This window comes from Lycium barbarum, chromosome 12, assembly GCF_019175385.1.
Source record: "Lycium barbarum isolate Lr01 chromosome 12, ASM1917538v2, whole genome shotgun sequence".
NCBI lineage: Eukaryota > Viridiplantae > Streptophyta > Magnoliopsida > Solanales > Solanaceae > Lycium > Lycium barbarum.
The window spans coordinates 62065823-62133953 of NC_083348.1; the positions used below are offsets into that span (position 1 = coordinate 62065823).

General features: G+C 37.5%; 5 protein-coding genes and 1 pseudogene across 5 annotated transcripts; 3 read left to right on the top strand and 3 right to left on the bottom strand.

The window, feature by feature from the left end:
- Positions 1-8042: 8042 nt before the first annotated feature.
- LOC132624313 (uncharacterized) lies at positions 8043-9105 on the bottom strand. The gene is made up of 4 exons (XM_060339114.1): positions 9049-9105; positions 8577-8892; positions 8368-8507; positions 8043-8261 (listed from the first exon to the last, which is right to left on the bottom strand). The coding sequence occupies exons 1-4, from the start codon at positions 9103-9105 to the stop codon at positions 8043-8045; spliced, it is 732 nt and encodes a 243-aa protein (XP_060195097.1).
- A 4808-nt stretch (positions 9106-13913) lies between these two features.
- On the top strand, positions 13914-15706 carry LOC132622688 (uncharacterized protein At4g06744-like). The gene has a single exon (XM_060337340.1). It carries the CDS (start codon positions 13941-13943, stop codon positions 15522-15524), a length of 1584 nt encoding a protein of 527 aa, XP_060193323.1. The 5' UTR covers positions 13914-13940; the 3' UTR covers positions 15525-15706.
- A 754-nt stretch (positions 15707-16460) lies between these two features.
- On the bottom strand, positions 16461-17784 carry LOC132622689 (protein IRX15-LIKE-like). Its single transcript, XM_060337341.1, has one exon. The coding sequence runs from the start codon at positions 17636-17638 to the stop codon at positions 16733-16735; it is 906 nt and encodes a 301-aa protein (XP_060193324.1). The 5' UTR covers positions 17639-17784; the 3' UTR covers positions 16461-16732.
- Positions 17785-22114: 4330 nt separating this feature from the next.
- LOC132621431 (transcription factor DYT1-like) lies at positions 22115-23433 on the top strand (annotated as a pseudogene).
- Positions 23434-31321: 7888 nt separating this feature from the next.
- On the bottom strand, positions 31322-41309 carry LOC132622991 (CBS domain-containing protein CBSX1, chloroplastic-like). The gene is made up of 8 exons (XM_060337690.1): positions 41042-41309; positions 37839-37926; positions 37697-37761; positions 34327-34375; positions 33966-34018; positions 32093-32208; positions 31909-31966; positions 31322-31826 (listed from the first exon to the last, which is right to left on the bottom strand). Exons 1-8 carry the CDS (start codon positions 41231-41233, stop codon positions 31746-31748), a joined length of 702 nt encoding a protein of 233 aa, XP_060193673.1. The 5' UTR covers positions 41234-41309; the 3' UTR covers positions 31322-31745.
- Positions 41310-62786: 21477 nt separating this feature from the next.
- On the top strand, positions 62787-66310 carry LOC132624314 (uncharacterized). Its single transcript, XM_060339115.1, has 2 exons — positions 62787-64754; positions 64812-66310. Exons 1-2 carry the CDS (start codon positions 62787-62789, stop codon positions 66027-66029), a joined length of 3186 nt encoding a protein of 1061 aa, XP_060195098.1. The 3' UTR covers positions 66030-66310.
- Positions 66311-68131: the final 1821 nt, after the last annotated feature.

Sequence of the window (68131 nt, forward strand, 5' to 3'; positions counted from 1 at the left end):
CTATTTAATATGGGGCCCAAAAGTTTTTATTTTATTTTAATGGGGCCCATCAACGGACGACCAAGAAGGACCCAACTCGTGCTTCTAATAAGTAGTAAATTTGAAGAAAGAATAAGAAAAAGCTGGAAAAGCAGAGAGTACTAAGAGCCCGTTTGGATTGACTTATAAGTTGCTTATAAGCTGTTTTCAGTTTTTTTGAGTGTTTGGCTGGCCAGCTTAAAGTCATTTTATGCTTAAAATAAGCTCAAAAAAATAATTGAGCCCATTTGACTTAGCTTATCTAAAGCAATTTATAAGCTGAAAACAGCTTATAAGCCAAAAAATATAAGTTAGACTACCCCAACTTATTATTTTTAGCTTATAAACTGTTTGCAGCTTATAGGCATAAACTCATCCAACCAGGCTCTAAATCCAAATTGAATAGGAGTGCTAATGACCAAACAGTAGCTCACTAGTCAACCAGAAGTACTCAAAGGATCAATGGAGTATTTGTATGTAGTCCTATGACATTTCTCTTAGGGTATGACAATTCTCTTGGGACCACATAGCCAATGCCTTTAATAATAGGGAAGCTTTTCATCCGACTGTTGACAGGACCTTAAAGATGAGAGTTCCTGTATCTACTGCAATAAGTGGCCGACACTTTAAACATTATCGCTTACAATTTGCAAGAATTGCTTGGGACCTTACAAATAATAAATAATTGTTGCTCCTCTACCTTTACTGCAAACAATAAATAGATTAGTATTTATTGGTTAAACTGTATTCAGAACCGTACGAAACAAAAATCGGAAATTGAAAAAAAAAAAAAAAAACTGCGTAAAGTTGGAAAAAGTCGCAGAAACAAAGAAATATCCGAGATCACAGGATTTACTGTGTGTCCTTAAGAAATTTAATCCCCTCACTGTACTCGAGGTTATGGATTTCTTCCTCCCAGAATAAAACGGATATACCTGTTGCAGGAGTAACGGCACCTCAAACGCCCACAACTTCGACAAACTCAAATCAGGCAACGAACCACACAGAGAGACTCAATAGTTTTATTTCAAAAAAGAAGAATGCAGAATTTGCAATGCAAAAAAAAAAAAAAAAAAATCAGTAGTCGAAAAATGAAGCATTGCCTCAGTTTATATAGCCACGAAAAACCCCTGTTCAAAACAGGTTTGGTGATTGTTCGGAAATGCCTTGCCTTTTCCGAAAAAAATAAGAAAGTTGGGATTTATTTTTATTCCGCAAAATTAATAATAATTTTGGCGGAAATAATAAAAAAATATCAGAAAATGAAAATTGAATTTAAATAAATTTGGTCTAAAAAGATTATCAATCAATCAGATCATTTGACCAAATCCAAAGTCGAGAGACGATGACGGCGCAAGGGGAGTCCCTCTTCTCAACCCTTTAAGAGCTAGAAGAAGTATTTTCTAATATAAACACATAACTTTTGTCACGACCCAACCCCGTGGGCCGCGACTGGCACCCTACCTGGGTACCCAGATCGAATCACACATACCTTTTCGAATCCAAACTTATTTCATAATTTTTCGAAATCATATCTAACATAATTTATATCAAATATGTCTTAAGCGGTCGTGCCAAATCAAAATATCATATCAAATACAAACTGAGCGGCGGAATGGACATCGCCGGTCAAAAGTGCAAATATAAGCATAAGGGCCATTTGGGGCCATCATGACAAACGGACCGCTTTAAGACCAGAAAATAAAATCAAACCAACATATGCAGGACCCTCACCCCACATATATGACTACAGGCCTCTATGAGTTCGAAACAAAAATATATGGCGAGACAGGGCCCCGCCGTACCCAAATAGTCAAATATACCGAATATATACAAAGCAAAAAGAGTCTGTACCAAAAGTGGACTCCGGATCAAATAGGAGTACTCCGGAATAGCAAGAAGTGAAGCCTACTGCGGAGGATCACCGATATCTGCACCTGCGGGCATAAAACGCAGCCCCCGCAGAAAGGGGGTCAGTACGAAATATGTACTGAGTATGTAAAGCACGGAGTACAGAAATATGGATCAAAACCGAAAGCAAATCAAATGTCAAAGTGGAGTACAAATGGGTAGATCAAAATCTATATCGAAATCATATACGTATACATAATGCAAATGAAATCATGCAAACGCTTAGGAACGTGGTCGCCACTCCGACGCTGGCGCCACACACAGCATAACACCAGAAGGTTTCAAATCTCCGTACATCCCCGAACACAAACATAATCATAGGTGAGCGTATCGCATCACGTGCCATATCACAGCATAACTCCAAACGGAACCCGACCCTATGGCGAAGCCTCGGGAACCGTAACACAGCATACGGCCGAATTATCATAAGGCGCACGAATCAAAACCGGCCCGGGAACCGGTGAACGAAGTCATCATAAGGCACGAGCGGAGTCGTGAGCAAACAAATGCAATCCATATTTCAAAATAGCCTTTCAAAACTTAGTAGTCTCATAAGTCATTTCATAGTACAAAATAATCGAATACTTAGTCGATACAAAGTTTCATTTCACAAAACGTTTCCAAAATATTACGTATGGCTCAAAACGTAACTTAGCATATCATAATATTCAAAACATAGCCCATAGCAGAACGTTTCAAAATCAAAGGATTCATATCAAATCTTATTCCAAAGGAGAGCCCGATAGGACAAATAGGGCGTCTCGGGGTTAGCGGGCCCACCTCGAGTCAAATTGAGGTGGCGAACATAATTCACGAACATTAGCAGGCCAAAAGGGTCATACATAATCATTACCAGGTGACCCGATCACATTTCGATAGGTTTCGGACGATAGGTGGCATTCTAGCCAAAATAGAGCCCTTAGGCTTCAATCGAATTGAATGAATAGTAACTTTTCTGTGGATCGGGTTTCGAGGAGCAGAAACGCTCCGGAAGTTCTCATATTCGCCTAACATACTAAGATATGCCAAATAAAGGAGTGGGAAGCTTTACATACCTCACAGACGTCGTAAGCTCTCCCGAAAGTCCAGTCCCGTTTCGTCAAAAATCTGCAAATGGTCAAAGTTACCAATTGAGATTCTTAGGCTTAAAAATGCCTTTAACTCCACTTTTGCCTACCGAAATTTCGGCAGCATTTCCCCTATAAATCTAACATCCCCGAGGCTTAGCTCGGCTCAAAATACATCAATCACAACAGCCCACACGTGAACAAACAACAATCAAACCATTCTAGCTTCAAAATTCTACTTTGTTATCTAAGTTGGCAACTTTCATTCAAACTTTCAAAACTCCAATTCTACATCTACATAATTGTATTCATTTCCTCATTCAAACTTATACAATCACATCCTAACTACAATCCAAGCCATACACGAAATTACACCAAAATCCATTATTTTCCAGAATTCTTTAAAACATCAAAATTCACGACGAACATTCTAATTCACGTCGTTTCATTCCGAATTCATTAACATCATTATAACTTCACATCTAAAGTCTCTAGCACCCAAAATATACAATGATATACATAGTGATACCGAAGGTATACGCTTTCCGATAATATCCAAAATCATTTTTCAACGCCAATTTCATTCATCAATTAATCATTCACGACCTAAGGGTCACAACAACACATTATACCAACTTAAACAAGATCAATTCACATCGCTTTTCCTCTCTATGGCTCACGGCCAATACACACTATACACACACACCCACGGCTTTCTATTTACATCAAAATTACGAGATTTCCCTCTATTTCCAATCCTTAACATATTCACATCAATTCTATAACATTAAAGGGTAAGAATTCTCACCTTTTCTTGAAAACCCGACTTGTCGTAAACGTCGTTCTTGCGCCAAACTAATTATACCCCGTTGAAGAGGGCCTTGAGTACTCCACAAATATGTGAAAACTTTGAATTTTGGATCACTAACCAAGCTTGGGAATTTTCTTTCCCTTTTTTTTTTTTTCTAGGTTCGGCCGAACCTCTCTTATGGGGTGTTCTTGATTTTTTTGTTGATTTAATGAAAAATACAAAGTGTTGTGGATATATATCCTACTATGAGTCATGTGCTATGCACATGACATTAATACTATGGGTTTGGGCCTACACAAGGCCGGCCACCCTTCCATGGTTTGGGCCTCAATTTGTGTTGCATTTTTCCTTGGCCCAATTAGCTAAAGTCCCGTTTTTGTAATTCCCGAAACTAATTTCCGAAATTCCAAATTTATTCTCGGCCTTCCCCGAGGTCTTAACATTAATAATTCCATAACCAACATAGTCATATTCACTAAAATCAAAATATGTCCTTATAATCCACAAGTCGTACTTATTTCACGATTTCCAATTATACGAAAACACGGGACATAACAACTTTATCTTTCTACCACCAATGTGGTACAAAGCTCCTTTTTAAAGGAACTTTGCTTTAAACTTCGCTTTAAACTTCATTTTCCTTCCATTGTCTTTTTTCCCTCCATTTCTCATTCACACCAACTTAGCTAGCTTTAATCATTAACTAGCTTTCACAATCCCCCGCATGAATGGGGAATGGCTAGATGATGAGAAAAACATGCATGATAAAAAACTGTGTGATTCGTAAGCAGGGATTAATCATATCTGGATAAGTAGATTTCTCTTTGAACTTTTCATAGTGAACATATGTCGAATATACTCGGTCAATCGGTAGATTTGATATCTTTGAACCGTCGAGCTTTGATGTATACCTAGACAACCACATGTCACACAATTAACCCTTTAACCGTCTTTGGTTCTCATTGTTTTGTTTGTTTTAGCCATGAACACTGCCTGGTCCATAAGTGCGTAGAGAATTGGCCTTACAGAATTCTCCTTGAAGCGGCTTACACTTCACACTTACATAGGTGATTCCTAAATGTGTCATCCCGTAGATACACTATTCGATATACCCCGTATCAAACTTAGAAACCATTAAAAAGCCTTAATGCTTTATCCTGGTACTGAACATTGTCTCATCACGAGAATGGACCAAAAAGTTATTGGTGACAATGTTGAACCGGCATCAATGACTTTGTTTGATCTCTTTGAACCTAGATCTTGGGATCTTCAGTATTCTAGGTAGAGTTACCACCACGATGACTTGTCCTCGGCTATAGTCCCATTCCCCTCGATGATCTTTCAACCACCTCTTTAGTTAGGCCTTTAGTTAGTAGATCCGACACATTATCTCTTGACTTAACATAGTCAATTGTGATAATCCCACTAGAGAGTAGTTGTCTAATGGTATTATGTCTTCGTCGTATGTGACGAGACTTTCCATTGTACATAACGCTCCTAGCCCTTCTTATTACCGCTTGGCTATCGCAATGTATGCATATAGGAGCTAGCGGTTTAGGCCAAAATGGAATGTCTTCTAAGAAATTCCGAAGCCATTCAGCTTCTTCACCACCTTTGTCTAAAGCTATGAACTCAGACACCATTGTAGAGCGGGCGATACATGTCTGTTTGGATGACTTCCAAGACACTGCCCCTCCACCTATGGTAAAAACGTATCCACTTGTGGATTTAGTTTCAGTTGAACCGGTGATCCAATTTGCATCACTGTATCCTTCAATAACTGCAGGATACCTGTTGTAATGCAAAGTAAAGTTTTGAGTATGTTTCAAATACCCCAAAACTCGTTTCATTGCCAGCCAATGATTTTGATTGGGATTACTAGTGTAGCGACTTAGTTTACCTATTGCACACGCAATAACAGGTCGCGTACAGTTCATGATATACATCAATCTTCCCAACACTCTGGCATAATCCAATTGAGAATGACTTTCACCTTTATTCTTAGAAAGAGCAAGGTTCATATCAATTGGTGTCTTTGCAACTTCAAAATCCAAATACTTGAACTTTTCAAGTATTTTTTTCAATATAATGAGATTGAGACAATGCTAGACCTTGAGGAGTCTTATGGATTTTAATTCCCAAAATTAAATCGGCAACTCCTAAGTCTTTCATATCAAACTTACTAGCAAGCATGCGCTTAGTAGCATTTATGTTAGCAATGTCATTACTCATTATCAGCATATCATCCACGTACAAACAAACAATGATGACGTGGTTCTGAGTGTTCTTAATGTAGACACATTTATCACACTCATTTATCTTGAATCCATTTGACAGTATCGTATGGTCAAATTTTGCATGCCACTGTTTGGGTGTTTGTTTTAGTCCGTAAAGAGACTTAACAAGTCGACACACCTTTTTTTTTTCCCGGGAACTACAAACCCTTCGGGTTGTCCCATGTAAATTTTTCCTCCAATTCTCCATTTAAGAAGGCTGTTTTCACATCCATTTGATGGATTTCAAGACCGTATACGGCGGCTAACGCTACTAACACCTAAATAGATGTAATCCATGTTACCGGCGAGTATGTATCAAAGTAATCAAGACCTTCTCGTTGTCTAAACCCTTTAACAACTAGTCTTGCCTTATATTTATCAATAGTGCCATCAGCTCTCATTTTTCGTTTGAAAATCCATATGGAACCTAAGGGTTTATTCCCTGGAGGAAGATCATCCAATTCCCAAATATGGTTGTTCAATATGGATTCTATCTCACTATTGATTGCCTCTTTCCAAAATTGAGCTTCCAATGAAATTTTCCAACAAAAATGTTAGAAATTCTGGTCTAAAGGAAGTAGACGTCCTTTGGCGTTTGCTGCGTCTTGAATTTTCCTAATCAGGAACATTTTCCTTTTTTTCTTCTCGAGGTCGTTTAGATTCTTTGATAGAAGACTCACATTCCTTTTTATACAGATATATGTTTTCAAAGAAGCCAATATTATCTGATTTAATTACCGTATTCACCTGAATTTCGGGATTTTCTGATTTTTGAACCAGAAATCGATATGCCTTACTATTTGTGGCATAACCTATGAAAACACAATCAACGATTTTAGGTCCTATTTTTACCCTTTTGGGTTTAGGAACTTGCACCTTGGCCAAACACCCACACACTTTGTAGTATTTCAAATTGGGCTTTCTTCCTTTCCACTTTTCGTATGGAATAGATTGTGTTTTGCTATGGGGTACTCGATTGAGTATTCGGCTAGCTGTTAGGATAGCTTCCCCCCACAAGTTCTGGGGTAAATCAGAACTTATTAACAGGGCATTCATCATCTCTTTTAGTGTTCTATTTTTCCTTTCCGCAATTCCGTTGGATTGTGGCGAGTAAGGGGCAATTGTTTGATGAATAATGTCATATTCTAAACATATTTGTTCAAAAGGAGATTCATATTCACAGCCCCTATCACTCCTTATTATTTTAATCTTTTTGTTAAGTTGAGTCTCAACTGCAGTTTTGTACTGCCTGAATGATTCAATTGCTTCATCTTTACTATTAAGTAAATAAATGTAGCAATATCGTGTACTATCGTCAATAAAAGTTATGAAATACTTCTTTCCACCGCGAGATGGGATTGACTTCTTGTCACAAATCTCTGTATGGATTAAGTCTAAAGGACTTGAATTTCTTTCAACTGACTTATAAGGATGTTTAACATACTTAGATTCAACACAGATTTGAAATTTTGATTGATTGCATTCAAACTTAGGCAATACTTCCAAACTAATCATTTTACACAAGGTCCTATAATTGACATATCCTAAACGTGAATAACATAAATCATTTGACTCAAGGAAGTAAGACGAAGCAGAAACTTTATTATTATCAACGACCATTATATTCAGTTTGAAAAGGCCCTCTGTGAGGTAACCTTTTCCTATGTGCATCTCGTTCTTACTTATTACAACCTTGTCAGAAACATAAACACACTTAAAACCGTTCTTCACTAGAAGTCCGGTAGATACTAAATTTTTCCTAATTTCAGAAACATGACAGACATTGTTGAGAGTCACCTCCTTGCCATAGGTCATCTTCAGCAGTATCTTTCCATAACCTTCAATCTTGGCCGTTGCAAAATTTCCTATATATATTGTCTCGTCGGGCCCGACGAGAGCATATGAAGCAAAGGCTTCTCTAACAGCACAAATGTGGCGAGTGGCGCCAGAGTCAATCCATCACTCCTTCAGATTTCCCACTAGGTTGCACTCAGACAACATAGCGCACAAGTCATAAACTTCCTCGTTTGTTTCAACCATATTAGCCTGACCCTTCTTCTTATCCTTTTTCGAAGCACGACAGTCTGTATCTTTGTGTCCGATTTTCCCACAATTGTGGCAGTTTCCCTTGAATTTCTTCTTGTTGGGATAGTTCCTTAATCCCGATGCCTTTTTCCTCTTTTTCAGATTCGTTAGGGCAGTTTCAACACTATGTGCTCCCCTTATGGTTGATCTTCCATTAGCCTTCTTCTCCGCTGCCTTGTTATCTTCCTCGATTCTCAACCAGACGATGAGACCTTCCAGTGTCATCTCCTTTCGCTTGTGTTTCAAGTAATTTTTGAAGTCCTTTGTTGTTGTTGTTCCATGAAGGAGGCAACTTCTCTATCACTGCCGCAACTTGAAACTCGTCACTAATAACCAAACCTACAACAAACAATATGTAAGTAATGACACCCTTAATACTTTTGACAGAAGTATTAATTAGACTTATACCTTCAGCGAGGAGATCGTGGATGATAACATGCAATTTTTGAACTTGAGTATCAATAGACTTGCCATCTACCATTTTATAGTCTAGGAACTTGACAGCGATAAGCTTCTTTAATCCGGCATCTTCAGTTTTATATTTCTTTTCCAACGCATCCCATAGTTCTTTTGATGTTCCCACATTACTATATACGTTGTAAAGATTATCCTCCAGTCCGCTAAGAATATAATTCTTGCATAAAAAATCTGAGTGCTTCCAAGCCTCAGTTACAACAAAACGTTCATTCTCAGGTGTTGATTCCGGCAGAACCGGAACGACCTCCTTAATAAAATTTTGAAGGCTTAAAGTAGTTAAATAGAAAAACATTTTTTGTTGTCATTGTTTGAAATCAATCCCGGAGAATTTTCCGAGCTTCTCTGCCGGAGCCGGTGCTGGTGCAGTACGACTGGAGGACGCAACATTGCTCGTAGAACCAACCAAGGGGGTTGGTGTGGCAGTAGCAGTAGCATTCAAATTTGGAGTTAGGTCTCCCATTTCTGTCGCAAACGAAACAACAGAAAACTTTAATAAACGGTGAAGTTTTTAAATCTTCGAACCGTATTAGTTTTGACAACAACAAATATTATACACAACGGTGAAGATTTTATTTCTTCAAACCGAATCAAGTTTACACAAACAGAATTAAAAAAAAACTTCAAATCAAATGCAAGAAATTGTATGTTGTATACTTGATGAAGTTTTTATATATTCAAATCAAGTACTCAAATGAGTAGAAAGTTATGAAAACTTTAAGCTCAACTGGAGTAGAAAATTCGAAGATTTTAGTCTCCAAACAACATACAAGTTCGTTATATCCAAACAACAAACATACAAATTTCTTTTTATTTCTGGAAAGCACTGTTATTTCTTAAAGAAAAACACTTTTTTTTCCTTTTCTTTCTGATAACGTTCTGTAATATCCAAACAAAAACAGATGAACACAGAAATAATTCGTAAATTCCTTAAGCTTGTTGGTAAAACTGTGTTCAGAACCGTAGGAAACAGAAACCAAAAACTAAAAAAAAAAAAAAAAAAACAGAAACTAAAAGAAAACAAAAACTGCGTAAAGTTGGAAAAAATCGCAGAAACAAAGAAATATCCGAGACCACAGAATTCAGTGTGTGTCCTTAAGGAATTTAATCCCCTCACTGTACCCGAGGTTATGGATTACTTCCTCCCAGGATAAAACGGATATACCTGTCGCAGGAGTAGCGGCACCTCAAACGCCTATGACTTCGATGAACTCAAATAAGGCAACGAACCACACAGAGAGACTCGATAGTTTTATTTCAGAAAAGAAGAATGCAGAATTTGCAATGCAGAAAAAAATTTCAGTAGTCGAAAAATGAGGCATTGCCTGAGCTTATATAGCCGCGAAAAAACCCTGTTCAAAACAGGCTTGGTGACTGTTCGGAAAGGCCTTGCCTTTTCCGAAAAAAATTAGAACGTTGGGATTTATTTTTATTCCGCGAAATTAATAATAATTTTGGCGGAAATAATAATAAAATATCAAAAAATGAAAATTGAATTTAAATAAATTTGGTCTAAAAAGATTATCAATCAATTAGATCATTTGACCAAATCCAAATCCAAAGCCAAAGCCAAGCCGAGCGACGTTGACGGCACGAGGAGAGTCCCTCTTCTCAACTCTTTAAGAGCTAGAAGAAGTGTTTTCTAATATAAGCACATAACCTTTCTACCACCAATGTGGTACAAAACTCCTTTTCAAAGGAACTTTGCTTTAAACTTCATTTTCCTTTCATTATTTTTTTCCCTCCATTTTTCATTCACACCAATTTAGCTAACTTTAATCATTAACTAGCTTTAACAGTACTACCAACAAGGGCAAGGGCTTTCCATTCTTCGAAATTAAAATTATATGGTGTATACAAGTGATATATATATATATCTTGGAAACTCTTTAACATATCTTGGAAACTCTTTCAACATATTTTCTGACTTCACCATTGAACAAGACGTGTGTATGTTGGGATGCATAGTCTTTCAATGTTAGAATCAAATGTCTTATATTTGAGCCTAAGAATTGAGAATTTTTTTGTAAGGAGTACTTTTTCCTCTAATGAATCATACGTCACTCGAATCTAAATTAGTTGCGCAAGTGAATTTTAATATAAATTGAATGGTTAATAAAAGATCCTAGTACCTACTTGGCTGATAGCTTCCAAATGACATTACATCAATGGTTGCTGTCACTTATCAGCTCATCAACATTAAAATATCAACGCTATTTGATAGTATGTTTGAATATCCACCACATAAATAGCAGTGGATGATCCTAGCAGTCACAATAGGAACGACGTCACGCAAGTAATTTGTAAAAGCTATTTCGACCTGCTGCGCACGTTCCAGCTAATGAACCAGAGGAAATTGGATTTGTGGAATGCGAGGGTAGCCTGTTACGTCTGCGTTTTAATTTAATTATCTTATTTTGATTTGATACTGAGCTTAAAAAAGTAAATAAGATTTTTGAACTTCGAAAGTAAATAAGATTTTTGAACTTTATGATCTTAAACTAATGTTACGTAGAATGTATCAGACGGTCTATTAATCGTGTAGTCTTAAACATGTCGAAAAATTATAATTAAAGAGTCGTCAAAATAGAAAAGAGACATTCTTTTTTCAACAGATTAAAAAGAAAAGTAAGAAAAGAAAATTAAATTGGAGGGAGTACTAAATTCAGATTGGGCTGGGCAACAATGGCAGATATTTAGGGATTTGACCTATAGGAGTGTGTGGTACCAGTGGCGGGCCTAGTAAGAGCCCAGAGGGTTCATCCGAACCCTCTTCGGTGAAAAATTACATTGTATATACAAGGTGAAAATTATTTTTTATGTATATATAGTAGAAGTTGAACCCCCTTAGCTTCTTCATTTATGACTTCTTTATATTTTTGAACCCCTTGGCATAAATCCTGGCTCCGCCACTGTGTGATACCATGCAAAGTTGTCGTAAGGGGGAGATTCAATGTTGTTATTTTACAAAGCTCATTTGAAGTTCTCTGATTTGATACCGGACAATAGTTTGAGTTAAAATCAAACGAGAAAGTGTTTTTTTGGGCATATAGTTAATCTTCATATATGGAGTATTTTTCAATTGCGACGTGCATTTGGAATATAACCAAAAATAGGCACACAAAAAGAAACCTATCACTAATTATCTAGGTCTTTTTACCAATGAGAGTTACCCAACTCAAAATTGATCAAGAGCCACCCAACTTAAAATTGATCAAGAGCCAAGACTATATATAGGTCCTCGAATGAGAGACGGTGTTGCTTGGACTATTCAAAATATTGCCGTATTCATGTTGCATCCTCCAAAAATGCTCTATTATTGAATAGTCGGAACAACACAAATGAAAGATTGATAGGTATCTATAGAAAAATGATTTCCTTTATATTAAATACAGAATATTCGAAGTGAAATATAAGAGGCTATTAGGGAAGCATGAGAAAAACAAACCTGGCTTTGCAACTTTGTTCTGTTTGTATTTTTTGTTTCATTTTCATTTCTTGTAAAGGTTTGGTCTCTCTCGATAGGCGTCAAGCCGTCAACAAAGAATTACTACTACACTGTTGTCTTTCCCAAAAACCACATTACTTGCTCTGCTTTCATTTCCTTTTGTTTTCTATTATAAGATAAATGTGAGTTCAACTTAACCAGAACCAAAATAGTGTTTACTAACTTCGTAACCCAAAAGCGGCATAATTGTTTGACATGTCGAGGTCTTGGGCGTGCTCTAACTCCTTAATAAGTAATCTGTCGGAACGTTCTGCGCTTTATATGTGCTGTCACGGGCGGCATCACAAATTATTACTCCTTCCGTCTCAAAAAGATTATCTTCTTTTGACTTGACACAAAGTTTAAAAAATAAAGAAAGAGAATCTTTTTGGGACCGAGAGAGTACTTTTGTCTATCCCAATTTATGTAGAGTTCCGAGTACAAGGGTTAAAACACTTAGTTTTGACTATGAATCCAGGTATAACATTCCACATAAAATGGGACGGAGAAAGTACTAAAATTACTTCCTCCGTTTGCTATTGTAAAAATCACTAGTATTAAATTGGAAGTGATGTTCAATGACCTTGTAGATCAATGCCAGTAGCATAAAATAATTAATGGTCGGGATTCATTCCAACTCATATGCTTAACAAAAGAATTAAAAATACAAAATATACTACATGAAGCTGTTAACTATAACCCACTTTTCTTACCATTTTTAAAAAAATTACTTTCTTACGTTTACAACTGGAAATTACAGCAAAACATACAACACATTATCCATTTTTTAAACTGCAAAATAAAGCAAAGTGCATCATAATAATTTTCGAAAGAAAAAAAACTAGGTGGCCGGAATATGTTTCCTGTCTGTTTTGACCCGCCAAACCTCTCTCCTCTTGGAAACAGTTACAGTTTTGAGAAACATGGTTTTATTCTCCTATTTTCTTTTAAAGTTAGTTAATGGTTTGGTATATTCATTACAAAGTTTGATAATTTGATATTTGTTTAATCTCGTATTATATATTTTTATACTTCATCAAAAAAACTCCAAACAAGATCAGATTTCACTGAGATTTTTAAAAAATATATGATCACGTTAATTCATTGATTGAATTATTGTTCAGAAATCAAGACGATGAGACGGTTTCGCAAAGTCTAATCTTAATTATATAAAATAAAATAACCAAAAATTTAAATTTGTATAAATTTCATAAAATTACCGTCCAAATTGTACTAATGACAACCCTATAGTAGAGTTGGATTAGTAAAAAATAAAGTAGCGTTGCATACTTTTTCTATGGCGGAATTCATTATTTTTTTCCTCTAAATGAGGTATATTTTTAAATTGATTGAGGATAATATCGTTTTTAAGAAATTTGACAATATTTGACAATAATGATTCCAAAGTATAAAAGTGGTGTATTTTGCTGCGAGCTGAAAACATAAGAAAGTATTTTTTTTTTAATGGTAAGAAAAGTGGGTTATAGTTAACAGCTTCCGTTAGTATATTTTGCTATTTTTAATTATTTTGTTAAGCATATGAGTTAAATGAAATTTAACCATTAATTGTTTTATGTTACACATGACATTAATCTACAAGACCATTGAACATTACTTGACACAATTGTAGGTTACTAATTTTTTCCTACGAACATAGAAGTAAGACAAAGTGCAATTTTCCTTTTATCAAAATGGTTAAAAAGCACATGTTTCAAATGTTGGTGAATAGTGAATATACACACACTCGAGCCATTTATGGGCTATATATAAGCTAACATCTTCCCTGTCTTTCTAAAGAAGAGTAGGAAAAGATGAGGGCAAGAAACTTTTTCTTATTTGGCAGCAGCCACTTTATTTCTACAACATTATTAGCAGCTCAATTATTACTCTTCTTCTTTGTCTCAAACTCCTCATTCTTCCATGCAACTGCAGTAGAAATCATAATAGGAGATGTCCCTCCCATTGCACCTTCTTATCCTCCTTCTAATGGTGATGATGATCCACTATGCCCTCCCCCTCCCCCTCCTCCAGAGCCAATATGCCCCTCCCCCTCCCCCTCACCCTCACCCCCACCCCCACCCCCGCCTCCAATAGTTCCTTCTCCTCCCAAAAAAAACCCACCCCCACCCCCACCTCCAATAGTTCCTTCTCCTCCCAAAAAAAACCCACCCCCACCTCCACCTCCAATAGTTCCTTCTCCTCCCAAAAAAAACCCACCCCCACCCCCACCCTCACCTCCAAAGGTTCCTCCTCCTCCTAAACAGACACCATCCCCATCCCCATCCCCATCCCCTCTGCTAGCATCAGCCATAAGTGTCATTCAAAGATTCAAGAAGACAATAACTAGTGACCCCTATGGCATAACAGAAACATGGGTAGGCAATGACATTTGCAAAAACAAAACCGCGTACAAAGGTTTCATTTGCGACAAAAAAAAAGTTGTTGCCATCAATTTCAATGGTTTCAATTTTGGTGGAAAAAATCTATCCTTAAAAAATCTCATTGAAAAAATCAAGACTTTAGTCATCATCCATGTCAACTCCAACAATTTTACTGGTGATATACCTTATGATATATCACCCCTTAATCTCCCTAAACTTTTCGAATTCGATTTGAGTAACAACAAGTATGTTGGTTCTTTCCCAAAACCTGTTCTTGGTGCTACAAATTTAACTTATTTGGATCTCAGGTTCAACTATTTAACAGGTCCAGTTGACCCTCAAGTATTCACACTAGACCTTGATGTGCTTTTTCTCAACAACAATGGCTTTTCTGGTGAAATACCAAAAAATTTTGGCTATACTGCTGCCCATTTTCTCACGTTAGCCAACAATAAATTCACTGGTGAAATCCCAAAAAGCATTGGCAAATCCTGTGAAACACTCCTTGAGGTTTTGTTCTTGAATAATCAACTTTCTGGTTGTTTGCCTGTTGAGATAGGGTTGTTACGACTAGCAACTGTATTTGATGCTAGTAAGAATAAACTAACGGGTCCGATACCGCACTCTTTCGGGTGCTTAAAGGACATGGAACTGTTAAACCTGTCTGACAATAAGTTGTATGGTGAAGTGCCTGAAACATTGTGCAAGCTCAAGAAATTGGAGAAACTCAAATTGAAAAACAATTATTTCACACAAGTTGGACCGGAATGTCGAAAGCTGATAACTAAGAAGGTTCTTAATATTAGCATGAATTGCATTATTGATGCTGAGAACCAGAGAAATCCTGATGAATGTGAAGCTTTCTTCTTGAAGAAGAATAAATGCGAGGACATGAATTCAATTAGAAACTATGTACCTTGTAAAATTCCTAAGTTCTCGTCTACGCAGAATTCTAAACGTGGTGCAAAGGCTCGCTCAACTACTTATGCTGCCATTAAAAAACCTCACCTCTGATTTATCCACCATGTTATTTATTCTGTAGTATAATTTTTAGACTTGTAATACTAGTAGTAATGTATGTAGATTGGAGCAGCAAGTACTCCAATTTACAACACTGTTGAGTTATATTTACTTGTTTTATGTATTGAATTTGTAAGTACCGACTACTGAGTATAAGGTTTGGTCTTTTGGAGCAAGCTGTCGCCTTAATTAGATTAAAGGGAAAAGGATAAAAAATACCACTCTAATTTGGGAAAAGGGCTAAAAATTACAAGTGATGAGTTCATTAGTGTTTTGAAACTAATGAACATTTTCTTATAAAAATGGCAAACGTTGGTATTTGGCAAGATCTTTAGGACTATCTGCTCTTTATCCATAATTTCCTTTTTTACAAACAAGCATAACGATAGGAAAAAGGAAGTGAAAGTAGTCTTATACATAAAGATATGAACTCCTTAATTAAGATCAAAATGGAAATTTCCAAAAATCAGATTCGACCATTAGACTTGTTCTACTTGGATAGAGGCATCATAAGTAAATGAATAAAAATGACGATACTCATTCCATCTAGACATGTTCCAGAAGGCAATAAAGTTGATGCATTAAAAAAAATTAATGCTTCAATTTAGCAGCCATACTGTGGCTTCAACTTCTATCTACTTCCAAGTCTATGACTTTTCAAAGCTCGATGGTAGGCCTTCACATTCCTAATCAGGTAGGGTCGGACGGTTTTCTTTGGCCCAGCTTGGCGAATTGCATCCCCCACAATGACATTCTTTGTTTGTGCGCCCAGTGTGCTAAATGAGGAAATGAGTGGTGACTTTGTAAGTACTAGCTACGCCTACCGGTTAGTAAATCATCACTAATACTAAGCACAGAATTAAATTCATACAAGTAACCCACGCAAACTCAACTCTCAGCACAGTTATATAAATATGACACGGTGTAAGATTTCATAAAGCCCATTTGATAAAAGATAGTACTCACTGTATACAATTTGCCGCAGGAAACGTGCACAGACTTTCATAGAACTAGTTGCCTTTTCATTTGAAGGAGAATTCATTAAGCAAGGCCCAAAACAGAGTTATTTAATTTTTGCACCTGTCCCCTGTACCCTGGACCCTCCTTCCCCTAGCATAATAAATCCAAAATTTCACACATCATTAAATTACGAAATTCACCTTATAAAACAATACATTGATCCATTAGTTGCTGGTGTCAAGTTATATATGGTTGTGACAGAAGTTGTAGCAGTTGGGATTCATTCTTCCTATGACAAAATGTCCCAACATGTCCTTCGACTTCACCAGATTCTCTTTACATAAGAACTCATCACTTGTAATTCTGTCCACTTTTTGATTAAAATCATGCACAAAAACATGTGTTTTCGGGTTGCCACTCTTCTTGCTCCGTGCTAATACTCCAGCAGTAAATATAGCAGACATTCGACCAGGTGCCTCGGGCCAGTACCCTCTTGGTCCATCAACTAAAATAACATCCCAATTAACTTCATATAATTGATTAGGAAGGTCATTAATCCCAAGTTTACACTCGGAAAACAACAGATTCTGCACTGGCCTACACTCATTCTTCCCTTGTTCCTTAACTGCTGTGATCATCTCTTTCATTTCGCTTAACTTGGTTGTATACTGCACGTCGTAAGCTTCAATTTCCGGGTATTTCTCCTCGATGTAAGCAGCGTAATATCTATTTTCATCGATGAATACTGTTCTTCCATTGTGATTTAAGGCTTTCCAGAGAAGGGTCTCGTGTGTAAGTCCGAAAACAAGGAGATTACAAGGTTGTTGACATTGTCGGAGAACATCAGCAATTTGTTTGATATCTGTATACGACATACGTTCAGTGTTGTTGGAATTTGAAGCGTAATGCGTAAGGGCTCTTATAACTGATTTTGGCAGTTGAGGATTTGTTGCACCAGTTATGGTAGAGATTGCTGCTACAGAAGTAGTTGTGATGGATTCTCTGGTGTAAATGAGAGTGAGGAGAAAGGCAAGAGTGAAGAATGAAATAAAAGCAAGAACAAATAAATAACGATTGGAGGTGCCTTGTTTTTGGATATAAGGATGTAGGAGTATGAGTTTTGTGTTACTACCAATGTTGTTTTTCATTTTTGTGTCCTAGGATGATGAAAAAGATTTGTGTTTTTCTTTTAACTTGGGTGTTTTGGGTGTTGTAAAGGTTGATTCACAAATGCCTGCAAAGTAGAATGGGTTTATAAGAGGGAAGGTGATTGAGTTTTAAAGAAACATAGACAAGATGATTTGGCAAATGGTGCATGATAGTATTATAGTTTAGGTGAGCCTTCAGCTTCACATCTAATGATCTACTAGTATATGTATGATTAAAAAAAAAAAAAAAAAAAATTGAACTGCACTTGTACACTTAAACATGGTAAATTTCATGTAATATCGTTGGACTTTACCAGTAGTAAAATTTAAAACAAATATCTTTATTACATTAAAATAACTGAATTATGTATGAATATTTTTTCTTCTTTTTTGTTTCATGTAAATGTTTTAAATCGTCCTTTTATTTTATATGGATAGTTGATATTCTTACGAGGTGAATGCTCTTTATTTTTTGTATGTATTTTCTAATCAAGATATTTAACCTTTGGATGATTTGCATTTTATAAGCAACTCACACAGTAGAGCACTACTTATGGGTTCATTTGAATCCACTAACTTTTTGACTCAAATGCTTTAGAGTATGTATTAAAAATTCATGAATTAAGTAATTGATTACGAACCTAGTAAATTAAATGAGTTGTGTGGTAGAATTTCTATCTCGAATTCTTAAAGTTTAAATCTTGAATCTGATTCCGCACATAATTCAATTACTTTAATATATATAGCCGATAAAGTTAAGTTACTTTGATGTAACAAAAAATAATTCTTTCATTTTAATTTTATAATATACAAAGTTCAGTGATCATACACAAAATAAATTTTTTAAATGAAACAATAATATTTGAGATCTACTAACTTAAAATGTTAAATTCATATGTGGATTGCAATTAAAGCAAACTGCAAGCTATGTTTATAATAGGAGGAAGAAATTAGACTCGCCCCAATATTGAATAGAGCACACGAAAAGCAAGCTCTTAATGGCAGATAGAATTTCACTTGTTTCCTATTTGACCATAAAGGCTACTACAATATGATTTTCTACTCAAGTTTCCTTTGGTTTTCTTATTTTATCCATTAAAATAGAAAGAAATAAAAAATGGTATCATATTGGAAAAAAAAAAAAAGGTGGTTGGAAGATAGAGAGAGGTGGTGAGGACAGAAGGGAGAAAGGTATTTGGTAACTAATTTACAAGCAGGATGTCGTTTTGCCTTGTGAATTCCATCTTCAATTCTCACGTTACTTCTATTAAAAATAAACTCAAGTTTTACCTTTAAGGGGAAGAATCAACTGCCTAGTGTCTAGTGATTCCAGTTGAGCCAAATGAATGTGAACACTTATCTTGTATTTTATAAATTAAAGTATTTTTTGGTTCCATGTATAGAACCCGCATTGGCCGACTAACCTGGATTCATGTTGTGTAAGGTCTATTATTAAAAGGGAAATGCTTCCTACTAAAAACTGTTTTCATATTCCGGACTTTAACCCAATATCTCTGATTAAAGGAGAAGAAATTTTATTTATCCCATCACAATTCTTGAGGATTAAAGTAGTTGATAACATTCACTCCCTCTTGTCAAATATTAGTCTTTAAATTTGCTTTAAAATATTCAATGTGTTCGGAAAAGTAAGGCATTTATCACTTTGAGACATCTAAAAGAAGAAAAATGATAATTTAGACGAATACTTTTATGATTAAGGTTACTAATATTTCTATGAAAATGTTTACAAAGACCTTAAAATACAAATAATATGGATCGGAAGTAGTAATAGTTTGGAAAAAGACATTCCAATACGTAGCAACTACACTTATAAGGCATCAAACTTTTGGACACTCGCAGTTAACAAACTGGAAACAACCATTTCCACAGGAATCATTAACATTAAAATCTTCCTTATGCGTTAGTATTTGGAAGGTTTTATTTCAGTGTCTGTTACATATTAGGCCAAATACATAGCCAGCTCCTTCAACTTGTTCGAATTTTTCATTTTGACACCTCCACTAACACTAGTACCTATGAACACTCTTCACTCCAATAAAAGTGTCGCTATTAAGCACCAAATACTATATATGCAAATAAGTTCAGTACCCTGAACTACACGCACACTGACATGATGAAATTGACCAATTAAAATAAGCCACCTGGCTTTTGAATCTAAGAAAGATTTCAAGAAAACAAAAGAAAAAATAGAAAAGAGAAGTAAAGATCAATAGTCCATTGCTACCGCCGATCTTCCATAACCAATTGCAATTTTAACGCCCCGTCCACTATTTAGGATGCCTCTTCGCCCCCCTCCCACGGCATCCCTTTCCAGATGCTCCCTTCTCCTCCAATGATTTGAATTTTAGATTTCGCAATAATTTTTATTACCGGCGAACACGTCAGCGTTAATTATATTAATATTATTGCGAATGTACGGATTTTATTCTTCTATTTTGTTTGTTAGATCTAAAAATTACATATTCAAACAAAACTTCAATTATAAATCATCATGATTTCAAATGATGTCCAAACGAAGTAGACCTCTGTATTTTTGTAATTACTTGACGGAGTAACATTTTCCTTCTTGGACATAAAGCCTGATATAAAGGGTATGGTTGTCCACTTCAAGACGTGCTCTAGAACCAAAAAACCAAAATTTAGTACATACTAAAAAGTTGTGGGGTTCTGAATTCTGATATTAAAATCTAATGGTCCAAACCTTTACCAGGCCCCACTGTCTCGTTATTTTCCCTTCAAAGTCTGCCTATATGTGGGCTCGTGCTTTTCGTCACGTTTAATTTTTGAGATTTTTATACCGTCTATCATATTTATAGAGCCATTTGTTACAAGCAGTAATTAATAATTACAAGGGAAAATAACTACATCCTATTGAAAATCAAGATGACTCTAAGGTAGTTCTCCTCCCATCTATGTAAAATAGAAAAAACTAGCACTCAGCTCTCTTTGATCAAAAAACACTTCAGTAGAGGATCATAAAAAAAATAATGGACTAAAGGTGGCGTGACACGTACCACCAATACAAGAACAACAAATTTATTTGTTTTTACTGTTTTTTTCCGTATTTTATTTTAAAAATCTCAAAAACGTCTCTAGATATAGTTATTAATAAATATTATTTTTAAATAATTAGTACTTTATTTATGAATAACAATACCAGAAGTCTCTATTCGCGATTAGTTTACAGTAGAAATGTGATACCTTTTTCTTTGTCTAATCAATTCATGTTTTTTCCAAAAGGAATAGTGATGTATTTCTACGAAATTGTGGGTGTCTTTATTAACTCTTATCTGTGGCGTACAATTTCGTGGATCTAGGTGCATGTTCTTCCAAAAGGAAAGAACAAACTTAGGATGGCCAATTTTGAAATTGGATCTTGACTAATAAATATGAGTTATGGAGGTGGAATTTTTAGCATAAGATAAATCAAAGAATAAGGAAAAAAAGTCAAGAAAAAGAGAAAAAGGAGGAACGTGTTTCTTGACCAAAAAGAGGTGTCATCTTGCTTCTCAATCACCCTCAATTATGGAGTATAATATATAAATAGAAAGTGCCTCAAAGATATTTTTCTAAGTCATTGTATTTTGATTTCTGAGTACAGAACACATGCTTAGAATACCATAAACACATTCTAATTCTTTACAAAATCAAGATGTACTTAAAAAATTATTATTTTAGTCAGGTGTATAAAAAAGTGAAAGGAGAATAAAAGTTCCTGCTTAAGCAGCTCTGGTCACTCATTTGTGCTTAAGCAGCTCTGGTCACTCATTTGTACTTTCTAATGCCAGTAATACAAGGGCAACCACAAAATAGTCAGAAACATGACTAACTGACAAGAACATTGCCACTTTTTCATTCTTTCCTTTAATTTTTTTTCTTTGGTAGCTGCTACTTCCTAACCCTTTTATGCAAGGATCTCAAAAGTATAGCCTACTATGTGTCCTCATAACAAAGAAGGGTTATAGTAAGTTGACAACTAGGCATAAATAACTAAATCAACTATGAGAATAGCCGACCCCAACTATTTGGCATTGAGGCATAGTTGGTTGGCGGTATATATGTCATCCTTCACATTCAATTATTGTTATATGCATACCGGTTAGTCTGTCAACTTAACAATAATAACTACTCCTATTATTTATGCCTCAATCTCAAACGAGTTAAGATTGGCTATGTGAATCCTTACCGACCATATTCACCATTTAAATTCATCTCATTCAACATAACAACAAAAATGAGTTGTAGTGCCTAACCTCTACACACACACACTCTCTTCTCTCTCTTTCTCATGCCAAACAAGTCCTTTCAAGACACCCCAAGTACATTGTGATCAATTAGAAAATGCCCAACAAACTGCAACAAGAAGATTCCCACACCACTAGAAATGTTTCTGTTGTGAGAAGCACCTATATAAACCCCTATTGCCTTCCTACAACAAATGCCAGTGCAGTGCCTCTTCTTTTAGCTGCACTCAACATTAATCATTCTCCCTCTTTAGATTTCCTTTCTAACTTAGGATCCATTTTAAAATAACTTTATCAATTGTAGTAATCAAGTTAGCTAAAAAAAAAAGGAAAAGGAGTAGTTCCGAAAGGAGACTCCACCTAGCTAGCACGCTCCGCACCATGGAATTCCCCAACACTCCATTTGATGATTCAAACATATCTAAAGAAAGGGAAGTAGGAGGGAGAATAGACAAAAGGAAGCAAATTGAGGTGAAGTTAAAGAATACAAATCCAAGAACCTTATACCTGAGAGAAACAGGCGTCAAAAACTTAATGAAAGGCTTCTTGAATTGCGCTCATTGGTACCAAACATTACAAAAGTAATGAATCAATTTACATAGTTTTCAAGTGACAGTTTTCTCAAGAATGAATTATTAACCATTTTCCTAAACATTCTTTAAATTCTTGTCTGATTTCAGATGACAAAAGAAACCATAATCACTGATGCCATAACATACATTAGGGAGCTACAAACTAATGTGAACAGCCTAAGTGAGCAGCTTCTAGAAATGGAGGCAACTCATGCAGAGGAATTAGAGACAAAAAATGAAGAGATTATTGATAAATGGGGCATACAGGTAGTTAACTTTATGTATAAAACCAAAGTTACAATCTTTGAATCTTCAGCTAGAAGGGTAATTTCCTAATCTTATGCTAGACAGTAAAACTACTTCGTTTTTCTTTCTAAAACAGCCTGAAGTTCAAGTGGCTCAGATTGGTCCAACTAAGCTTTGGATAAAAATAGTTTGCCAGAAGAAAAGAGGTGGATTTACTAAACTGATGGAGGCAATGAATGTTATTGGATTTGATCTTAATGACACCAGTGTCACTGCCTCCAAAGGAGCTCTTCTTGTTACTTCATCTGTGGAGGTAGGAAAACATATTGCTAAAAAGAAATGCTTTTTAATAAGTAGCAATTTCGAATCATTACATGAAGATATCAAGATTTGTAACAGTACAAAAGAGATTCTTATAATCTGTGTTCTTCAATATAAGAATTAACATGAACAATTTGTTAATCTTTCTATGCATTTCAGGTGGTTCGCGGTGGAATAACTGAAGCTAATCAAATCAGAGAGATCTTGCTGGAGATCATCCGCGGAATCTAGAGAAACTAACACCAGCATGAGTCCCTAATTAATCTAGTAGATTTTGAGATCCCCTAGTAGTATTAGTCTTAGTCTAGTACTCCATTATCAATATTTTATCCTAACAGGAATTTAAAATTCTTGGAGAAATACCAGAGTACCTCTACTTTTTAGTAATGGATGTCAGAAAGGATTCAATTATGTTTTCCAACATTGAAAGATGAAAATCTTTTAATCCAAATTGTCTGAAAAGAGCTTGTGTGAACTCTTGTTTTTTCGTTGAAATATTGCTGAAGCAACATATCATACGTTTCTAATTGCTTTTTCCTATCTTAAATCCATAGCATTTCATGCAGCCAAAAATAAACCTGCCTCAAGCATCACCTGCCCTTGTTAAAACTTTCTCACAGTGCAAGAATCTTTTAAAAAAATAGACTACTTAGAAAACCAAATTAGATATCAAATTTTCAAAATTTAAGACCATGGAAAGTGTAATACCCTTCCTATAATATTAACGCGAAAAGACTCAAGTTTGTCGTCCTCTATACTAATAATAGGATTAAAGGCATGCACAATTGGAGCAAAGTTCATATTTCCTATGGCTAGGCTTAGTTGACCGTTTAAGCCATGAACTCCATATATACACGGTTGATCATTTCTTGTGAGTAAAATATACTGGACAAATACACATAAATCAATAGTTGACACCACATTACATTAATACAAAGGGCCATCAATGCATAGCACTTTTAGACTGTAAAGTGCATATAAATCTATATTATTTTAAAAGCATGAATATAAATGTTAGTTGAAGTAGGGATCTAGTAGCTCAGTTGGTTGGCTACCTGAACTCTCACCTTGTTGGTGGGGGTTCGAATCCCCACATTGTAATCCCCTTTCCCATTTACCCTTCCCCTACCCCCTATAATAAAAAAAATTTAAAAAAAATCACACTATTTAAAAAAAATAATAAATAAATAAATGTTGGTTGACCAAAATATCCTTCAAATATTGACCGACTTTTATACCCTTAATAAGTTCTAGTGATGCAATACATCATTAAGAATCACTCAAAAGTTTAAAACGTCAAATGAAAAAGAAAACAAAAAACATCAAACAGTAGCTAGAGACCATAGGCTGAGATATGTAATGTAAAATATTTGAATCCGCAAGATCAGTTGGATGGAGGAGGTGAAAGTGTAGGAATGTTTGGAAGTGATGGCATGTTAGGCAGAGGAATATTTGCAGGTAATGGAGGCAGAGTCATCATCGGAACAGAGGGCAATGTAGGCAAAGATGCAGCACTTGGCAATGGTGGCAATGTGGCTGCTGATGGCAAGTTGGGAATGGTGGGCAATTGTGGCACTGTTGGTTGTGCCAATGATGGGATTGTTGGCAAGTTTGGAAGTTGTAGTAGGATACGAGCAGCATGGCTTGTCGATATACTTGATAAGGACAATGCTATGAACAAGAAAAGGATTAAGCAGTTTCTGGAAGCAGCCATTGTCAATTTGATATGTATTGCTTTGCTTCAAGGAACTAAAGTTAATAATGGAAGTTGGAAGCTTGGTTCTGTCTTGATATACTTGAGTGAGTTTGATCATTTACTAAAGGGTATATATAGGGAATGGTTTTGAAAATTAGTATGAGATGTTTGGTCTGGAAGCATGAGAACTCTTTTGTTAGTTCACCTTCCCAGGTAGCTCAACAAAATAGAAAGGATCAATTGACAACTTTCTTATAGAGAAAGTACAGAGCCAAAAAGAAAAAAAGAAACAATTAATAAATGAATATTCGTGGTTTGTTAGGCATCCTGCTCAAGAGAATAAAAGTATGACTTCCCTGAGGATCGTTTTGGTTGAAATACGTTATGAAAGGCTAATTATGTAAGGATTTGTAATACACGAATTAAAATGCTGAGATTATTTTTTATTGGAAACGAAGAAATAAATATAGAGAACTTTTGTCCTTTTTATTTTAACTAGGAGTATATGTTAGAATATACACATTTTTATTCCACATTTCATGCTGCATAAAATAATATATACATTTTTATATAATTTACAGGTATTATTTATGTTAAAACAATGCATTAATTAATACGTACAGAATCGTGTGTCGTGATTAGATATGTTTATTTCACCAACCAAATAGCCTCAAAGTTCCTTGCATTTATTGGTGATGCAAGTAAGTATTTACCATATTCCATATGTGCATGAAGACCGGTACATGTACACCATCCTAAATTCCTAATCCTATTACTGCCAATCAAGAGAGAATAGTACTATTAAGTTAAGAAAAATATTTAAAAAATGACTTCACCAATTTGTATCAATTTTCCACCAAATATGGTTGTTCCAAACTTCACCTAAGCATACTAAGAAGTAAAACTTACATAAATAATTACCTTTTAACAGCTTCTAACAAGTTATAGCTATAAGTTGAAGATTTACAATTCGTAGCTACTTTTGGCTGTATTTCAGTTGTATCTCGCGTTTTTGAAATACAGTGAAATACAGCGAAATACAGTGTGGTTGTTGAATTAAAAAAAGCTATATTTATGGCAATAAAAATCTTTTTCAAATTATATGGTAATTTGGATTAATGGTTCCATGATTCACGCAAACCTCATGAGGTTCCATTACAGCTAACATCTCTCTATCAAAATCAGTCCATTCAAAAGTTTTTTGCTGGTTTTGTTGTATTCGGTTGTATTTCGCGTTTTTGAAATACACGAAAATACAAAATTTGACAGAGTAAAAATAGGTTGTATTTATGGAACATATTCTCTTCTTTCATTTTAAATGGTAAGTCAAATTAAATCAACCATTTATCACGCATAACGGCTGAAGTTCCATAACAACCCACATTTTTCTCTCCAAATTACTCCATTCCAAACTTTTAGAAATACTTCCAAATACAAAAAAATATACACGGGAATACAATGAAATATGGTTGATTGTTTAAGAAATATAAAATTGTAGTATGCGTATATACAATGGAATACAATGAAATGTATCAGAAATTATTTCGTAAATTAGAAATACATTGAAATATAGCGAAATATACTGAAACAGTACACTGAAATATACAGAAATATACTGAAACAGTACATTGAAATATAGCGAAATATACTGAAATATACAAAAATATACTGAAACACCACAACCACAAACCCTACCGAGCCACCACAACAACTGGAAAAACCTTCCTCCTTCCTCCGCCGCCTTTCTTCCGATCCACCATTCTGCTCCACTCCAAAAACCCTACCGAACCACCAGAACAAACTGGAAAAAAACCTCCTCATTGAGGAATCAAGTCTTTGAGGCAAAGTTTTCAAGACTTTTCTACCAGTCATACCAAGAAGAAAAGGTTGATTTGAAGCAGTAAGATACTTTCCATAATAACTTTTTAAACGTATAACATTGTTTGTTTTTTCCACAAATTCAACAAACCATTTTGCATTTTTTGAAGCACCGTTATGATCTTGTGTTATTGATTCTTCATCTTCATCAGCTGCTAAATACTTGTCATGATGACTTTGTAAACGTACTGCTTTTGCTTTGTGGAATAACTCCATTGCTGGTCTTTTTGTTAATGGACTCTGTTCAAACAAAGAAAAAATAAAAAGATGATGAAATGATAACTGCTCCCTCTTTTTCAGATCTGAGTGTATTCTCAGATTTGGCATCGTTCCACCACCATCGCTGCCACCTCATCATCATCATCAACAGGAGCAACGGCAGCGGCATCGACGGCTTTAGCAGCCGCCGGAGTAAAGTCATGGTTGTTATTCGACTAGGAAGCAGCAACAACGATGTTGCTATAGTTTCTACGAGCTTTAACGCTCAGTTGCCTCACGAAGTTTGGCTGAAGGAGAAGAGAGGCCGGAGATAGAGAAAGGGAGGGAGAGAGGCGGCAGTGAGGGGAAGGGGAGAGAGGAGAGAGAATTTTTTTTAGGGTTTGGAGAAGATGATAAATCTTAAATGTGTAGTGAAAGAGAATAGAGAAGTACATGTATTTCAAAAATTACTGGACCAGTTATGAAATGTAATTTTGAAAAAATAAAGCTACAAAAATTAAATAAAAAATAAGGTAGTTATTATTCATAAATAAGTCTTAGAGGTAGCTATGGCAAGTAAATTTTCCTACTAAGAAAACCTGACTTAAAAGTTTGTTCATGTTCCTCAAATCAAGCCAGCTCAACAACATTGGGGGCCTAAAACCAAACTTCAAACAGAGGCCCTAATTTTTTTAAAGGAAAGATTGTCATATATGTTTTTATTCTTTTTTTTTTTTTTGCGCGGAGTGCCCTTCTTTTGGGCTGGTCTTTATATTTTGCCCCTCATTTATGCCTTCTTTAATTTTTGCCCCTGCCGCCTGTTTAATGAAAGTTTTTTGACGAAATTACCCTTACCCCATTAAAACCCTTTCTATTTCGTCATTTGCCCTTTTCTTTTCTTTTTTTGCTTCTTCGTTCCTCCTCTGTTTTGTGTCTGTCTTATCTGTTCTAAAATTTAGGTACGAATTTGGATCTTTTGCTCGTTTTAATATTTGTTTTTATGTTAAATTGTTGTTTGTTGAATTGATATCTTTGTCTTCGTCGTTTTTTATATTTAATTGATCCTTTTTTATTTAAAATTATAGTGTTTTGTTAAAGTGTCTGTATGATTTTTTGAACTTTAGTTTCGTTCCCCATGTATATATTTTGGTTTTTTGAATGTCGTATTATGAATGTCGTAATATGTTTTAGTTGATTTTGATATGCGTTTTGGTTTTCTCTTTGTTGAATCTTTGAAGTTTACTTACTGACTTTTATAATTCTTAACACTAGCGTAAATTTTTGTTTTGCTCATGAAAATGAAAGTTTGCCTCTAACAGCATACTTTGTTTTTTTGTAAAGTGACTTTCTGCCTCCTCCGCCAGACTTGTCTAATTCTTAACACTTGTGTACTTTTTTATTTTGCTTATGAAAATGAAAGTTGCCTCTAACAGCATACTTTGTTCTTTTGTAAAGTGAACTTCTGCCTCCTCCGGCATACTTTTCTAGTTCTTAACACTTGTATACTTGATGTTTTGCTTATGAAAATGAAAGTTTGCCTCTAACAACATACTTTGTTCTTTTGTAAAGTGAACTTCTGCCTCCTCCGGCAGACTTGTCTAATTCTTAACACTTGTGTACTTTTTTTATTTTGCTTATGAAAATGAAAGTTGCCTCTAACAGCATATTTTGTTCTTTTGTAAAGTGAACTTCTGCCTCCTCCGGCATACTTTTCTAGTTCTTAACACTTGTATACTTGATGTTTTGCTTATGAAAATGAAAGTTTGCCTCTAACAGCATACTTTGTTCTTTTGTAAAGTGAACTTCTGCCTCCTCCAGCAGACTTGTCTAATTCTTAACACTTGTGTACTTTTTTATTTTGCTTATGAAAATGAAAGTTGTCTCTAACAGCATACTTTGTTCTTTTGTAAAGTAAACTTCTACCTCCTCCGGCATACTTTTCTAGTTCTTAACACTTGTATACTTGATGTTTTGCTTATGAAAATGAAAGTTTGACTCTAACGGCATACTTTGTTCTTTTGCAAGGCGAACTTCTGCCTCCTCCAGCATACTTGTTCAGAACTTTGCCTGATTATTTTTTGTCAACTGAAGTTACTGTAATTTCAAGTCTAAGTCATTGAGCATTGTATACTAATCAAAATCAGAACAAAGCAATAAATTTGATCAATTCTATGTTGTTGAGTAAAATTATGATTCGCAACGTTGAATCTCAACTGAATATTAGTTGTTTAGTTCATAAAAGATGATTTGTTGTTATTTTCAAATATTAACATATCTAAACTTAATAAAGCATCAAATTGAGTTGAATTACGTTCAATTGAAACACTATATATTATGTATTTACCTTTTCCGACGTTGTAGCAGCAAAATCAATGAAGATTTCTCCGGTGAAATGTTGGAACGATGGAACGATTGAAAGGTTTGTTGTTGGAATGATGGATAGGTTTAATTGGATGTTTGGGGTTCGTTACAGACTTTCAGGTTTTTATATGTTATGAATAGGGGTAGTAACGTCTTTTTCTTATTATCTTTTAGCTCAGAAGGGCAAATATTAAAGACCACACATTACAGGGGCAAAAATTAAAGACCAGCGCATTTGAAGGGCATTCGCGCCAATTGCCCGTTTTTATTTAACATCTACTTTTCTAGTTTTTTCAAATGCAAAGTCATTAATTACTGTTTTATAATCGTTTTATTCTGACAATTTCTTTTCAATTGATAATATATCTAATCCATTCAGTCTCTCTTAAGACATTAATGATCTTAGATAAGATTTTATCAATTTTAATTTTGAAAAAAATTCTTTCGGTTGAGGCAACAATTTACATATAAAATACATCTCTAAGAAAAAAGTGGGGCCCCAATTTTGTTTTATTGGCCTTATAGTCGAGCCACCCCTGCCCACGTTCAGGAAGGTTAACAAACATTAATACAGCTTGTGCTTTCATCCCTGCTCCAGCATCTAAGCACTGAATTTTCCCTATATATAACCTGTAGTAAAGATCAAACTCAACTCAAACAAAAACACAACTTTCCTTGTAAAAATAGAGTAATCTAGTTCCAACAATTTCTCAAATCTCTTCTTTGTCATAGCTTTGTCCTTGTCAAGCATCACTACAAGCCATGCTGCTCGAAGTCTCTTGCAACTACCCAACTTGCCACCAATGCCACAGTTGCCTCAGCCAACAGTGCCGCAGTTGCCCACTATTCCAAACTTATTGCCAGCAGCAACTACATTTCCACCATTACCATCTTTGCCTGCATTGCCCTCTGTAGTCCCGAAGATGACTCTGCCACCATTGCCAGCCAATCCACTTCCCAACATGCCCTCACTTCCAATCATTCCTACACTTTCATCTCCTCCATCGAACTTATGACTTAATGTTTCAGTATCTTTTGAGGTTGATGTGATGCAGTGTTTCTACCTATGATAACGTATTTTTGTCCTCTGTTCAAGATACTCTTGTCGTGAACAAACTTAATTATGGGTCTCTCCCCCAAAAAGCATGTTTTTTGTTACCGACGCACAAAGAAAATATTTTGTTGCGAATGAACAAGATATCCCAATACTCCATAGATAGTTCGAACTGTATAAGAGCAATAATCAATTTTAGCTCAAATCGTTTGTAGGGAAACCCTACCTTCTCTGATCCATTCGACATGTGCAATTTCTATTCCGTCGATGTTTTGAATAGGCGGATGAGATCAGGTCAAAACTATTGGATCCACATTTGATGTTATTGCAACGTTAATTAGGTAATTGAGTTTAAGCTCCATGCAACGGTGGTATAAAACACAATGAGGTCACTTTTTAAGTATTTACAGAGAATCTTGATGAGCATCAATTGGGTTTGATAAAAACAGTAATTAACCTGCTATCAGAGGTAAAATTTTACTGATATTGTAAAACAAATCTCTACATTATCAAGTGTATTTACTTAATCCTAAGTGATTACATAGATTTAACTCAATATAGAAACTAGAAAGTTACAGTCAGAAGGAGATGATGCAAAATAAAACACTGCCAGATTATATAACGGGACGCGGGAGACACCATAATGGCAAAAATCCTACCTAACTGTTTTATGTAGATGTATAACATCATAATGTCTCGTCCTCACACATTAGAGAATGAAAACTAAGCCTCCACTTGGTTGTTTTACTTTTAAAACAGATATATTAAGGTTGACATATTCCCAGGAAAAGTTAACCTCTGATGATATACAAATACATGTGTAGATAACTTTGGTTCTGTTGCAGAAATGGGGAGTGAAGAAGTAGCCATATAAAACAAAAGGAGCCTATATTACAAGATATTCTAAAACAGGGACAAATATCAAATAGCAAGCTCTGCAAATTGCTGAAGCCTGAAGGTATAGCGGAAGCAATGGATACCATCCACGAATTGGTTCCACATAATAGATAAAAGAATAATCAAGGGAAATTAACTTAAATAATCGGCAGATGTATAATTAGTGTATAACATATGTATAGTGGCTAGCGGGTGTGAAGAATTTTTGGCCTAGCAGCCAAATGTAAAACTTCTCAAAAATGAAAATGCAATCAAAACATTTTATCCGAATCAAGAAGTGTTAGTTCCGTACCTCAAAGAAGCCTTCTTTTTAATGTCCACCTAAATTAAAAGTCCTTCCAATTACAAATGATATGTTCTTCTGTGGCTCACACCTGTGAGGAGTTCTGACTCGCACATATTTATCTAAACTCTGTATGTCTTGCACATTTAGGAAGTTTCATTTTCATCTTCTAACAGACTTTTACATAAATACCCTAGGTTCGACCACTTGGCAGACCCTGCTAATGTAAGTTTGACTGCCTTATGTCAACCCTCCTGTAAGGGAAAGGGAGAACATATGATTCTATGTTTCTTGAACTGAACTGCATCTATGCCGTTTACTGCTGAATTCAATTGATCACTGTTGGCCTTCCATTTCCATGACCCGTTTTATATGAAGGGCAGCTCTCACAACATTTCCCCTTGTTATTATTCCCACCTTCATTATAGGACAATTGATTAATTAGCATATCACAAGGTAGAAAAGTACAGATGCACAAGGCTACGTCTCAGAATCTTACCAGCTTTCCATCACTATCGACTACAGGAAGCCGGCGGTATTTTGTTTTGAGTAGAAGTCTGACAATTAGAGAAGTAATAAATCAGACAAACTGTTTGCTACCTCTTCCTACTATGCAATAGAAACATATGATTGGCTAAAGGAAGAATGTAGATTAAGTTAAAATCAAGAATAAATGATATTACCTAGCTGCATCCTCAAGATTGGTAGACTCCCGAACTACTAGTGGAGCAGGAGTCATCAAATCACCAACCACTTTCCCCTTGGTCTTACTTATCAACTTTTGAACCTCATTAAATGTCTGCAATTATAAGTCAAAGTTGATACATCAGAACTTTAATAGCTTTGTTTGTGGGATTAGAACAATTTTTATTTTCCGACCCATAATTAAGTGCATTTTCATAGCTACTCCATACAGCAAAAACAAATGTCCTCGAGTTGAAGAAGGTAATCAGGTAACCATGTGTGCAAGTATCAAATTAAAACAGAGGATAATTAACACCAACACTGCCACCTGCGCTAGTTCAGCATGGAAAAAGTAAATATATTCAACCATTCCAAATGTTGCCCAAAGTAACGCGGAGATAAGAAGTCTACCATTTGATAAGGAGTCAAATTTTGGGACAAGGAAAGAGAGAGGTTGGTTCAAAATTGGGCGGAGCATCTGGTTAAAAACATCCCATAGCGAGTAAGATGAAATCCAAAACCATATAACTTAATACATAATCGCTCTGGTTCAAAGCTAGAACAGGGGATTCTAAGAAGATAATTCGAGTAAAATCCCTAGCCACCACAAGTTTACAAGATGCTGTTGGTTAGTGATAGGGCTGTAGCAGATTAGAAAAAGAAATCAACGGATTAGCATCTCGACATCCATATCTCAGTTAGCAAGGATGAACTATCACAAGCATGTTTTGTAGTTCAGCAATCTGCTCAAACAATGCCCTGTACAGACTCACAAAAGCTGTGCATTTCCTGTGTTCTTTTCTTGATCAATTAATCGAAGGTTTGTTTTTGAGTAGCTTGTGCAATCAAACTATAAGAATGTCATTAAGATTGGTGCCGCAGTGTAGTCTCCAATGCAACCTTCACTTGTTGAGTAGTAAATGAAAATGCCAGCAAATTGTTCGAGTACATGATTTTCATTTGGCATCTTTTTCCTCTCCTTGCAATGCCTTTTAGTTAGATTATTCTCTCAAACTATTAGTAAATAAGTTATCTGTAGTACTATCTTGGACACTTGAGAGATCTTTACTGAAGCTCTTGGTTTGAAGTTATAAGCAATTGCAAAAACAAGAACCAATTACATTATATAAATATGCTCATAATTAATATCCAGCTCTCAACGCTGGTTCTATCATTCCTAAAACTAGAATCAATTGTCAGCCCAGTATAATTGACATAGAAGCTACTGATTAGCTTTCACCTCTACTCACAGAGAAAAAGAAGGAACAGTTTATCATTATACACTATACTTGTTAATGACTTCAAATCCTTGTGATCAGTACTTTTGACCATATGAAGTTTCCTGGAAGGGAAAGGTTAGTACTCTTTACGTCCTATTTTCAAATAGAACCACTAACAATAGTGCAGCAGATTACACGAAGAGTTGGTGAACACTGTAAGTAAAACAATCATGAGGTTGTCTAAAATTTCAGTCATCAAACACTTTCTTCTGAGTTCCTAAACATTGGAAGCTAGATCCTCTTTAGGGGACAACTCTACCGCTTATGATATATTAACCAACTTGCTACATATCAATAATTAAGCAAGTCAAAGATTTGACGATAAAAGTTGTTTTTCTCCAGCTAATTTGTTCTCAGGGTCTTCATAATTATTAGATATGAAGTATCCTCTTCTCTGAAATGACTACAAAGCTAATGTTAATAGCCTTCCATGCAGCAATTAAGATTATATGTACCTTCCAATAAGTAGAAATATTTTAAATCTGGGGTTTCACACTGAAGAAACAAAAGAATTGTATGAAGGGAACTCGCAAATTAGACCGATCAACAAGCATCCAAGAGATAATCTAGTAACAAAGCAAAATATGCTTACTTTCCAGTTGCTGCCCACTTCTGGGAACATGTTTGCATCATCTCCTCCTGTACCTAAGAAAAAGAGGAAGAGATGCACTTATTCTCCCCTGAAAATAATGCTTTGGCAGGAGTACAACAACTCCCATATAATGGACAACTTTAGAATCCCAACTTAAAACACAATCATCAGTCTTTAGAAGGATATAATATGCTACAGATCCAGTTTTCCTTATGGCCGAAAAAAGCGAACAATGCAGTTAGATACCAAAAAGTTCCATGTCTTGTCGAAAAATGTCCAAATAAAACATGGGCCTAAAACCAATGGGATCTTTTCTAATCACCACACAACATCGTTCTTGCATCAGAACTAAAAAGCATACCTGATATAGAGTCCAGAGCCAATAGATCATAATCAGAAACAAGACCAACCTGCAGCAGAAGAGAAATTCAAGCTTCTGAGTGAAAGATCTTTGAAATATCATAATACTTGACAAGAATATATCGTTGAACTTAACATCTAAACCAAATTTATATGATTATATCTATATGCTATATGGAAGCATGAATAGGGGTCTTGGGCGCGACATGAGCACTCTTACTCTCCTATTATCGTACTGCCAGCTACACATTAACAACACCAACAACAAACCCAGTGTACAAGTCTACCACAAGTTGGGTCTGGGGAGGGTAGTGTGTACACAGACCTTACCCCTACCTTGCGAAGGTAGAGAGGCTGTTTCCAATAGACCCCCGGCTCAACTGCCAGTTACACATTCTATTAATTAATTTAAGTTTCTTAAAATTTTGAGGACCACTCAAAGTACTCTGGTCCAATACATACTTGGAATATACCCAAAAAAAAAAGTCTCTAGAAAGTAAAATTACCAAAAGTGAGAGACATGGATGATATTCCTATTCACATGCCATCAAATAATTTAGCTATTCACTATGAAGAATAAAACAGTGCAAATTTCTGTTGCCAGAAGAATATTACTACTTTATATTTCATGGATGTTGACAAAAGAAATTCCAGTTCATGTACAATCAAAGAGTTTGAAGAACTGCAAAAGTTTCAAAAATAATTTTCAAACTTCTATAGCAAAATGAAATATTTTATGGAAAATCAAAAAGAATTTACAAACTTCTGTTTCCCTAAAATAATTAAATTGAATAGAAATCATGAATATTCACCATGAAAACTATAATGCAACAGTGACAAAGAAAAGAAAGAAAATGACAAAGATGGAATCATTAATGTCATTACTTTCAGAATCACAGGAAAGCAAACCAAAGAACAAAAACTTCTTTGATCAAGTCTATCTACACCAAGTTCCATTAGAAACACAGAAAAAGAACAAAAATATATAACAGGAACGAAGATGCTTTATCATGGTGGTATTCTAAGTAGCTCTTCAACACTATTTGAGACAGTGGTACGCTATAATAAAAATAAAATCCACTTATCAAAAGCTCTAAATATAACACACAGAAAAAATATCAAGGTGTCGGAATGAAGATCATTCATCTTTAACTAGTATGTTTATCATATCACCAACTATGAGAATTTCCAATAAATATATGAAGCAAATAACATCCTCTTATTGTTCATATGCAATCGAATCCATGCAACTACTATTACAACAGTTTTGGAGCAATTAGATGCTCTTTTTAAACTTTTGCCCAAAGGCCTCCATCAGAGTAAATGATGAGTTTTGAAATGACAAACACTATGCCCTATATCATCATACTCTATCTAACTTTGTTCACATTTCATTATTGACCTCTATTTTCATACAAGATATATATATATATATATATATATAGTATTTATTTCTATGAACATGAACGAAACATAAGGAATACTTCTTGAAAGAGTCCTCAATCACTTCCTTTTAGTACGCTATATTTCTTTTAGTTTTAAAAAGATCTCCAACTTAACTGTAGTGAAATTGAAAGCGATTCTCCTATGCATGTGAAAATCACTTGACACCTTTAACGGGAAGACCCAAATGAACAAGAAAATACAAGAATGAGAAGAAAAAGGGAAAATGGCACTTTTAGTCCCTGAGTTATTACGTTATTCCGATTTTGGTCCCTGTGATATCCGACTAAGCATTTTGACCTTCAATTAATCAATGCGTGATATTTTGATCCAATGACTAACGGATGTCATCAAACTAAACAAGACTGTCAGTTGTTAGTAAGGGCATTTGGACATTTAAAAAAAAATTATGCTTTTGAGCCACCAATGACCCACCACCATTCCACCGGTAAAACACAGCCGCGAAACTCCATAGCCGTCCTCCAGACTCCACCGATCTCAACCTAAAAAACAAAACCCATGAAACACGGCATTTGACAAGATTGAATTAAAATCCGGGCCCTATCAATTACTTTGTGTGAGTTGCAGTTCTCTTAAATTCCGCTACTGGTCAACTCCTCTTCTCAAATCAAAGATATCAGGGGGAGAGAGAGAAGGGTCAATGGGCAAAGGAGAATAGAGAATGGGTGCATTAACAACGGCGCTGATAGCAATTGCAGGTGTAGTACCCCGTTGGATACCCATAGAGATGGCCTGCAAGCCTTGTCTTGAAAAGGGTCGAGAAGCCATTGATCAGAACCTTATTACGGATTATGACCTAGGTGACCAGGACACCATCGGTGCCCCTCTAACTGCAAATGTAATATTTTGGGCTCTTTGTTGTTTATGTGTGGATGATTTTAATTCAATCTTGTCAAATGCCGTGTTTCATGGGCTTTTTTTTTTTTAGGTTGAGATCGGTGGAGTTTGGTGGACGGCTATGGAGTTTCGCCGCTGTTTCGACATGGTGTTGCTAGTTGTATTTTACTGGTAGAATGGTGGTGAGTCGTTGCTGGCTCAAAAGCATAATTTTTTAAATGTCTAAAATGCCGTTACTAACAATTGACAGTCTGTTTAGTTTGATGACATCCGTTAGTCATCAGATCAAATTAGCCTGCATCGCTCAATTGAAGGTCAAAAGTGCTTAATCGGACATTACAAGGACCAAAATCGGAATAACGCGATAACTCAGGGACTAAAAGCACCATTTTCCCGAAGAAAATTAAATCATGTCACAAGAAAAAAAGGAGCTTGATATGGGATTTTCTTTCCCGAATCACTCCGCTAGCTCTAACTGCCAAGCCGGAACTGACTTCCTCTAATCATGCAGAACTGCCTCCCCCATAGCTTCCCCACCTGCCAAACCCAACCAACATCCACCCCTCAGGCATCACCGTCCTCTCAGCAGACAAATTGCCAACATCCTACATGAGCCCTCCCTCTCACCCTCCATGAAAAAGCACCTAAGCTGTTTTCTCTCTTTTTCTTTTGTTTTTGACAAGTATATTTTTCTTTCCTCTTTGCTATTCTATTTAAATGTTCCGAGCTTTTGTTTTAATTCTCTTTTATACCCTTCCAGGTGTCAAGTGCTTTACACGCAGCGCAGCAAAAGAACGCTCAGTTTCACATATATAGGGCCTTTCAAAATGAATTGTTATATAAAGTGAGAAACAATTCAACGGTTGAGGAAGAAAATCAAGACCAAACTTATTTGGGAATCATTTCAGGAGTTTCTTCAGGGAATCACCTTTCAAGTTCAATGCCATTTAAAGAATATCAAAAGTGAATATTGCATAAGCAGGAACCTAACAGTTGTATAAGTGATATTTCCATCTAATGCAGCAAGATCTACAATAATTACACAGCTTACATTAGAAAACAGAACTTACCAATTTCCAGTCATCATCAACGACAGGGAAACCAGTGATTCTGCGTTCTACCAATAGTTCCAACGCTGTTGCATAAAATATTCATGTATCAGGAATTAACAAGATGATGAGTAGCTAGCAATGAAATTGAGCACTAAAATACCTTCATCTACAGATGTTGACGGCTTTACGACATGTAGCTCATCTTTTCTTGTCATGAAATCACCTACTGTATATACACCATTTCTTGGCTGCCACAAGTATATATAAGCTTATCAGTTGGTGGACATTCATGAGGAAGAGGAACTTCTTGATGAAGAGAAGAATGTTTTTGCAGTTACTCACCATTTCACCAAAAGACAAACAGAATGCATTTACAGTTCAAATTAAGATCAAATAAAAAAAGGAAAGGAAAACCACTTGAAAGAAAACAGATTTATAACATATTTGAAAACTAGCATGAAAACTGCCACAAAATTCAATCAATCAGCAACTTGTGAGCATTGAGCAAGTTTGTGTGAAGGATCCAAAACGCCTTATAATTTACCAAAGTGAAAACAATCTGTTGATATGGTTAAGGTTAGACGAAAACCTCAAGTTGACTTCTTCTATCATTGCATTGTCTAGCTCACATAAAATTAAAAAAAAAAAAAAAAAAAAAGGTGGACATCAGAAATATCTACATTTCATTGCAGTGAAATGATGGCAAAAGAGTTACACGTATTCCCACATGACCACATCTATGGAACACATCCAGATCTATAGCACATCTTCTAACTAAGTCATATTTGCACCCTGCGCTTTTTGCTCTACAGGGCCAGGACTGCTCGAGCTTGCTTTTACAGACAGGAAGTTAATAAAAGAAGTGTAACTAGTAAATGGTAATAACCCGGGAATATCCACTACGGCCATGAATTTTATCTGATTCAAGGTTAAATGCTTGAATCTAATAATAACATATAGCATTCAGTCTCTCCCCACTAAAATGAGATTGAAATGGGATTTCCTTTATCCTATATTCATAATTTAAAAACCTTATTTGGCATGCATTTCATTATTGCCAGTGCTATAATGTAACTAGAAACAGAAAATAAACACACACATACTCCGGTTTAAAACATTTTTCCTCAACGCCGATTGACTGACCATGAGTTGTTAGGCAAGAGGCAACAGTTATTGTGTCAATAGAAATCGGTCCAAAAGATGAAGCTCAAATTAAATTTTTTATGAGTTCGAACATTTGTTAAATAGGGTGCGCCTCATGTTACCTCTTCTGTAAAATGACAGGAAAAAGTGTAGAAGGATACAGAGGAAGGTTTCTGATTTAGAAATACTGAACATTTTTTGGATAACCCAAAAGAACGAAAGATTTTTATTTTGAGAAAGAGTGTATAGTGTTCCTTTTCCTTTTCAGTTTCCTTTTAGACAGAGTACAAATCTGTCTCAACAAAATCCACTTACACTAGGCAAATATGTCGCTCTTCAAGAATGGAAACATAATTCATCCTAACTGTATTTTTAGTATCCAATGATTGATCCACAGTAGTTGTTATAACTTAAATATGTTCGAAATTTCAACAGTTATTTTCTTTTCCGTTCATCAATGTGTCTGATGTGTAACCCCCAGACCAATTAGTTTTAGGAAGCTAAAGAAGGTTATCAAAATTTCTACATAACTATGTGTAGAAAACCAGCGTTCCAAGTTAATCAACAAGGCCTTCAACTTCAGAGCTAACTGTTGAGTTTAATGTGAACAATTGCATATGCCATTGTCCGATAGTCGGTTGCTTATGAAGATCACATAGACTTAAAGACCACTTATCAATCCAGACGTAAACAAATAATTTTCTGCTCTTGCATTATATGCAGGAGATTCACATACAATTGCTTATCACTTCATCTACTGGGGGCTGCGGACTATCTGTTGTTTTTGTAGTTACTGTGTATTTTTCAGATTGTTTTGTCATGCCTGCTATAGTATTTTGTCGCGGCTTCTTCACTTCCATTATTTCCTTTTCGAACTGCTTACATTTTCGTGCCTCGAGCCGAGGGTCTATCGGTAACAACCTCTCTATCTCTCGAGGTGGGGGTAAGGTCTACATACAACCTACCCTCCCCAGACCCCACTACACTGAGTATGTTATTGTCTATTGGGGGTTGCCGATGGGGTGGGACTAGGGGTGGCAAAATTAGTCCATGAAAACATAACCTGCCCAACCCGCTCAATGGTGGAGCCAGGAATTTTACTAAGGTGTATCAAAATATAAAAAAGTAGACACACGTAAAAAATAAGAGGAGTCAACATATAAGTCTTTATACATATAGCTAATAGTTTGACCTAGCTAAACAGTGTAATTTTCCACCAAAGGTGTTTCAATTGACACCCCTTAGCATAAGGTGGCTCCGCAATTGAACCAACCAAAGTTTGGGCGGGTCAAAGATCCGCTCATTTAACTCGGCCATTTTAGCCCAACTCATTTCAGCCCATCTAAAAATTGGGCTGAAATGAAGCCCAAATTGACCCATGAGAAACCTTATCATGGATTACATATAGCCATGATAAAGAAAGATACATTTTTATTAGATACTTAAAGAATTATAAAAGAACAATTAAAGAAATTAAAACTTAGTAAGAATTGAACAGGTTGTGTTATGCCGCGTTTTTTAGCCCATTTCAGCCCGAGTAACTTTTGGGCTGGTCATTCCCATTTATTAACTCAATCGAATTTGACCCGCCCAAATTCATCTCAATCCGCCCATTTGACACCCCTAGGTAGAACAATGGGTTGATATAGCTTTCTGGCAGCAAGTGTGAGCGCTACCACTGCCTTAAACTCGGCCTATAGATGTGTGTGGTGAGCATGAAAATCGTTAAATATATGAATATTTATACCAAGTCAACTCCCTTTGTTACATAAGAATAGTAACTGTAGCACCCACTGGCCAAAAATCCTGTCTTGGGATGCCTTCTTCCCCATAATTGTGGAACTTACACATCCTATTAGAATCTTAAAAACCCTTAACTCTAGAGTAATTTTACATCCTAATTCAGCTTGCCACAACAACACAGTCAGATATTAGCATAAAGTTAAGCATTTAGTTCAACTGCCTCTTTCCCATTTTATGTGGCAGAATTCAAATTTCAAGAGTCAAACAGTTTAATTTTGACCGTGAAATCTTTAAGTTTTTTAGAAATAAATTTATGTGGGACTGTTTGACTTGAAATAAACTTAGACATTTGTGTGGCTATGAAGAATTGTAAAGTTAAATTATTTCTTGGGAGAGAGGTAGTATAAATCCCAATAATTGACAATTTTCGAAATCCGAAAGATATGAGATGGAGGGATAAGGAGGGGTATGGTATACCTCAGCAGAATTGGCGGTCAAAGTGTTACTGGAGTTAACAGAAAAATGCTTGCGGGAATTCCAAAGGCGGAGGGAGTGGAAACATTTAGCGCAAATAGAAACGTTTTGGGATGGGGGAGATAAGAGCATGCAAGGTAGCTGCTGATGTGAGGGACGGAGGGACACTCCCCACTGCGAGATACATGATGCCATTCAACAATGCCTTTTACTGTCACTTGTTGGTTACTTATCTTTCTTGCCTCTCCTCTCTATCCCAATTCTCATTAGTCTTGGTGAACATATATATAGCTATACACTTATTCTAAATAATAACTCCGCTTGTGTGAGCTCGCTCACATTGCCGGTTCCAAGCCCGGATAAATGAGGAGGGTTGTCGAGGGTCAATCGGAAACAGCCTCCCTACCCGGATAGGGGTAAGGCTGCGTACATCTTACCCTCCCCAGACCCCACTATTGTGGGATTACACTAGGTAGTGACCAAGACCAAGTGACCAAGACACTTATTCTAAATAATATTTCAACCTTGTATATATATGTCACGCCCCGAACCATGGCCTGGACGTAACACGGCACTCGGTGCCTGACTGCATGTGACCGAGCGAACCACATGGCTTGCTGAATCATCATGATACATAACATATGCGGAATATAACGTGAATGCATGATGAGCCTTTATAAAACATGTTAAGTCATACTACTTAATAAAATACTTGTTTAAACAAGAGTGAGCCAAAATGGCTATACGACTCCAAATGTCTGACATGATATAACTGACTTGTCTAGTCTATGAAACCTCTATCATGAGTCTGACTGGAAAACATACTTACTGGGACAAGGCCCCCAGCATACCTTTAGATGCATAATTAATCATAAAATAAACGTTGACTAAACCCCGAATGAGATGGGGCTCACCAATAAGCTGATACGAATGTTGTCCTACTGAGCAGATGTGTCGTCCTGTATATCAGTACCTGCATCGTGAAATGCAGGCCCCCGGGCAATAAAAGGGGACGTCAGCACATTGAATGTACTGGTATGTAAAGCAACCGAAAGAAACAACATGGGACATGAAATAACATGATAAGAACTGAAACTGAAAACCTGGACATGAACATGGGCATGAGTGCATATGTATATATATAACATAAGTAAAAACATGATAAGTAGGGAGAGCAATAACTTATAACCGATCCATGGTCTGGTGCTTGCGTCCCGCCAGCAGAACACTCAGTCCTTGCCAGGGAACATGAGATTTGATAAAATATGAAAGGATCCAATCATTATGAGAGATCGTCCGGAACATGGGTGGAGCGATCCTCATCCTACGGTGGCTACGTAGTTTCAGGCTATCTGAAGCCCTCCTTGGTAATTAATGCAACTCCCAAAACATGAACATGAAAAATAGTGGCACTTGCTGCCCATGGTATATCATGAATCATAACTTGCTTGTACATAGTGTTCATGAATCATAACTTGCTTGTACATGGTTTTCATGAATCATAACTTGCTTGTACATGGTTTTCATGAATCATAACTTGCTTGTACATGGTTTTCATGAATCATAACTTGCTTGTATAGTTTCATAAGATAACTTGTCATAGTCTTGCAAAACATGTTTTTCGTTCATGAGTAATAACAATAGTTCGAAATCATATATATATACTTGTCTTGAAAACATGCTTGTAACTTGCTGGATGAAATCATAAAGTTTCATATAAACATAATGAGAACACATGAGGAAGAATTCATGATTCATGGATTAAGCTAGGATTTCCTAATAACCGTAATGGAAGATTAGGAATGCAATAACGAATATAGATACAAAATTCATGCACATAAATACATAATTACGGGCTACCAATATGTTGGGTTTAATGCCCTAGGATTTGAACTTCATGGATTTTACGAAACGGATCATAGGGAAGAACATAGAGATTCCCACATGTGGATGGAAGTTATACATACCTTAACTTCCTGCTTTTGAGTGTATCACAATGTCCTTCAATCCCTTCAACTTTAATCTATAGCAATACAGGTCATAGGGACTCTATATTAGCAACAATATTCATGTTTTGTTCATCTAAGCATTTTATCAAACACTTGGTGGGCATGAAGCTCCACAACCTTCATTAATGGTGTTTTCTTCCCCCAATCCTCATTCTATTACTTCTAGCTGATTCTACAATCTCAATTAGATGTAATTGACATCATTCTTCATCACCCATATGAATACAACAATCCCAAGTCAACAATCCAAAAACCCTAGCATAGTTCATATAATTTTCTTTATCAAACCCATTTACTATTCTCCCAAGAACTTATCAACACTTTAATCATCAGGAAACATCATAAAACTTACCTTAGTTATTGTAGGAATAAGCCTTGAGTTGAAATGCTTCACTTGAACAAAACCCTAGTTCCACCTTCCATGGAATTTCTTGACTTGACTGGATTTGATATGTTTCTCACACTTAGTTTTAGTGGATTGATGAAGTGGATCTTTTGTTTCACTTGGATTCTTGCATATGAAGTGTTTGGATGGCTCTAGAGAACCCTTGAGTCGTGTAGGAGAAATGGGAATGAAAAAAAATGGGTTTGGGTCTCTTATTAACATCTTAAAATCTGACCCATCGGGCAATTCTACGCCCATTTTTACGTTCCGTATAATGGTTTTACGGACCGTATAACTCACCGTAAAACCATTCCAGTGATTTGGACATTCTGTGCTCATTTTACGGTGTGTTTTACGTCCCGTATAATGGTTTTACGGACCGTATAACTTACCGTAAAACCATTCCAGTGATTTGGACATTCTGTGCTCATTTTACGGTGGTCTGAGTCAATTTTACGGACCGTATAATTGTTTTACGGACCGTAAAATTGAACCGTAAAACTGACCAACGAAATATCATTCTCTGTGACCATTTGACGGACCGTATAAATATTTTACGGACCGTCAAAATGTTTTACGGACCGTCAAATGGTCCGTCAAAATTCTTCTGCTCGGACAGTCTGTCGTATAATGGGCATAACTCTTTGCACAGATGTCCGTTTGAGGCCCATAATATACCGTTGGAAAGCTATTTCAAAGGGCTACAACTTTCATCAAGAAAGTTTTCCCAAATTCCAAATTAATAATGGGGTTATGGTCGTTGTAAGTAAGGCCATCTATAAACTCACTTGCAAACATGCCCCGTAGAGTGGTTTTCAACTTTGTTTTGCCCAAAGACTCTTCTCAAGTTTTGATTGGGTTTCAAACACCATTTATACACTACTAAAATTGGGTTCATTATACCCCCATCTTATAATACAAATCTTAACCCGAATGCACGAGGTGTTACAATATCTCCCCCTTGGGATCGTTCGTCCTCGAATGATGGGTCTTGGTAAAGGATATGGTTGGACATAACTTGAATATATGAACGTGAAGAAACATGACATGGAACATGGAAATCTGACATGACGTAGTTTCATGAAAGCGTCAGTGCCTAAACATGGACATGAGTAGCGAATACATGAACTTGAGCGTGAAACGTGAGGCATGAATACATAAGGGAAATTATAACTCTTCTCCAAAATGTCATTAAGCCATCATTATGTCGATACTCGTAATTCTTGCCCGACACGCAACATATACCTTGCTTTCCTTAACAACTTTCGTCTCCTACCTCAAATGTCTTTGAAATCTCATTTGGAATCATTAAATATTACTTCTTACTCGTCAACATGTCGTATACGTCATACCCTTCGTGGGTCTATTCGCGATATGCTAACGGAGAAATTTCCTAGGTATAACATTCTCTCTCTCTGTTGGAACATTCGTCCTCAAATGTTAATATTCGGGATTCTACAAAAATTTCGCCAGAGTTTCCCCTGTAATATGGCACTACCAACCTGTCACAACAGCCCATAATATCATTGCCTCACAGGGCTACATCATAATAGCACTACAAATTGGCCACACACGACCAAAAACATGAAAAGAAAGCTTACATACCTCAAAATCTTGGGCTTCATCATAAATCTCTTCTGCGGGCTGAAACAAGTATGGTACATGGATTTCATATCCTCCTCGGCTTCCCATGTAGCTTCCTTAACTTTCTAACTCCTCCACAGGACTTTCACTGAGGCTACTTCCTTAGTTCTCAACTTGCGAACTTGACGATCAAGAATGGCTACGGGGATCTCCTCATAGGTGAGGCCATCCTTATCTATTAGAGTATTAGCAGGAACAACCAACGATGGGTCTCCTACACACTTCCTCAACATGGATACATGAAACACTGGGTGTACAGCGGCCAAATCTTGTGGCAACTCAAGTTCATAAGCTACTAGTCCGATCTTTCGTAGAATTTTGTAAGGTCCAATATATCTGAGGCTGAGTTTTCCTTTCTTTCCAAATCTCATGACACCCTTCATGGGTGAGACTTTAAGGAACACCCAATCATCTATTGAAAATTTTAAGTCCCTTCGCCTCACATCTGTGTAAGACTTCTGGTGACTCTGAGCCGTTTTCAAACGCTCCTGTATTAACTTAACTTTCTCTATAACCTGGTAACCCAAATCTGATCTTAACAACTCTGCTTCGAATCAACCAATTGGTGATCTACACCTTTTGCTTAAAAGGGTTTCCAACAGTGTTATCCCAATACTAGCATGGTAGTTATTTTTGTAAGTAAACTCACTAAGAGGCAGGTGGTCATCCCAATTACCATTGAAATAAAGGACACATGGTTACTGAACTGAATGAATACATGACTACTAAACTACTGAGATACTAAATTGAATGTCTATTGAACTGACTGAAGACTGGCTGACTGAATACTGAGCTAACTGAATATTGGGCTGGCATGAATACGTGAGTACTGGACTGATACCTGAGTACTAAGTTGACATAAATATCTGAGTATTGAACTAACATGAATATCATAACATGAGATCTGAATAGCGTATCTGTCTGACCATTTGTCTGAGGATGAAAAGTTGTGCTAAGGTTCACCTCCGTACCCAAATCCTTTCTGAAATGATTTTTATAAGTTCGCTGTGAACGGAGCACCAAAATCTAAAATAATGGACACTAAGGTCCCATACAATCCGGAAATTTCATTAACATATGACTTGGCATAATCTTCTTGTTCAATCTGTGGTCTTAGCTGGCAAGAAGTGCGCTGACTTCGTAAGTTTGTCCACAATTACCCAAATTAACTCATGCCTCCTAGTTGAACGAGGTAGACCTGATACAAAGCCCATATTGATCATTTCCCATTTCCAGACAGGAATATCAACATTCTGAGCCAAGCCACCAGGCCTCTGGTGTTCGGCTTTCACCTGCTGACAATTCGGACACTTAGCTACAAAATCTGCCACATCCTTCTTCATATCGTTCCACCAGTAAATCTCCTTGATATCATGATACACCTTAGTGGAACCTAGGTAAATGGAATACCTAGAGTTGTGAGTTTCTAACATGATTCGCTCTTTAAGCCCATCAACATCTGGAACGCATAATCTGCCTCGATATCTCAAGGTACCATTATCTCCCTCCTGTTCAAAAGCTAAGACTTTCTATTCGTGAAGCCCCTCTTTCATCTGCATCAAGTAGGAATCACCAAACTGCTTCTCTCTAACTTCAATGACCAAGCAGGAATGCCATGTTCTGGGCAATAACTTCACCCACTTCGGAGTTTGAAAGTCGAATTCCTAGCTTGGAGAAGTAGTGAAATTCTTTCACCTTAGTTCTCTTGTCTGCCTAAATCATGAGTTGTACTTCCCATACTTTTTTTTTTTTTTTTTGAGATACTTCCTAAAATACTCATAGTACGGTTGTACGCTAAGTCTTTTACGAGCACCTTAGAGATTAGAGTCTTGTGCAATGGCACTACCCTTATGACACATAACTGGGCATGATCTCATAGCTTTTCTGTGATCGCGTAATCTATAGTAATTGAACTTTACACGATTCGTTCGACGATCATTCTACTCACTTCGGGTTTCTTCTAAGATGAGGCATACTCCTTATGGAGACTATCTCATTATGCCAACTTAACTGAACTGAGGTTCTTCATATCTCATACTAACCCTTCGGGTCTCCAATTATCTCACTGGACTTACTGGCGATTTATGCATCTCCCCCTTAGACTAAGGCTAACATCTTATACTTACAAATTATTCCCTTTTGATTGGATCAAATTAACTTTCCTTATCTTCTGTAATTCCTTTGTACTCTACAACACTGACGACTCTTTCGGCTTAGCTGGTTTCTTCTTCCACTAATCACTCTTCTCTGAACTTAACTTAAGCCCTTGGTTTATAACACACATTCGGATGTATCCGAACTATCACCCACTCAAGGTGTTCATCTGAATAGGAAATCAAATTATATTTCTCAAGGTCAGCCGTACTCGTAACTTAGTCAAATCTTATCATTACTGTTGATATGACTTTTCCAGATATATTACGAACTTATATCTTATTCTCCTTCTATTTCTAGGAAAAATTTGGCAGAGTTTCCTCTGTATTTCTTACTATCCCAAAACCTGCACGCAGAAAATACCAACAATGCCTCACAAGGCCAACATATATACATATATCATATCATATCGTAGCCACACAGGGCTCCCAATTTCGACAACAGTATAGAAATGATGAACTTACCTCATATGTCCAACTCAAACTGTACCTGTTACACTTTCCTGTTTATTTTCCCTTTCAATCTTTAACTGCAGATGGAGTGGGTCCTGATGACCTCCGGTAGAAAACTGTCTACCACCACTTCCTTGAGATCCTCCATGATTTACCTTTTTCCTGTTGACTTAGATCCTTTTCTAATTCCTCTGATATCCTCTCCCTATTGTATTCCATTCTCCTTTCTCGAGAACATCATTATCATTCAACATACCATTCATTCCACTACACCCCTTCTCGGGCAACTTACATTGTATTCCACTTTCAATAGCACTTGAAATCTCATTCGTTACCAGTAAGTACTGCACAATTGTACCCCCTATGGGTAAACATCCCTACTTGGACCTTGAATTTTCTGTTCATTTCCTGCGCATTCGAAACGTACGTAATTTGAGAGGAAGAGAAGTTTCTTATTGCTCTAAGCTTCATGGCACGATCTAGAGTAGAAAGAAATGAGATAATCCTGAATGTCTTGGTGGTCAACTGTTTATATGTGTGGCGCGCACACACATATAAAAGTGACCCCACTGGACACGGTTTCATAGACTCCCTAAGACACTTGAACCTGGGCTCTGATACCAAGTTTTGTCACGCCCCGAACCATGGCCTGGACGTAACACGGCACTCGGTGCCTGACTGCATGTGACCGAGCGAACCACATGGCTTGCTGAATCATCATGATACATAACATATGCGGAATATAACGTGAATGCATGATGAGCCTTTATAAAACATGTTAAGTCATACTACTTAATAAAATACTTGTTTAAACAAGAGTGAGCCAAAATGGCTATACGACTCCAAATGTCTGACATGATATAACTGACTTGTCTAGTCTATGAAACCTCTATCATGAGTCTGACTGGAAAACATACTTACTGGGACAAGGCCCCCAGCATACCTTTAGATGCATAATTAATCATAAAATAAACGTTGACTAAACCCCGAATGAGATGGGGCTCACCAATAAGCTGATACGAATGTTGTCCTACTGAGCAGATGTGTCGTCCTGTATATCAGTACCTGCATCGTGAAATGCAGGCCCCCGGGCAATAAAAGGGGACGTCAGCACATTGAATGTACTGGTATGTAAAGCAACCGAAAGAAACAACATGGGACATGAAATAACATGATAAGAACTGAAACTGAAAACCTGGACATGAACATGGGCATGAGTGCATATGTATATATATAACATAAGTAAAAACATGATAAGTAGGGAGAGCAATAACTTATAACCGATCCATGGTCTGGTGCTTGCGTCCCGCCAGCAGAACACTCAGTCCTTGCCAGGGAACATGAGATTTGATAAAATATGAAAGGATCCAATCATTATGAGAGATCGTCCGGAACATGGGTGGAGCGATCCTCATCCTACGGTGGCTACGTAGTTTCAGGCTATCTGAAGCCCTCCTTGGTAATTAATGCAACTCCCAAAACATGAACATGAAAAATAGTGGCACTTGCTGCCCATGGTATATCATGAATCATAACTTGCTTGTACATAGTGTTCATGAATCATAACTTGCTTGTACATGGTTTTCATGAATCATAACTTGCTTGTACATGGTTTTCATGAATCATAACTTGCTTGTACATGGTTTTCATGAATCATAACTTGCTTGTATAGTTTCATAAGATAACTTGTCATAGTCTTGCAAAACATGTTTTTCGTTCATGAGTAATAACAATAGTTCGAAATCATATATATATACTTGTCTTGAAAACATGCTTGTAACTTGCTGGATGAAATCATAAAGTTTCATATAAACATAATGAGAACACATGAGGAAGAATTCATGATTCATGGATTAAGCTAGGATTTCCTAATAACCGTAATGGAAGATTAGGAATGCAATAACGAATATAGATACAAAATTCATGCACATAAATACATAATTACGGGCTACCAATATGTTGGGTTTAATGCCCTAGGATTTGAACTTCATGGATTTTACGAAACGGATCATAGGGAAGAACATAGAGATTCCCACATGTGGATGGAAGTTATACATACCTTAACTTCCTGCTTTTGAGTGTATCACAATGTCCTTCAATCCCTTCAACTTTAATCTATAGCAATACAGGTCATAGGGACTCTATATTAGCAACAATATTCATGTTTTGTTCATCTAAGCATTTTATCAAACACTTGGTGGGCATGAAGCTCCACAACCTTCATTAATGGTGTTTTCTTCCCCCAATCCTCATTCTATTACTTCTAGCTGATTCTACAATCTCAATTAGATGTAATTGACATCATTCTTCATCACCCATATGAATACAACAATCCCAAGTCAACAATCCAAAAACCCTAGCATAGTTCATATAATTTTCTTTATCAAACCCATTTACTATTCTCCCAAGAACTTATCAACACTTTAATCATCAGGAAACATCATAAAACTTACCTTAGTTATTGTAGGAATAAGCCTTGAGTTGAAATGCTTCACTTGAACAAAACCCTAGTTCCACCTGTTGACACCCAATTTTGTCCCGCCTCTCCTCCGAAATACCTATTTATACTTCTGGTATCTTGAGAAATTAAAAAATATGCATTTAAATTTTACTATAATTATTAGTCTTTTATTAACACCCATGTTTTTATTCTACTGCAGTTATTATTATCATTATTATTATTATTATTATTATTATTATTATTATTATTCTTAAATTATCATTTATTACTAATTATCATTAATTATTATTATTCTTGTTATTTCCATTATTATTATTATTATTATTATTATTATTGTTATTATTATTATTAATTACTAATCATTATTATCAGCGTTATTTTTGTTATTAATTATTAATCATCATTATCATAGTTATTTTTTTTTATTATTAATTATTATCATTGTTTTATCAATAATTGTTATTTATTATTATTATTATCATCATTATTATTTCTTATTATTATTATCATTATTATTTTATTATTACCACTATTACTGTTATTATTATTAATTTATTATCATTTTTTGTTATTATCAATAATTGTCATTTTTTTTATTATTAATTACTACCATATTTATTATTATTATTAATTATTATCATTATTCTTATTGTTATTTGTTATTAATTATCAATATTTGTTATGTACTATTATTATTATATCTATTATTATTTTTTATCACCATTATCATCAGCATTATCATTATTACCATTATCATTATTGTTATCATTATTAGCAGTATTACTACCGCTATTTATTTGCTACTATTATTTAGTATTATTGAAACTTGCATTTCTCGACGTTTCTACCAACTTCCGCACACACATCGCATTTATTTCGCACATTTAAATGATAGCGTTTGTCATTAAATGTTATAGCACGGTCATTTGCGACATCATATAATTTTTACCCGGATCTTCTTTTACAATTACACATTTTTTTCGTACCAGGTGATATTCTGGCACCCTTAGTACATCGTTAATCAAAATGTGTCTCTTATTTAAATTTAGAAGCCAAACTATTTCTTGCACTCGGTCCGTACATTGACTTACCGGACCCCAAATCAAAGTCCGATTAATTCCTAATATTTTTTTTTGGACTAGACCATACTTTTTATCTCAATTTTTAGATCAGTCCATGTTTAATTTAATAGTCCGTTCTTTTAATACGCAGTCTAAAATTTGACCCGGTCCACAAATGGACCGGGTCCAATTCACTCTTCAGCCAAATAAGGGAAACCCTTTTAGGGTTTCCCCTTCATTTTTCATCTTTCACCGCCGCACCCCCCTTCCCCTTCTCCTTCTTCGTCTCTCCCTCTCGCCGCCGCTCCCACTCTCCATTGTTCCCTCCTTCTTCTCCGCTCCCCACTCACCCTTGTCCCCCACTTTTATCTCTCTCCCGCTCCTCCTTCCCCTTTTTTTAGTACAAAACGACGAAAATAAAAACCTATAAAGAGGAAGAGGAATCAGAGTTGAAAAGGGGGCTTTTTCTTTTGTTTGATAGCCAAAAATTAGATAGAAGAAGTTTTCAAACATCGAAACCCCAAAACTAAGAAGTTTTCAGCCATAGAACTTCTATCGAATCCATCTTTTTTTTTGGATCTTAATTGCTTTGTTCCGTTTTCATTTCTGTTTGAGTGAGCCGTAGCCTTAGAAACAAAGGTTCGACTTCATTATAGACGAAAATCGCACTCAAAAGGGATCCTAGTATCTTGCGAATTCGAGCGTAGATCGAAGATTCAAAATCCCATTTCGCTGCACCTGCAAAAGGTCAGTTAAATCCCATTTGCTTCCTCGTATTTCAGTTTGATATGTTTGTGTGCTGATATGGTTGGGTTTGATGTTAGCTTAGTTATTGTGATTAAATGAGTCGTTATTGTGTTTTGGCTTAGTTGAAATCTTGTCGGATGTTGCTGTTGTTATTTAGTTTAAGATATTCGGCTTAGTCTGAATGTCATTGGTTTGCACGCTGAGAATTCGATCTAGTAAAATGGTATATATTTAGTTCGTAGTCTGCTAATTTGATTGGTTTTATATTTTAGTTTGTAGTCTGCTAATTATGTGTATGTGCTTGCCCTTTTTAGTTGTGCTGCAGTGGCTCATTTCATGTCTTGTTTTTGGTTAGCCATAGGTTATTTAGCTTATGGCAGCTTAAGCATGGTTTGTCTGCTCAAATGATGATTGATCACAGAATAGTTGAATTGCTTAAGTTAACCTGTGGTTTTGCTGGACTACGTCTTTATGTGATATCATATGCTGGTTAGGTTTATGACTATACCCCATATTAATTTCATATAAATCCTGTTGATACAAGCATGTATGCTTATTTGGAGATCTCAGTGGTTCAATATAACATTGAATGTTGTTTCAGTTTGATGTCTCTATGTGATTCATGAATGTATTAATGCTAGTCTAGGTCATATAAAAGGGTTCTGCAGAGTCGTCTGGCTTACCCTTATATGCCTTTTTTCCCCACAGAACACTGAGTAGAGTCAGAGTTGGCCTGGTATGTCCTTGGTGTCTGAATATAGCCATGTCTATCTATTTTCTTGAGGATCTGATTGTCTAAAATGTCCAAACACCTGCTTTACTGATGTATAAGAGTTATCACATGTTGGGGGTGATTACATGAATGCTTGGGCTTTGAACTTCCATTTCATCTTAAGAATTGTGTCTGTCTAATCCTGAAACAGTATGCATACTTGCTACACATATTGTTTGAGACTAATTCCTCTATAATTAGTTAGTGGTATAGGTCATTCTGTAATCTGTTAAGTCCTTCTTTGCTGCCAAAATGCATGATCAGGTTAGTGCCAAGCTTTAGGCTGTTCTGGACTTGGCAACACCCCTGTTATGTTTTAGTTTGTCTCTGTCATCATTAAATAGTTCAGCATGATCATGTTAAGGATTTAAACTGAAGTTTAACTGGTTACATAAGTACTTGAGCCTTAATCTTTGCCTAGCTTCGAACTTTTCCTGTTGAATATCTTCTGTCAATGCAAAGCATACTCTAAGTGTAAGAGATCAGTCTCCTGTTGGTTCATTTATTAACCAGAGTCCAATGGATTAGGATACCAGTCTCATCTGATCTCCAGATCCTCCATGTGTTAAAGTAAATTGGAAATAATTAATTATGTTTCTCCCCTCTCTTACTTGTGTTAATCTGTGTGGGTGAACTTGGGAGTCCACAGTTGACCCTGTCCCTTTTCCTTATATGAAAATTAAATCTGTTTTGTTTGAATTTGCATGAGGAATTGCAGGTGATAGTAGGTCCCCTCTAAAACTGAAATATTTTCTTCCTTTGGCACTTTGCATGAAACAGATCCAAAATACATTGAATAAGACCATATGTGATGACATTTCCTGTATCCTTCTGGTTTACCCATACCTGTGATTTGAGTATTTGTCCTTGCCTAAATTAAACAGGAATCTTATATGCCTTTATACTATCATTGCTAGTCTATAGTTTGCCTTCTTTGTGAAACCAGTATTCCCCATGCCTATTCACATGCTAATTCAATTCCCTTATATCATTTGCATATCCTCTAGTCTCTCTCAAATCTCTAAGGGGTTTGAATCTTGTCTATGGGGATAGTTGCTGATGTGGTAACAGTGTTTAGAAATTCACTTCTCTGGATAGATGGTAAGTATGTGATTACAGTGGCAATGTTTGGTCTGAGTTTTGTGTGAATGTTCATTTTCCTGAAACTAAAACTGGAACTGTTTAACTGGTGCTTTCTAAATAAATGTGTATGAATCATTAAGTGATGCAACTTATGAACTAATAATATTACTAATAAGAAGTTTAGGTGTTGTTCCACCATATTGTGATTGTTGCTTTGCCTGAAACTCAAATTGTGGATCTTTTTTTTGATAAACATGATTTAGTCCAGATCCATTCTATTGTGACCCTCATGTAAGCTAACATACTTACTACCTTCATATCATTCCTGAACATGGTCCTGCCTATATCTAATATACGCAAAGATTCCAAAAGATGATTCTGAATTTATCCTGACCATTTGTCGCTTTGCCATTAACTTCTTGTTGTTATATGCATAGCTGTGATTCTGCTCAGTTCTGCTGAGATTGTTGGCCCTTTGCGACTTGAAATTATCAAATCTATTAATGCCCATCTTAAGTATATATGTCCTAGACTAATTCTTTGAAATACCTGCCTAAATAACATGTTTGCTAGACTATACGTTGAATTATATTATGAATGTTTGGACTGGACTATCTATCACTGCCTGCTATCTTCCTATTTATGACATAAAATGCTGTGAGTTCTGTTTGTTTGCCTATGTAAGTAGCGAAACTGAGATATAAACTGGCAGTTGTCCTTACGTTGATTAAAACACACGATGTGCAGCTGTTTGAGTTTCTGTCCATGTTTGGGGATTGCCTATTTGTATGTGTGTGGTGGCTAATCTGTGTAGGCATGGGTTATCCTTAAGTATATGCGATATATGCATAATTTATGAAGTTGTTTGAATTCATATTTTTTATGTTTAACCCATTGATCGTATACTAATCCTTCTTTCATTCTTCCGCATGAACCTCGCATACGAGTCCGGAGGACTCGTTCTACTCCGCATTCGGTTTGGGCTAAGGCCTGACGTAAATATCCTCTCCGTGTTAGCCCAACAGCAGTTTAAAAAAAAAAGGGGAGGCTGCTGGGCTGAAGCCCAGCAGTGACCCAGAGCAGCAGCAGCAGCAGCAGCGGCCCAGCGGAAATAGGGCTGCTGGGCCGATGCCCAACAGTGAACAAGGCCCAACAGCCTCAAAATGGCTGGGTCTATTTGATTCATTCTTTTTATTGTCATTATCGTTTGATTGTGTATTATGTGACCAACGTTTTATTTTATCCTTGCTGATTTAGATAAACTTTAAACGAATTAGCGGATTGATCTTAGCTATGGGTAGTTAACTTAAGAAAGAACTAACAATTAATTTCACAAACCATTTCCTTCTCTTTACGTTTTTTTTATTTAAAATGATCAATTTGCAAAATAAATGACATGGCCATATATACGTTCCAAATTAAAGGATTCACATATTCTTATCTTGAGAATTTCGAAACATCATTAACACGCAAACAGAAATTAAAGAACATTTTGAACTTCCAAAAATGCAAAAGTCAATCAATACATCATCGTTTAGTTTGTTTTAACGCAAATTCGCGTTTTCTTTTGCTTACACATTTCATGCGAATTTTATTTTAAATAGCATCATTATTTAAAAATCTTTGCAATAGTTATAAGTTTATTTTTAAATGTCATTCACATTTTTTTATGCGAATTATTATATTTTCTACAAATTTCATTCTAAATAACACCTTCCATTTAAAGCTTAATAATATTTATAAATTTTATGGCATTCGAAGTCTCCCTTTATACAAATTATATTCTTTCCTATAGGTTTTATTAGTATTTTATTTTAAGAACTTTAACGACATTTATAAACTTTTATTTCAAATAGCATTCTAAAATCCCTTCTTGTGCAAATTACTAGTTCCATTTTAAACAACCTTATTATTTGAAGTCCTTTTTATAAGATGACATAAATTGTTATATTCTACAAGTCTCATCTGCACAAGCTATTTTTTCTTAAAATTTAAATACTATATCCAACATTGAATGATTAACCTAAGTTTAGCCGGATAACCGTGTTTAACGGATTCTAAAGGATGCCTAACCCCTTCCCTTTAGGATGATATAGAACCCTTACCTAGAATCACACTGGTTAAGCAGACCATTAACAAAGGTTTAGTTTTAACTTTATCTTAGTTAATAATTAGGTGTCCTAATTCACTGTAAAAATCAATTAGGTGGCGACTCTTTAAAAAAAAGCAACAAAGAATCTCCAATATGTTGTACTCCGCTCTAACCCAGGTTAAAATGGGGTGTGACAGCTTGGCGACTCTGCTGGGGATATTCTAGGTTCTAACCATAATAAATTTAGGTTAATAATTGAATTGTTGGATATTTTGTTGTTTTCTTTATGCTTGCTTTATTGTTGCCTTGTTTGTTTCTTTTATGTTCTTTCAAGTGTTTTGTTTTATTATGTAAAATCTTCTATGTAATAATGTGTTACTGCTTTCCCTAAATTGGCATTCCGCTCATATTTCTTCCACTCCTGGAAAATTCACACAAATTCACACACTTAAGCGGTTTCGCGGATCGCGGCCGTGCACTACTAAAATTACCCTTTAGCTGGATTGATCTTGTGGATTTAGTCGATCGGCGGTGCAGTCGACGGCCACAGACTTTCCACTCCCAAGTTGTCCGCTTGGGGGAACCTTGCGTCATAGGAAACCAACTCCTAATCAGCCTAAGATAGAGCTAAACCAAAGCCTTTTATAAGACATGCACGAGCCTAGGAGACTTAATACCCAAGGTGTATTAAGTCCATTAGTAAACCTTTTCCAAACGTCCGAGTGGGTCTACGACCCCGAGCGACAATCATCATGGTATATGCATTGATTTGAAGGATGAATGTGTGTTATGTGGACCCTGTGCTAGTTAGGTAGAACTAACCATTCGTGAACGCAGGTAGCCATGAGTCAACATAATGCCTATCCGAGATTCAGTATGGTTTTGAGCGTCCCTCCCCAACTAAAAGCATGGTGGATTGATTTAGGAGATTACGGACAGCGGGTTGTACGTGGAGCATTGGGACACTTACCGTCTTTGATGGATATCCAGCCCTGCAGAGACATCATCGAGGCTGCAACTGTGTTTTGGGATGAAAAGAGGGTCGTGTTTAGATTTGGCAACATTGAGATGACTCCGTTGTTAGAGGAAATAGGGGGCTATATAGAAAATGTGGCATTATTACGTAAACCAAGAAAATGGCAAAATTGTGGCATGATTATTCCGAGGCAACCTTTACCAAAAGAATTTGCTGACAGCTTCGGGTTCAGAGAGGGTAAAGGTGTGGAATGTTTGCGGAAGTCTATGATACCACTCGAGTATTTGTATCACAGATTCGGTTATCAAAGGAGTTTCGTCGATCATCAGGATGAATTCTTCTCATATGACTCTTGGAAGCAGAAACGGTGCTTCGCTTTCGCAGTATGTTTTTTAGGGACTATAGTATTTCCTAAAGGAACCACAAAAGACATTCACACCCATCTTGTTATTGTAACTAAGGCTCTTTTTGGTGGCATCGACGGGAAACACTACACTTTGGTCCCTATGGTCGTGGCAGATATCTACCGAGCATTAGGGCGTTGTAAGCGCGGGTATAAGCATTTTGAAGGATGCAACTTGCTTCTGCAAATTTGGCTGATGGAACATCTTCAGAAAGTCAACGGGGGTCTAGCATTCCAGAAGCCGACGGGTGAGAATCACATTCTGGGTCATGTTCCAAGCGCTATCTTAACGAGTAGACCATTTGAAAAGCCAAAATGTGTAAAAGAGTGGGTAGAATTTCTTAGCCATTTGGACGACGATTCAATTCAATGGATGTTTAGTTGGTTTCCATCCGAGAGTTTGGTGTTTAGAACGAGGGTTATACCATTCTTAATTCTGATGGGACTTCAAAGCCTGCAACCTTACGCCCCACTAAGAACTTTGAGGCAATCGGGAAGAAAGCAAAACATACCTTTAGTGGCAGATATGGACTATTACCGAGCTGATTACAAGGAAGGGAAAATCCCTTTTTTAAAGGAGGTTATCCGCATGTGGAAACTGAGGGAAACTATGAAAGCAGATTCAGTTGAGCCGAATAGATATCAAGCTGGATGCGAGGACAACTATATGGAATGGCTGGCCGCTGATTTGGAGGAATCAATCAAACCCGGCGTTAGTTTGAAAGATCGGATTAAGGATGGGGAAGCCGAAGCATGCATATTACTCCGACAATTGCGTAAGAAAAGTCTTGTTTCTGAAGCCGAGCATCATGCGCAACTTAAGGAAAAGGAAAGGGAAGCAGAGAATTGGAAGCAGCAAGCACTTAGTTACGAGCAAAGTATGCAAGAGTTGGATACACTTCTGGCTGAACAGGGCGATACTTGTATCAAAGAAGGCATCAAAACAGGGGGTGTTCTAGCTATGTCATACCTTGCCCAGAATCGCCGAAAGATCGATCAGTCAATTCGGGCAACCAAGAGGTTCAAGAGCGACGAAGGGCCATCTTCATTTTAGTTAACTTGTTCAATAGCGATTGTAATAATTTCTTTCGCATTGGGATTGTATTCGTTTTGAGCTTTCAATTAATAGCACACTGGAATGACACATGACTACATATGTTATCCTTCAAATCCACGCTAGGCCTACCTTTGGCACAAAAGGTCCCTTGCATAATAGGACGCATTGATTTCCTCCCGATATGTTTTGTTTGCTATTCAATATATGTTTGTTTGCAATATGTTTTGTTTGCTATTCAATGTATGTTTGCTACGCAATATGTGCTTATTTGCTACGCAACACGTGCTTATTTCAACGTTATCTGCTAAATCTCCATATTATTTTAAACAGCAATCATTCGGACCATACTAACACAGCTTTCTTCATTCTTAAAAGGTTTATTTTTTACTATCCCCCAGAGGTTGATTCGCGTTGACTGTGAACTGGCAGACCACCCATACTTCACGAGATCAAAAGCACGAACGTCCGGCAATATGAATGATTCAGGGGCATCCGAACAGACTGGCTTGGGACTCGTCGCTCTTCCAAGAGAGGAACCTGAGGCTTCAGGAGGGGGAAATGATGAACTCATTGCCCAATTGTTGCAGCAAATGGCCAATATGCAGACCGAAATTGAGCGACTGCGGAATCTCACCAATCTGTCCATCACTTTGAACGCCCCTCACCCTGAGCAAAGAACAAACACAACAATTCCACCATCCTTTTCGCCTGTCGATTCACCCGCTCCACAACCTTCTCCCTCAAACCCTCCGCTTTACACAGTCCATCCAAATACCTCCAACCCCCAACAAACTAACCAACAATCCGCCTCACAGCAGTCAAATCCACAACAAACCATTCCACACCAGATCCACCCGCAACCAACCATCCCGCAACAAACTATCCAACGACAAACCATCCCGCAACAAGCCAACATACAACAAACTACTTCACAACCAAATGACCAGCAACAAGCCAACCTCCAGCAAATTAACTTCCAACAAACCAATTCACAACCTTTCGCTACTCCTTACATTCCTCAACCTGCAGTTACCCAAATTAACCCACATACCCAAAACTACCAAGCAGTTCACCATACACCATTGGCGCATATTGCCAGCCATAACACACAGTATGCGGCAGAAGCTCATCCTTTCACTACCCAGGCACAGGCCTTGCAACATCCAGAAGTTGACCCCTATGAAGAGTTGGAAAGGGAAGCTAGGGCAAGAGCGGACGAAGATGTGGCAAAAGAGCTTCGCAGTCTGAGGGAAGCAGTCAGGAACATCCAAACCAACAGGGGATGTGAAGGACTTGAATATGAAGATCTGTGCATTCACCCGGACATTGAGTTACCTGCTGGATATAAGGTGCCGAAGTTTGACATGTTCGACGGGAAGGGAAACCCTCGGGCTCATTTGAGATCATATTGCGATAAGCTTGTCGGAGTGGGTAAAAATCAAGCTATCAGAATGAAACTGTTTATAAGGAGCCTAACTGGAGAGGCACTCGATTGGTACACATACCAAGACCCGCAGAGGTGGCACAGTTGGGGAGATATGGCCCAGGAATTCATGGACAGATTCAGGTTCAACACTGAGACTATCCCGGACCGGTTTTATTTGATGAAGCTGGAGAGAAAATCAACAGAAACTTTCCGGGAATACGCTATGCGCTGGAGAGCAGAAGCAGCAAAAGTCCAGCCTCCAATGGCAGAGAGTGAAATGACGATGCTTTTCGTACAATCTCTAAAGGACCCCACATATTATGAGAGAATGTTAAGTGTCATTGGGCAGAAGTTTGCTGAAGTCATCAGGATGGGGGACTTCATAGAAGAAGGGATAAAAACAGGAAGAGTTACAAATCTTGCGGCTTTGCAGGCCACAAGTAAGGCCATTCAGGCAGACCCTGCTAAGAAGAAGAGAGACGGAGTATCCCCAGTCATGGCCGTCCAAGATCAAAAACCAACCCAAAAATCAACCCACCAACATTTCTCACCTCAGCCCTCGCACTACAGCCAGTACACTCAAACACCTCAGCCTTATTACCAACCCCCACCTACCCCTCTTCCCGTCTATCACACTCAGCCAGCATATTATTCACCTCGAACCCCTTCCTACCAAAACCCAACACAACACCGTCCAACCTATGCAACGCAACCCCAGTACCATTCACCAAACCGCCCACAAAACACCCCTAGACCACGCCCAAATGTTGAAAGAAGACCAACCAGAACTTACACACCATTAGCCGAGCCTTTAGCCCAACTGTACGAGAGGCTGAAAATGGCAGGGATACTCCAACCAATTCAAGGAAGAACTCCTGATCCTATCCCAGGATGGTATGACGAGACTAAACATTGTGCATATCATTCGGGAATTGCAGGGCATGATACTGGAAACTGTTTTGCTCTCAAGGATAGAGTTGAGGCATTAATCAAGGAAGGAGTCATACAGCTTAAGGAAGCTCCCCCGAACATAAACAACAATCCGTTACCGAATCACTGCAATGCAGATGCGCACATGATCACTATTGACGAAGATTACAATCTGGAGGGGACCATCGTCCCGGTTAAGAAAAGAGATAAGGTCGAATCGTCAGCTTGTGTTGCTCCCGTAATCACAGTTCAAATGAGGGCCCCGTTCGAAGTACTCACTCCAAGGCCCAAGATCACAGCTTTCGTTGCCCCAGCACCTTCTCACAGCACCAAAACGGTCCCCTGGGACTATCAATCCGGGGTAAAGGACAAAGAAAAAGGAAGAATAGTTGTAGAAACCGTTGCCACCGGGATAACTAGATCTGGACGATGCTATGCCCCCGAAGAGGTGGCACGAGGGGCGCCAAGCAAGGAGAATGGCTCGAAGAAAACTATTACAGACGCTGAAGTCGAAGAATTCTGGAGGAAAATGCCGACGAAGGAATACTCTGTTGTAGAACAGCTGAAGAAAACGCCAGCTCAAATTTCCTTATTCGCATTATTGATGAGTTCTGAAGCTCATAGGAGTGCTTTAGTGAAAATACTGAATGAAGCCTATGTTCCGGCCGAGACTTCCAGTGAAAAATTGTCGGCTATGGTAGGGGAGATCCTCGAGGCCCACCGGGTCTCTTTTCATAATGACGAGCTGCCACCTGAAGGTTTGGGGCATAACAAGGCATTAAACATTACTATCAGATGCAGGGATAAGTTCATCTCCAAAGTATTGGTCGACGGGGGTTCAGCTGTGAATATATGTCCTGTCGTTACTCTACGAGCTTTAGGGATCGATGTTGGGAAACTCCACGGCAGTCAGGTCAGTGTCACAGGTTTTGACGGAGCCCGAAGAGAGGTTGTCGGAGAGATCGATTTATTTCTAGAGATTGGGCCTGTGGAGTTCATGGTGAAATTCCAAGTAATGGACATATCTACTAGTTACAACTTGCTGATTGGGAGACCATGGATCCACATGGCTGGTGCGGTCCCTTCCACTTTGCATCAGAGTTTGAAGTTCGTGTGGAATCATCAGGAAGTGGTAATCCATGGAGAAGGCAACAATTCCCTCTACCCGGAAGTTTCGATTCCTCCTATTGAGAGTGTGGAAAGACTAGACGGATCTGTTTTCCACATCAAAGAGATTGTGTGTGCTGTTCAAGCAGGGAAAATAAAATTGCCACAAGCGCTTATGATGGTGGCATGGGAAATGCTGAAGAACGGTTTCCGACCCGGTCAAGGCCTCGGTTTGAATTCGAATGGGATTGTGGAACCAATCCAACTGCCCGGACACAACCATACTTTCGGTCTCGGATATGAGCCCACCCCTGAGGAGATTGCTTTAGCCAGTCTCAAAAGAAGAAGTGCTAGTCCCTTGCCGAAGCCTGTTCCGCTCCTGAATCAATCATTTCTCAGGGATTCCGCTGCCCAGGCGTCAGAAGAAAAGCTGGAAGACGACCTCCTAGAAAATTTTAAGAACTTATTCATCATCGAAGGAGAAGCAGAGTGCAGCATGGTTTCAAGTGGATGTTCCGAAGACCCGACTATCCGGGTTGCAGAGCCAGGATGTCGTCTGAACAATTGGACTTGTACCCCGCCCCCGTTTCTTCGGGAGTCTTGGTAGACAAAACTGTATTCAGTATTTTATGAAACAGACACGATTCAAAATTGAGGCTTGAATCGTGCCTATGCTTTTGTTGTTTTGCCTCCCAACTATTGAAGTTTAAATGCAATTTTCCAGCCATGCTTTTATCTATGTTTTCCATCTTTATTTAATCAATTTTTCTTTTATTTTCAGCAGTCAAATTAATAGATCTGCTGATACCTCGAATGTGACACATAGTGAAACGAGCGAGCCCGTAGGAAATGCCGAACAAGATGATGAAGAATGCGAAGAAGATATGCGACCTGAAGGATTAACTAAAGATTATGAATATTTTGAAAATAAGCCAAAACCAAATTTGGATGAAACAGAAATCATAAATTTGGGTAATTCAAAAATCATGATGGAAGTAAGAATCAGCGTCCACTTAACTCCGTCACAGAGGGAGAAATTGATCAAACTTTTGAAAGAGTACATAGATGTGTTCGCCTGGTCTTATGATGATATGCCCGGATTAAGCACTGACATTGTTTCACACAAGTTGTCTCTTGATCCATCCTGTCCTCCGATAAAGCAAAAGAAAAGAAACATTAAATCAGACTTGAGTTTGAAAATCAAGGAGGAGATCTCTAAACAGTTCGATGCAAAGGTCATACGAACTACGATGTACCCCACTTGGCTAGCCAATATCGTTCCCGTGCCTAAGAAGGATGGCAAAGTTAGAGTGTGCGTGGATTACCGAGATCTCAACAAAGCCAGTCCAAAAGACGACTTTCCCCTCCCGAATATTCATATGCTTATTGATAATTGTGCAAAGCATGAGTTGCAGTCTTTCGTTGATTGCTACGCAGGATATCATCAAATCCTAATGAATGAGGAAGATGCAGAGAAAACAGCATTCATCACACCTTGGGGGGTGTACTACTATCGGGTGATGCCTTTCGGGCTCAAAAACGCAGGAGCTACCTACATGAGAGCCATGACCACCATTTTCCATGATATGATCCATAAAGAGATTGAAGTCTATGTGGATGATATCATCATCAAATCACGAAAGAGCTCAGACCATCTAACGGATTTAAGAAAGTTCTTCGACAGGTTGAGGCGATATAATCTGAAGTTGAACCCCGCAAAATGTGCATTTGGAGTACCTGCAGGGAAATTGTTGGGTTTTATTGTGAGCAGAAGAGGCATAGAGTTAGATCCCTCGAAGATAAAAACCATTCAGGAATTGCCCGCTCCAAAGAGTCGGAAAGATGTGATGAGTTTCCTCGGGCGCCTCAACTACATCAGCCGATTTATAGCACAATCAACGGTGATATGTGAACCAATAATCAAGTTATTGAGGAAGGATGCTCCTACCACATGGACTGAAGATTGCCAAAGGGCCTTTGACAAAATCAAAGAGTATTTGTCTAGCCCGCCTGTTTTGGTGCCTCCAGAAGCTGGAAGACCTTTGTTATTGTATTTGTCCGTATCAGAAAATGCTTTTGGGTGTGTATTAGGACAGCATGATGAGACAAGAAAGAAGGAGCGAGCGATATATTACTTGAGTAAAAAGTTCACACCTTACGAGGCACGGTATACGTTATTGGAACGCACCTGTTGTGCTTTGACATGGGTTGCACAGAAGTTGAGACATTATTTGTCTGCATATACTACTTACCTCATTTCGAGGATGGACCCACTCAAGTACATCTTCCAGAAGCCTATGCCTACGGGGAAGCTAGCTAAGTGGCAAATGTTGTTGAGCGAGTTTGACATTGTGTATGTTACTCAAAAGGCTGTCAAAGGGCAGGCGATAGCTGATCATCTTGCAGAGAATCCTGTGGACAAGGAATACATACCCCTTAAAACTTATTTCCCGGACGAAGAAGTGTTGTTCATCGGGGAAGGCATCGCAGAAGAGTACCCGGGGTGGAGGCTGTTCTTCGACGGGGCGGCAAATTCTAAAGGGGTCGGCATTGGAGCAGTTTTGATTTCAGAGTCAGGCCAGCACTATCCCATTTCAGCCAAAATCAAGTTCCCGTGTACCAACAATATGGAAGAATATGAGGCTTGTATTCTCGGCCTCAGAATGGCAGCTGACATGCATATACAAGAGCTTCTGGTTATAGGCGATTCAGACTTGCTGGTTCATCAAGTGCGAGGCGAATGGACAACTAAGAACGGGAAGATACTTCCGTACTTGCACTGCGTAAAGGATTTGTGTAAGAGATTCATTAAGGTCGAATTCAAACACGTTCCAAGGACACAGAACGAGTTCGCTGATGCTTTGGCCACGTTGTCTTCTATGATTCAGCATCCAGACAAGAACCGCATAGATCCTATCAAGATAAACGTGCACGATCAACATGCACATTGCTTCTATGTGGACGAAGAGCCTGATGGGGAACCTTGGTACTACGACATTAACAAATATCTTAAGACCGGAGACTATCCGGAAGGGGTAACTAGTGTTCAGAAGAAAACGCTTCGGAGATTAGCAAACCATTTCTTCCTAAGCGGAGAAATCCTGTATAGGAGGACTCCGGAGTTAGGATTATTAAGATGTGTTGACGCTAAAGAAGCGGCTCGTTTGATTGAAGAAGTGCATGGCGGCACATGTGGGCCTCATATGAATGGCTTTACACTGGCCAAGAAGATCCTTCGCGCAGGCTATTTCTGGATGACTATGGAGTCCGATTGTATCCGTTTTGTGCAGAAGTGTCACCGATGTCAGATTCATGGTGATTTGATTCGAGTTCCGCCAAATGAATTAAATGTGACAAGTTCTCCGTGGCCTTTCGCAAGTTGGGGTATGGATGTCATCGGTCCTATCGAGCCAGCAGCATCGAATGGGCACAGGTTCATTTTGGTAGCCATTGATTATTTCACAAAGTGGGTGGAAGCATCTTCACATAAGTCGGTAACAAAGAAGGTGGTAGCGGATTTCGTTCGGAGCAACATTATTTGCCGATTCGGAGTCCCGGAGTCAATCATAACGGATAACGGCGCTAACCTTAACAGTGGTCTAATGCAGGAGATTTGCGATACCTTCAAGATTACTCATCGCAATTCCACTCCTTATCGCCCTCAGATGAATGGGGCAGTTGAAGCAGCCAATAAAAACATCAAGAGAATACTGAGGAAGATGATCGATAATTACAAGCATTGGCACGAGAAACTGCCGTTAGCTCTTCTCGGGTATCGCACTACCGTGAGAACTTCAACAGGGGCAACACCCTATCTTTTGGTCTACGGGACAGAAGCGGTGTTACCTGCTGAGGTAGAAATACCCTCTTTGAGAATCATCCAAGAAGCTGAGTTAAGTGACGCTAAGTGGACGCAGAATCGATACGAACAATTGATGCTCATTGATGGAAAGAGATTGAATGCCGTTTGTCATGGACAACTTTATCAGAATAGAATGGCCAGAGCTTTCAACAAGAAAGTAAGACCGAGGCAATTCAAAACGGGGCAATTGGTACTGAAACGCATATTCCCATGTCAAGATGAAGCTAAAGGAAAATTTGCACCTAACTGGCAGGGACCTTATATGGTTCATCGAGTATTGACTGGAGGAGCGTTAATCCTAGCAGAAATGGATGGCGAAATTTGGCCGAAAGCTATCAACGCAGATGCCGTCAAGAGATATTATATTTAGAAGCCTTCTTTATTTGTATGTAATATCCCGCAACACTTATTCATGTAATGACACTACTCCCCGTGGCGGGATGCATGACAAACCTATATCAGTTTAGGTCTTTTGGGTATAATTCCAATCAATATCCTTTGGCTTGTAATATGAACTACGCCTGACCTGATTCCCATGGGGGATACGTAGGCGGCCCGCATAGGCCTCGGTCACATCACTTCAAAATTCCAATTTTATTTCCGCTTGTAATATGAACTACGCCTGACCTGATTCCCATGGGGGATACGTAGGCGGCCCGCATAGGCCTCGGTCACATCACTTCAAAATTCCAATTTTATTTCCGCTTGTAATTTGAACTACGCTCGACCTGATTCCCCTAGTGGGATACGTAGGCAGCCTATGTAGGCTCGGTCTCGCCATTTTGAAAAGATCAACATCCCTTGCACCAGAAACTGGGACAATTTTTTTTAAAAGGGATCACCGTAAGACAACATCGACAGACTCGGGAGAATATTGTTCGACAGAGTCTTCGGGCAGAAGAAAACTTCGGAAAAGGGGCATTCGCTTTGTTTCACAATGTGTCACAGTTCCGAGTTCAGCAAAATTATTTATCACCATACATATAGTTTACTATGTCTATTTTTTTTTTTTTTTTTTTTTTTTTTTTTTTTTTCGAAATAATGTGATTCTAATCAGACTGTTTACTAGTCGGCCAAGACTTAAAATGAGCGGAGGTTACAAGTCCATACGAAGCTGGAGGCACGAAGCGCAAGAGCCAGATCCCAAGTCAACGCGAATCAACCCCTCCCCAAACTTACAAATTTTCTTTGGATGCAGGTTGCCAAGTTGCAGGAGCGAAATAGGCACGACCTTGAAATGATGGCGCGTCAAACGGTTTGAGCATTCTTCTATCAAATATGTCTTCAAATATAAATAACTTTCGGCGATCACCATAAGCTAATCTTGCAAATTATTTTTTTTCAAATATATATCAACGCACAAATATTTTGAATTGCTTTCGAATACATTGCTTTTATTTTTTGCCACTGCGTGTGCTTACAGCCGCATTGCACTGCACCTGCATTAATCATCGTTTTTCATATGATGCATGAGCTGCGCACCGCTCTTCGCATCGCTTTCATATTGCCTGGGCCATGCACCGCCCTTTTTAAATTCTGCATAAGGCCATGCACCGCCTTTCATATGATGCATGAGCTGCGCACCGCTCTTCGCATCGCTTTCATATTTACTGGGCCATGCCACGCCCTTTTAAATTTCTGCATAAGGCCATGCACCGCCTTTCATATGATGCATGGGCTGCGCACCGCCCTTTGCATCGCTTTCATATTGCCTGGGCCATGCACCGCCCTTTTTAAATTTCTGCATAAGGCCATGCACCGCCTTCCATATGATGCATGGGCTGCGCACCGCCCTTTGCATCGCTTTCACTATATTACATGGGCCATGCACCGCCCTTTGTAAATTTCTGTATAAGGCCATGCACCGCCTTTCATATGATGCATGAGCTGCGCAACCGCTCTTCGCATCGCTTTCGTATTGTCTGGGCCATGCACCGCCCTTTTAAATTTCTGCATAAGGCCATGCACCGCCTTTCATATGATGCATGGGCTGCGCACCGCCCTTTGCATCGCTTTCATATTGCCTGGGCCATGCACCGCCCTTTTAAATTTCTGCATAAGGCCATGCACCGCCTTTCACATGATGCGTGAGCTGCGCACCGCTCTTCGCATCGCTTTCATATTGTCTGGGCCATGCACCGCCCTTTTAAATTTCTGCATAAGGCCATGCACCGCCTTTCATATGATGCATGAGCTGCGCACCAGCTCTTCGCATCGCTTTCATATTGTCTGGGCCATGCACCGCCTTTTAAATTTCTGCATAAGGCCATGCACCGCCTTTCATATGATGCATGAGCTGCGCACCGCTCTTCGCATCGCTTTCCGTATTGTCTTGGGCCATGCACCGCCCTTTTAAAATTTCTGCATAAGGCCATGCACCGCCTTTCATATGATGCATGGGCTGCGCACCGCCCTTTGCATCGCTTTCATATTGCCTGGGCCATGCACCGGCCCTTTTAAATTTCTACATAA

What these genes read in the sequence shown, in the direction of transcription:
- LOC132624313 (XM_060339114.1), bottom strand. Translation starts at nt 9,105, where the DNA reads ATGGGAGACCTAACTCCAAATTTGAATGCTACTGCTACTGCCACACCA. An exon ending in CTGCCACACCAACCCCCTTG is followed by an intron (nt 8,893 to 9,048) that starts GTTGGTTCTACG and finishes AATTTTATTAAG; the next exon opens with GAGGTCGTTCCGGTTCTGCC. An exon ending in CTGGAAGGTCTCATCGTCTG is followed by an intron (nt 8,262 to 8,367) that starts GTTGAGAATCGA and finishes AATCTGAAAAAG; the next exon opens with AGGAAAAAGGCATCGGGATT.
- LOC132622688 (XM_060337340.1), top strand. Translation starts at nt 13,941, where the DNA reads ATGAGGGCAAGAAACTTTTTCTTATTTGGCAGCAGCCACTTTATTTCT.
- LOC132622689 (XM_060337341.1), bottom strand. Translation starts at nt 17,638, where the DNA reads ATGAAAAACAACATTGGTAGTAACACAAAACTCATACTCCTACATCCT.
- LOC132622991 (XM_060337690.1), bottom strand. Translation starts at nt 41,233, where the DNA reads ATGGCATCATGTATCTCGCAGTGGGGAGTGTCCCTCCGTCCCTCACAT. An exon ending in TGACCGCCAATTCTGCTGAG is followed by an intron (nt 37,927 to 41,041) that starts GTATACCATACC and finishes TACTTGTGGCAG; the next exon opens with CCAAGAAATGGTGTATATAC. An exon ending in TCGATAGTGATGGAAAGCTG is followed by an intron (nt 31,827 to 31,908) that starts GTAAGATTCTGA and finishes CCTATAATGAAG; the next exon opens with GTGGGAATAATAACAAGGGG.
- LOC132624314 (XM_060339115.1), top strand. Translation starts at nt 62,787, where the DNA reads ATGGAAGTAAGAATCAGCGTCCACTTAACTCCGTCACAGAGGGAGAAA. An exon ending in AACATGCACATTGCTTCTAT is followed by an intron (nt 64,755 to 64,811) that starts GTGGACGAAGAG and finishes AAATATCTTAAG; the next exon opens with ACCGGAGACTATCCGGAAGG.